Source organism: Oncorhynchus tshawytscha, linkage group LG07 (genome assembly GCF_018296145.1).
Source record: "Oncorhynchus tshawytscha isolate Ot180627B linkage group LG07, Otsh_v2.0, whole genome shotgun sequence".
NCBI lineage: Eukaryota > Metazoa > Chordata > Actinopteri > Salmoniformes > Salmonidae > Oncorhynchus > Oncorhynchus tshawytscha.
Window position 1 is genome coordinate 11,830,433 of NC_056435.1, and position 72,089 is coordinate 11,902,521.

At 44.1% G+C, this 72,089-nt stretch overlaps 1 protein-coding gene and 1 long non-coding RNA gene across 5 annotated transcripts; both read right to left on the minus strand.

The window, feature by feature from the left end:
- Nucleotides 1-3,678: 3,678 nt before the first annotated feature.
- On the minus strand, nt 3,679-56,942 carry LOC112253980 (glycogen synthase kinase-3 beta). Of its 4 annotated transcripts, none has more exons than XM_024426151.2 (11): nt 55,999-56,942; nt 30,180-30,373; nt 26,131-26,214; nt 15,460-15,570; nt 14,374-14,504; nt 13,894-14,000; nt 13,431-13,528; nt 12,106-12,213; nt 10,566-10,752; nt 5,359-5,457; nt 3,679-4,889 (listed from the first exon to the last, which is right to left on the minus strand). In XM_024426151.2, exons 1-11 carry the CDS (start codon nt 56,084-56,086, stop codon nt 4,825-4,827), a joined length of 1,272 nt encoding a protein of 423 aa, XP_024281919.1. In that variant the 5' UTR covers nt 56,087-56,942; the 3' UTR covers nt 3,679-4,824. The 4 variants fall into 4 exon arrangements, with proteins under 4 accessions (XP_024281919.1, XP_024281917.1, XP_024281918.1 ...); XM_024426149.2 differs by having other exon boundaries at nt 10,566-10,773; XM_024426150.2 differs by having other exon boundaries at nt 3,680-4,889; nt 10,566-10,773; nt 12,118-12,213; nt 55,999-56,941.
- Nucleotides 6,229-7,785, minus strand: LOC121846770. The gene is made up of 3 exons (XR_006083700.1): nt 7,181-7,785; nt 6,871-7,142; nt 6,229-6,782 (listed from the first exon to the last, which is right to left on the minus strand). It is a non-coding gene; the product is annotated as an uncharacterized LOC121846770 (long non-coding RNA).
- Nucleotides 56,943-72,089: the final 15,147 nt, after the last annotated feature.

Consider the following 72,089-nt stretch of genomic DNA (forward strand, 5'->3'; position numbering starts at 1 on the left):
GTGTGTTCGTAAATTCACTCTGGCTATCTACTCCAATTTCAGAGCACTTTCGTCTGTGTGCCAGAGCGCAGAATAACTGATGAATTTACAAACACGCAACACCTGCAACTTTATTCGATTGTTATCAGCGTACATTTTTTAAGAACTGAAATGACCACTTTTGTATTTTGGATTGAACAGACCACTGAAGAAGCAGTACTGTTAAAAGGAAGTAATTTTGTATCCAGAACCATCCAAATCAACTGTGTTCAGCAGTTCCTCAAATCCAGAAACACCTGTAGTTCTTTAATAAATGAATGATTCAAAAACATTTTATGTACATTTTTCAGGTGGATGTGTAAATACTGCAGAAAGGTAGAGGAATTTAAGGGAACAAGGTAATGTACTTGTCAAATCTGAAAATGAAATGTATTTCATGTTAATCCCCATCTTAAAATGGGAAATGTAGACCTGAGTCCAACTATCTATATTATAATACCATAAGCCACAACCCGGGGTAGATGTGCATCTTAATTGTGGGCTCAAAAGAAGCGTGTCGCCAGGACCATGGGATAGGCTACTTTCTACTGGAACACAACCAACTTTGAGCCAACAGGGTCATGCTCAGTAGGGAACGTAGCAATAAATGTTTTTCAACGGAATAACAAATACGTGCCTTCTCATACAAGTAACCCAGTGTCAATGTTCTCTCTGTTCTAAAACACAGCCCAGGTAGCATATGAGAACAAAACCAGACACACAAAAACATGACACAACAGTGTGTTCATTTCCAGGCTAATCTACTGTTTATTTAATGCAAATTACAGTACCAGGTAACTATTTCTCTGAACCAAGTCACAGACAGAAATATTTACAGGGAGAGGGGACATTAAGCATACCTTCACAGAACAAAAGGTTTATATTCAAAATGAAATCAAAATTTCAGTCACAGAGGCATTCAAGTAGTAGTAATGATATAGTTTTTTCTGTTGTAAATTGAAGATAACCCAGACTTTTTTTTTATACATATAATTTTTTTTAAAACATTGTACATATGTTATCCTTAAAGTCACAAGTGGTAACATTGTTTGTTTTACAGGCCAGATGATTGGATAGCAACACATTTACGGATGCAAATATTACAAGCAAGCATTCAAATATATGCTTAAAATGTTTTTAATTAAAAAACATGAAGGATTGGTGCTACATGACATCTCTCCCAGAGTGCTGTTGAGAATGTGGACACACAAATCCTACAGACAAATTGTTTATTGCCATAGCTGAGAAAGTAATACTGAATACGACAAAGACTTCCCCCCCAGAACCGTGTGGGGTTGTATGCGCATCTCTCATAAAACCATAAAAACACATTTTAAAACCCCAAACCTTCCTGGAAAGAGAATGATTTTCTCAGACACTTTAACAAGACAATGAGAAAGTCAAAGACACAGACAATCGTACAAAAAGAAACATGATGTGATGAGTGTGGTCTGTGTGACAACTGGCTATTGCAGTGAATTGTGGTACATGTAAGATCAGAGGAAAGGGGAAGTCAACAGCACCCCAGGAAGGAATAGGGTGAAGTTGCCCTGTACGCTGGTCTTGAGTCAGTTTTGCGTTTTCCCCACTATGGTTAGGATTTCGGGAGGCCAAGCTGATCCTAGATCTGTGCGTAAGGGCAATTTCACACCAGAACCTCCAGGTAGGACCATGGAGGGAAGGGACATGGGGAAGAGAGGAGAGAATGAGTGGAAGCAAAGGCACTCCAACCTATAGATACACTATACATTACTGGTTATTCTTACAATGATACAGCTGGCACCTACTGTACAGTTGAGATTGAACTATATGGCTGGAGGAAAAAAACAAAGCTGATCTAGTTTGACTACACTAACTTTTAACCTGAATGTTTTTTTTTAAACATTTTGTATTCTTCTTTATATCATTCATTTTTGTTGTTTTTGCTCATTAACAGTTCTTGGGTCTGCCTATTTACATACATACCACAGGAAGACACGCACACGTAAGCCAGTTTGGTGAAGAGCATCTACAAACATAAATACAAACACATTTGTGCGTACTTTTTGTATAGGTCTTCAAAGTGTTGAGGGATGGGATGGCAGGACTTTCAGTTGTAAAAGAAGAGCAGGAAAGGGTGAAGTCAGAATGAGGAAGGACTTCCAACAGTGGTTTAAAATGACATGGGGGCTGCATCTGAAATGACACCCTATTCCCTACTACTTTTGCCCAGAGCTACAGTGAAGGGAAAAAAAGCATTTGATCCCCTGCTGATTTTGTATGTTTGCCCACTGACAAAGAAATGATCCATCTATAATTTTAATGGTAGTTTTATTTGAACAAAGAGACAGAATAACAAAAAAAAAAAAATCAGAAAGATTTCTGGCTCCCAGGTGTCTTTTATACAGGTAAAGAGCTGAGATTAGGAGCACACTCTTAAAGGGAGTGCTCCTAATCTCATTTTTGTTACCTGTATAAAAGACACCTGTCCACAGAAGCAATCAATCAGATTCCAAACTCTCCACCATGGCCAAGACCAAAGAGCTCTCCAAGGATGTCAGGGACAAGATTGTAGACCTACACAAGGCTGGAATGGGCTACAAGACCATCAGCTTGGTGAGAAGGTGACAACAGTTGGTGCGATTATTCGCAAATGGAAGAAACACAAAATAACTGTCAATCTCCCTCGGCCTGGGACTCCATGCAAGATCTCACCTCGTGGAGTTGCAATGATCATGAGAAAGGTGAGGAATCAGCCCAGAACTACAAGGGAGGATCTTGTCAATGATCTCAAGGCAGCTGGGACCGTAGTCACCAAGAAAATAATTGGTAACACACTACGCCGTGAAGCACTGAAATCCTGCAGCACCCGCAAGGTGGGGACCCTGCTCAAGAAAGCACATAATCATGCCCATCTGAAGTTTGCCAATGAACATCTAAATGATTCAGAGGACAACTGGGTGAAAGTGTTGTGGTCAGATGAGACCAAAATGCAGCTCTTTGGCATCAACTCAACTCGCCGTGTTTGGAGGAGGAGGAATGCAGCCTATGACCCCAAGAACACCATCCCCACCGTCAAACATGGAGGTGGAAACATTATGCTTTGGGGGTGTTTTTCTGCTAAGTGTACAGGACAACTACACCGCATCAAACGGACGATGGACGGGGCCATGTACCGTCCAATCTTGGGTGAGAACCTCTTTCCCTCAGCCAGGGCATTGAAAATGGGTCGTGGATGGGTATTCCAGCATGACAATGACCCAAAACACACAGCCAAGTCAACAAAGGAGTGGCTCAAGAAGAAGCACATTAAGGTCCTGGAGTGGCCTAGCCAGTCTCCAGACCTTAATCCCATAGAAAATCTGTGGAGGGAGCTGAAGGTTCGAGTTGCCAAACGTCAGGGTCGAAACCTTAATGACTTGGAGAACTGCAAAGAGGAGTGGGACAAAATCCCTCCTGAGATGTGTGCAAACCTGGTGGCCAACTACAAGAAACGTCTGACCTCTGTGATTACCAACAAGGGTTTTGCCACCAAGTACTAAGTCATGTTTTGCAGAGGGGTCAAATACTTATTTCCCTCATTAAAATGCAAATCAATTTATAACATTTTTTGACATGCGTTTTTCTGGATTTTGTTGTTGTTATTCTCTCTCTCACTGTTCAAATAAACCTACCATTAAAATGATAGACTGATAATTTCTTTGTCAGTGGCAAACGTACAAAATCAGCAGGGGATCAAATACTTTTTTGCCTCACTATGTGGACTGTGGTCAAAAGTAGTGCACTAAATTATAGGGAACATTTGGACACAGAATGGTAACAAAAGATTGTGAGGAAATGCAATCATACGCCCGCATCCAAGCATCCTTCATAGCCAGTCCTCGAAACCCACCCACTAACAAGAAACAGAACAATGCCAGACTTTACTAGTCATAATGTCTATCTGACAAGCAGCAGGAAAAGTAATACAGAGGTCCTGGTCATCATTGAAATCACGAGACAGAATCTATTTCTTGCTCTTCGGTCTGTTCTGGCAAAGTTTTGTCGGTACGGCATAACTCTTAGGGGACAAACGCGGTAAAACTCATTTATGCACCGTTTCTCAGAGCTAAAAGGGGGACGTACCCAAAAAACGTGCGGAGTTACGAGACAACTGTTGCCCTACGAGCAGAATCTAAAAAATGGTGCTGCATAGCAGGAGTGTGATTTCTGAAGTGGGAGAGAAAGTAGCTGACACAATTCTACAATATACCAATTGTTTATGTGTACATTGAACACAGACACAGATATCGAGGTCAACCATTAAAAGTTGCGACGTCATCAAGGTCCTCAGATGTATATGTATGAATGGGTGGGAAGGGGTCGACAGGGGCCCCGAGGGGCCATAGTCTGAACGTAAGGCTGTTGCAGGACACAAGTAGAGGCCTCTCCTACACAGAGAGAGTGGGATGACTTTATCTAGCATACGATAAAAAGAAGATTGTCCATGGAAACTAACACGCCAGAGTACTTTTGTATACTTATATAGCTATACATTATCTCTACTCACACCCGGTCCCCTCTTCTTCAAAGTACAGAAAGATGAAGAGCAGCTCTGAGAACATATCACGGTTGTCCTTTTTATACAAATAAATAAACAAACATTAAAACGATGGGAGAGGAGAGAGTGGAGGTGGTAGGGGAATAACGAAGTTCCGATTCGGTTTTCCTTGTGTTCATCTTTTCGGGCGTCAGTTTTCTTGCTTTGCTTTATTAATTGGTTGGTGTGCCGCCATGCCACTGTTGTTGTCCAGGAGCTGGGGCATGGGCAGCGGGGTCAGGAAGGTCTCAGGTGGAGGCGTTGGAGGCGGAGGCAGCGTTGGTGGTATGGCCACGGTCTCCGCTGTTGGCATCTGGAAATGGAAGCAGTACGTTACACAACTTGCCCTTAATGAGGAGAGCTCTTGGCCCATATTCACAAAGCGTCTCAGAGTAACAGCGCGGATCTGGGATCAGGTCCAATCTTTCCATATCATGTTATTTGTTATTTTCTAAAGGGGAAATCTGGTCCTAAATCAGCACTCTAGACGCTATACTCTGGGACGCATTGTGAACACGGGCCCTGGTTAGTACTGAGAAGAGAGACTAGCCAGGAGTAGTGAGAGGTGAGGGTGAGGACATGAGAGAGAAGTTCCCAATCCTCCACTGACCCATAGCCCCTGCCACAAGAACCCTAGTTTACACCTATCCAACCCTGTCAGATCTACAAACGTGTCTAGAGGTCGATTTAGGAATGGCAATAGTGGGAGAGACAGAGAGAGACAGGGTGAGAGAGAGAGAGAGAAAGGGTGAGAGAGACAGGGGGGTGGGGGGTGTAATGACCTGAGGGTGCGGAGGCGTTGGTAGGAGTGAAGGCCCCGGGCTGATTCCGGGCGTGGGCGGGGATGAGGATGGAGGCTAAGGAGGGGTTACTGGACAACTCTGGGGAAGCAGAGAAAGAAACACCACGTCAGACAAAATCACCTACAGATAGACAGCACATCTTATATTTACAACTACAGAGCCGACTATCACATTCACCACCATCCTACCGGAGTCACAGCATACGTTCACTATGATCACATCCTAATCAATCACCATCCTACCAGAGTCACAGCATACGTTCACTATAATCACATCCTGATCAATCACCATCCTACCGGAGTCACAGCATACGTTCACATCCTGATCAATCACCATCCTACCGGAGTCACAGCATACGTTCACTATGATCACATCGTAATCAATCACCATCCTACCGGAGTCACAGCATACGTTCACTATAATCACATCCTGATCAATCACCATCCTACCGGAGTCACAGCACGTTCACTATGATCACATCCTAATCAATCACCATCCTACCGGAGTCACAGCATACGTTCACTATGATCACATCTAATCAATCACCATCCTACCAGAGTCACAGCATACGTTCACTATAATCACATCCTAATCAATCACCATCCTACCGGAGTCACAGCATACGTTCACTATGATCACTGATCAATCACCATCCTACCGGAGTCACAGCATACGTTCACTATTCACATCCTAATCAATCACCATCCTACCGGAGTCACAGCATACGTTCACTATAATCACATCCTGATCAATCACCATCCTACCGGAGTCACAGCATACGTTCACATCCTAATCAATCACCATCCTACCGGAGTCACAGCATACGTTCACTATGATCACATCTAATCAATCACCATCCTACCGGAGTCACAGCATACGTTCACTATGATCACATCCTAATCAATCACCATCCTACCGGAGTCACAGCATACGTTCACTATGATCACATCCTAATCAATCACCATCCTACCGGAGTCACAGCATACGTTCACTATGATCACATCCTGATCAATCACCATCCTACCGGAGTCACAGCATACGTTCACTATGATCACATCCTAATCAATCACCATCCTACCGGAGTCACAGCATACGTTCACTATGATCACATCCTGATCCATCACCATCCTACCGGAGTCACAGCATACGTTCACTATGATCACATCCTGATCAATCACCATCCTCAAAGTCACATTCTATGGCTATGGAACAAATTTGCACACTCCCATCATGGATTTAAAAGAGTTGGATTGGTGTAAATAGTGAATAGAGGGCTTTTCCAACAATGTCACATCCACGACAAGAAGTGTGAAAGTGAACACTTTGTGAGAAGGGTGGAGAGTCAGGATACAACCACATTCTACCATTTACAACCACAGACCCAACTACCCAAATACAGTTACCTATAGACACACATTCTACCATTTACAACCCCAGACCCAACTACAGTTACCTATAGACACACATTCTACCATTTACAACCACAGTTACCTATAGACACACATTCTACCATTTACAACCCCAGACCCAACTACAGTTACCTATAGACACACATTCTACCATTTACAACCACAGTTACATAGACACACATTCTACCATTTACAACCCCAGACCCAACTACAGTTACCTATAGACACACATTCTACCATTTACAACCACAGTTACATATAGACACACATTCTACCATTTACAACCACAGACCCAACTACAGTTACCTAGACACACATTCTACCATTTACAACCACAGACCCAACTACAGTTACCTATAGACACACATTCTACCATTTACAACTACAGTTACCTATAGACACACATTCTACCATTTACAACCACAGACCCAACTACAGTTACCTATAGACACACATTCTACCATTTACAACCACAGTTACATAGACACACATTCTACCATTTACAACCACAGACCCAACTACAGTTACCTACACACACATTCTACCATTTATACCCACAGACCCAAATACAGTTACCTATAGACACACATTCTACCATTTACAACCACAGACCCAACTACAGTTACCTATAGACACACATTCTACCATTTACAAACAGACCCAACTACCCAAATACAGTTACCTATAGAGACACATTCTACCATTTCCAACCACAGACCCAACTACAGTTACCTATAGACACACATTCTACCATTTCCAACCACAGACCCAACTACAGTTACCTATAGACACACATTCTACCATTTACAACCACAGACCCAACTACAGTTACCTATAGACACACATTCTACCATTTCCAACCACAGACCCAACTACAGTTACCTATATACACACATTCTACCATTTACAACCACAGACCCAACTACAGTTACCTATAGACAGCCCCCGTGATATGCAGCTGTTCAGGGAAGCTAGAAACCATTATACACAGGCAGTTAGAAAAGCCAAGGCTAGCTTTTTCAAGCAGAAATTTGCATCCTGCAACACTAACTCAAAAAAGTTCTGGGACACTGTAAAGTCCATGGAGAATAAGAACACCTCCTCCCAGCTGCCCACTGCACTGAAGATAGTGTTTCCTGTCACCACTGATAAATCCACCATAATTGAGAATTTCAATAAGCATTTTTCTACGGCTGGCCATGCTTTCCACCTGGCCACTCCTACCCCGGTCAACAGCACTGCACCCCCCACAGCAACTCGCCCAAGCCTTCCCCAATTCTCCTTCTCCCAAATCCGTTCAGCTGATGTTCTGAAAGAGCTGCAAAATCTGGACCCCTACAAATCAGCCGGGCTAGACAATCTGGACCCTTTCTTTCTAAAATTATCTGCCAAAATTGTTGCCACCCCTATTACTAGCCTGTTCAACCTCTCGTGTCATCTGAGATTCCCAAAGATTGGAAAGCAGCTGCGGTCATCCCCCTCTTCAAAGGGGGACACACTCTTGACCCAAACTGCTACAGACCTATATCTATCCTACCATGCCTTTCTAAGGTCTTCGAAAGCCAAGTCAACAAACAGATTACCGACCATTTCGAATCTCACCATACCTTCTCTGCTATGCAATCTGGTTTCAGAGCTGGTCATGGGTGCACCTCAGCCACGCTCAAGGTCCTAAACGATATCTTAACCGCCATCGATAAGAAACATTACTGTGCAGCCGTATTCATTGATCTGGCCAAGGCTTTCGACTCTGTCAATCACCACATCCTCATCGGCAGACTCGACAGCCTTGGTTTCTCAAATGATTGCCTCGCCTGGTTCACCAACTACTTCTCTGATAGAGTTCAGTGTGTCAAATCGGAGGGTCTGCTGTCCGGACCTCAGGCAGTCTCTATGGGGGTTCCACAGGGTTCAATTCTTGGACCGACTCTTCTCTGTATACATCAATGAGGTCGCTCTTGCTGCTGGTGAGTCTCTGATCCACCTCTACGCAGACGACACCATTCTGTATACTTCTGGCCCTTCTTTGAACACTGTGTTAACAACCCTCCAGGCAAGCTTCAATGCCATACATCTCTCCTTCCGTGGCCTCCAATTGCTCTTAAAATACAAGTAAAACTAAATGCATGCTCTTCAACCGATCGCTACCTGCACCTGCCCGCCATCACTACTCTGGACGGCTCTAACTTAGAATACGTGGACAACTACAAATACTTAGGTGTCTGGTTAGACTGTAAACTCTCTTTCCAGACCCATATCAAACATCTCCAATCCAAAGTTAAATCTAGAATTGGCTTCCTATTTCACAACAAAGCATCCTTCACTCATGCTGCCAAACATACCCTTGTAAAACTGACCATCCTACCAATCCTCGACTTTGGCGATGTCATTTACAAAATAGCCTCCAATACCCTACTCAACAAATTGGATGCAGTCTATCACAGTGCAATCCGTTTTCACCAAAGCCTCATATACTACCCACCATTGCGACCTGTACGCTCTCGTTGGCTGGCCCTCACTTCATACTCGTCGCCAAACCCACTGGCTCCATGTCATCTACAAGACCCTGCTAGGTAAAGTCCCCCGTTATCTCAACTCGCTGGTCACCATAGCATCTCCCACCTGTAGCACACGCTCCAGAAGGTATATCTCTCTAGTCACCCCCACAACCAATTCTTTCTTTGGCCGCCTCTCCTTCCAGTTCTCTGCTGCCAATGACTGGAACGAACTACAAAAATCTCCGAAACTGGAAACACTTATCTCCCTCACTAGCTTTATGCACCAGCTGTCAGAGCAGCTCACAGATTACTGCAACTGTACATAGCCCACCTATAATTTAGCCCAAACAACTACCTCTTTCCCTACTGTATTTAAATAATTAATTAATTTCGCTCCTTTGCACCCCATTAATTTTATTTCTACTTCGCACATTCTTCCATTGCAAATCTACCATTCCAGTGTTTTACTTGCTATATTGTATTTACTTTGACACCATGGCCTTTTTTTGCCTTTACCTCCCTTATCTGCTCACATCGTATATAGACTTGTTTATACTGTATTATTGACTGTATGTTTGTTTTACTCCATGTGTAACTCTGTGTCGTTGTATGTGTCGAACTGCTTTGCTTTATCTTGGCCAGGTCGCAATTGTAAATGAGAACTTGTTCTCAACTTGCCTACCTGGTTAAATAAAGGTGAAATAAAAATAAATAAATAAATACACATTCTACCATTTACAACCACAGACCCAACTACAGTTACCTATAGACACACATTCTACCATTTACAACCACAGACCCAACTACCCAAATACAGTTACCTATAGACACACATTCTACCATTTGGCCTACAACTACAGGCCCAACTTTCACATTCACCATCATAGCATATTTAGCCTTTATTTTACCAGGGGAAGTCCCATTGAGACGAAGGTCTCTTTTACGAGGAAGCCCTGCATTACAAAGCAGCAAGGAATAGTGACAATTTACAATCAATCATAATCACAGCATTAATTTGCTCTGATCAAATTTAAATCATAATCATCTAATGGACTAATAGTCACATTCCCCTTACCAACCACCATGCTAATCAGTAGTCAAATTTGGCATGCATAGAAATAAAATTCCTATTCAAGTCAAAGTTCTGTGATGAGTCGACTGGCATCCATATTGAGTGGTCCCCGTGAGTGTTCCAGTCAAATTGCAGTGGTCTGAGGGTCTTTGTCCGTTCTAGTAATTCTGTAGGAGATACAGAGCTGTGTATGAGCTCCATCCATACCCTGTGTGGAGAAGTTGAAGAGCAGGGGCTTCTCGCGCCCGTTGGGCAGCTTGAGGTTGGGGTCCCGGAGCTCGTCGAAAAAGGTGTGGGCACAGGCCTCCAGGGGCGTGAAGCGCGCTGTGGGGGTGTACTCCAGCAGACGCGAGCACAGAGCGATGGCCTCAGGGGGCGTGCGCGGCCGGAACACCTGAGAGCCAATCACACAAGGCTGAAACCGGTCAATGACACAGGTTAGAGGTGACACGTCAGCTAAAGCTCCTGGGTGAAGATTACCCTAGGTACAGATCTAGGATCAGCTTCCCCCAATCCTAGCCTTAAGCATTAGTGGGGAATATGCAAAACTGACCAAAGATCAGCATCCAAAGACAACTTCACCCTACACCTGCTAAACATTATACAGTGCCTGTGCAAAATCCTGACAGGGTTTTAAAATCTTGCTCCACACTTTAAACAATTTTACAAAGCCTTACTTAGCATTCTTTAAGTCTTCATAAGCACTGCATATAAAGACAAGACATATCTATAAAACCAGATATATCTATATATGGTTCTTACATCGTGTTTTGCCAAATGTGGCATAATCCTATGAATTGATTCTGAAGCATTTATAAAGGGTTTATAAAGGCTTCGTTAAACCTTTGAAGTGACTGTTTAAAGTGGGACCAAAAATGTCTCGTAGATTCACTTTTATTCAGAAACTCACAGGCCAGAGGACAGTGCAGTGCAGAAGAACACCACCAGAGGGAGTGTAAACATATCTTAAAGGTGCTGCATGGTACGGAGCTCAATTTGGCCACACCCCCCAAACGGCATCTCCAGACATTTTCAGATCAAGCATAAATTGTCTCTTGCAGAGGGGAGAGCTGGTGTAAAACCGTGGGACAAATATTCCGGTCCCAATTAGCTCCCTACCTGTATCCCTAACATGCTGACCAAACTGCAGGCATGCGCCATTGCGTGAAAGCTGATTTTGTTCACCCACACCAGAAGCGATCAGGACACGCAGGTTGAAATATCAAAACAAACTTAACCTCGCCTGGCCGTGCAGCCCTCGATGACGCGTGCGAGCAGTGTGGGTGCAATGATTGAATAACATGCACGTGTACATTTATTTAGCGACGCGAGCGGTGTGGTCAGCATGTAACCCTTCGATGTGTGCAGATTTGTAATGTGGGATACTTAGCCAACCCTTCAGATGTGGAAACACTGAAGGGTTGGAGCCTATGGGGAGCGCAATAGGCAGCGAATTTGGACCAGCTGTCCCTTTTGCCACCAATGTGGTGCGGCACATTGGGAGTCCTGCACATGCTGTTCAACCTGCAGATTCTATAACGAGCTCTTATGTGAGGGTTTGTGCGTACACTGCTGTTCCCCTGCTTGCCCCTGGGGCTGGTGACCGTGGGAGTGTTTAACATCTCAAGAACACACTGAGGTTCACTGATGCATGAGTGAGATTTGAAGACAGGACACACACACAGAGAGAAAGAGACACTTGGATGTAGGCGACAGATTTTAAAATAGTAAAAAACGGTTCCTGTACCTGTTGACTCACCTTAGTCCATGGGTGTGCCTTGATCTGAGGGAACTTAAACTCAGTGTAGTTGGGATTCATCTCTCGGATCTGCTCCCGAGTGGGAGTGCCGAGAACCTGGGGAGACACGGAGACAGAGGAACCGTTTTCCCATCGATACGTACAACTATGTACATTTGAAGTATCAGGTGCATACTGAGCACAAAACAGAAGTTAATCACTCATTATATTAGTTACAATGCCACCAGGGTTGTTCTTAATTCAGAATTTGGGAATTGACTCCCATTCAACTCATCAGTTGAAATTCTAGTTGGATTGGCCACACCCTACAGGATGTAGAATTTGAGTGATAGGAAATATATTTAATTCAGCAAAATTCAGCAAAATTCCACTCAGTCATAGAACATAGATAGAATATATCACATTTCTTTTAACCTTAGTGCTTAGAATAGCAAATTATATTTCCACCAACAATTTAATTTGTTTAGCTTCTTTTTGAAGGCTCTATGGTCAACTTGAGGGATACATTCTGGGAAATGTTCTTACAAAAAAGTGATTGAGATAATATCTTCAAATATTCGCATACAGGTTTTGTTTTGCTTTGCTTGATCATTCATTTTAAGAGTGTGTCCTGAAAATAATTTGTTACGTCAATATTTTATATGCCACTATATAACAAATATTTTATGTTTTATGTACAATATGTACACTGAACAAAATATAAACGCAGCATGCTAAAATTTGAAAGAATTACCTAAATTACAGATTATATAAGGAAATAAGTCAATTTAAATAAATAAATTAGTCCGTAATCTATGGATTTCACATGACTGGGAATACAGATATGCATGTGCTGCTTACAGATACATTAAAATAAAAAGGTAGGGACGTGGATCAGAAACCCAGTCAGTGTCTGTGACCACCATTTAAACTTATGCACACATCTCCTTCCCATAGTTGGCTTTTGATTGTGGCCTGTGGAATGTTGTCCCACTCCTCTATAATGGCTGTGCGAAGTTGCTGGATATTGGTGAGAACTGGAACGAGCTGTCATACACGTTGATCCAGAGCATCCCAAACGTGCTCAATGGGTAACATGTGTGGTGAGTATGCAGGCCATGGAAGAACTGGGACATTTTCAGTTATCTAGGAATTGTGTACAGATCCTTGTGACATGGGGCCATGCCTTATCATGATGAAACATGAGGTGATGGAGGCAGATGTATGGCACAAGAATGGGCCTCAAGATCTTGTCACGGTATCTCTGTGCATTCCTTTGGGTGACGGTCCGGCTTACCGTCTGTCTGTTGACATTTGAAGGCAGGTGTTTTTACCTTGATGATCTCCACCAGCTGATCCACCCCACTGTCACCGGGAAAAATGGGTTGCCCTAGCAACAGTTCTGCTAGAACGCAGCCAGCGGACCATACATCTGCAGAGGATGGAGAAATACTGTGAGGACACACACACACACACTAGTAGTGGGAGGTGGAGTCAGTGTAAGGTGTTAGTAGTGGGAGATGTAGTCAGTGTAAGGTGTTAGTAGTGGGAGGGGTAGTCAGTGTAAGGTGTTAGTAGTGGGAGGGGTAGTCAGTGTAAGGTGTTAGTAGTGGGAGGGGTAGTCAGTGTAAGGTGTTAGTAGTGGGAGGTGTAGTCAGTGTAAGGTGTTAGTAGTGGGAGAGGTAGTCAGTGTAAGGTGTTAGTAGTGGGCGGTGTAGTCAGTGTAAGGTGTTAGTAGAGGGAGGTGTTCGTAGTGGGAGGTGTAGTCAGTGTAAGGTGTTAGTAGTAGAAGCGTACCTATGCTGGAGGTGTAGTCAGTGGCCCCAAAGATGAGCTCTGGGGCTCTGTAGTACCGTGAGCAGATGTAGGACACATTGGGCTCACCACGGACCAGCTGCTTCGCACTGCCAAAGATAACCAAGGAAGGAAGGCAGGAAGGAAAGATGGTGGGTAAGGACAGTCAAAAGGAGGATTTGAGACTTGAAACTGCTTTTTCTTTTATGTATACCAATTAGTAGTTTCCTCAATTCCTCTCAAAGGAAAAAGGGATGGAGGAAGCAGGGTAACGAAGCAAGTAACGTTTTCAGACACAGCTAGAACTCAGGCCCAGACCACAGCAAATTGTTGTTGTGTGAGCCTGAGGGACTTTGTCCATTCTAGTAATTATATTCTATGAGCTGGGCTAGGTTGGGTCTATGTCTGAAAACATTATTAGCTGTCAAATCCTTGCTTCCTCCACCAATATGGCTCCATTGTATTTCAAATGTTCCAGCCCACCTGCCAAAGTCACAGAGCTTGAGCACGGCTGTCTCCGGGTCCAGCAGCAGGTTCTGGGGCTTGATGTCCCGATGGCAGATCCCAAAGGAATGGATGTAGGCCAAGCTCCGGAAGAGCTGGTACATGTACATCTGCAGAGAGAGAGATGTGGACACACACAACTTAGTACATGCGCTAAGCAAGCTACACATAGTGACATGAGTGGTAGGCCTATAGAGTAGATGCAATTCCTGCTCCCTCGTATTCAATGTGCTAAAAATAACAGTGTGCCAGTGTTCAAATCCCCCAGAAAGCCCCAGCTAGCAGGCCCTGGCTCAGACTCCAGTCCTTTGTTTATACCACTACTTCCACTTCCTTAAGTGGCAAGTTGGAAAGGCAGAGACAGCGGGGGCGCTATAATAAGGCCGCTGACGCCATCTCAACTGGCCGCTGCACGATGACGCAGGACAGCATGGTGAGGAGGATGGGAGGGAAATGCCCAAAGGAGTCCGTCTGCCTGGCCAGACACAACCATCCCACCACCACACACTGCGTGGGACTATTCTGTAGGTTCTACAGTACTGGGCAAACACTTCTATTTTGACCCCTTTTTCTCTCCAATTGGTGGTTACAGTCTTGTCCCATCGGTGCAACTCCTGTACGGACTTGGGATAGGCGAAGGTCGATAGCCATGCGTCCTCCGAAACACGACCCCGCCAAGCCGTATTGCTTCTTGACACACTGCACAATTGACCAAAAAAGCACCAATGTGTCAGAGGAAACACCCTACAGCTGGCGACCAAAGTCAGCGTGCATGCACTAGGCCCACCACAAGGAGTCGCTAGAGCGCGATGGGACAAGGACATCCCGGCCAGCCAACCCAGTGGGCCAATTGTGCGACCCCTTGTGTCTCCCGGTCGCGTCAAAGCCTGGGATCGAACACGGGTCTGTAGTGACGCCTCTCGCTCTGCGATGCAGTGCGTTAGACCGCACTGCATACAACAAAAATGTGTGATGTTGGGTGCTCGACTGCAGTTGAGAAACACTGATCTAAATGAACATAGAGAGCAGTCTCTTGATGAAGCGATAGACTCGAGGGGGTCTTACCTTCACATAGACCATGGGGAGGGTCTGCTTGGCTCGGCTGTAGTGTCTAGCAACTCTGTACACAGTCTCAGGAACGTAGTCCAGAACCAGGTTGAGATACACCTCGTCCTTCTGTAACAAACAAACGAACACACACACACATTTAGAGTATGAGTCAGACTAGGGACAGTGGGCCGAGGAGGTTAGAAGCATGTATCAATTCCTTTGGCGTGATCACAATGTAACATGGTTCTTGTTCATTAGGCACCAAACGGAAGAAAATGGACTGAAATGCTGAGGGGCTACCTGCACCAAAAAGAAAGGCAAATTTTCATATTCCGTTGCAAAACATATTTTCCATTGTGTGCCTAATGAAAACAACCCAGGCCTTGCTGTGTGACTAAGCAGGCCAGACAGACAGTGAGAGAGAGGAAAAAAGAAGAAAAACAGTTACTGTATGATCTGGCAGAGAGACACAAGCTAGACTTAACATCAAGGGAGTCAGATAGTTGTTTTTCTTGGCAGGACAACAGAGGAACAGATGACTGTTCTAGTGAGGGCAATGGGATATCACACTTTCTCTATGAATCAGTCGCTGCAGATGTCTTCAATGAACCACGAAAAGAATGATCAGATTTACACAGTGTATAAAACATTAAGAACAGCGTCCTAATATTGAGTTGCGTACCCTCCCCCAGTCCTCCCTTTTGCCCTCAGAACAGCCTCAATTTGTCTGGGTATGTACTCTACAAGGTGTCAAAAGCGTGCCAGCATCCCCGTGGAACATGTGTCAAGTTGGCTTAATGTCCTTTGGGTGTTGGACAATTCTTTATACACATCGGAAACTGTTGAGCATGAAAAGCCCAGCAGTGTTGCAGTTCTTGACCCAAACTGGTGTGCCTGTCAACTACTACCATACCCCGTTCAAATCCCCCGTTTGTCTTGCCAATTCACCCTCTGAACGGCATAATTACACTCATAACTCCATCTTCAACCGGTCTCCTCTCCTTCATCGACACTGATTGAAGTTGATTTAACAAGTAAGGGATCATAGCGTTTCACCTGGATTCCCCTAGTCAGTCTATGAAATGGAAAGAGCAGGTGTTCTAAAATGTTTTGTATACAGTTGAAGTCGGAAGTTTACATACACTTAGGATGGAGTCATTAAAACACGTTTTTCAACCACTCCACAAATGACTTGTTAACAAACTATAGTTTTGGCATGTCAGTTAGTACATCTACTTTGAGCATGACAAGTAATTTGTAACTGTTTACAGACAGATTATTTCACTGTATCACAATTCCAGTGGGTCAGAAGTTTACATACACTAAGTTGACTGTGCCTTTAAACAGCTTGGAAAATTCCATAAAATGGTGTCATGGCTTTAGAAGCTTCTGATAGGCTAATTGACATCATTTGGGTCAATCGAAGGTGTACCTGTAGATGTATTTCAAGGCCTACCGTCAAACTCAGAGCCTCTTTGCTTGACATCATGGGAAAATCAAAAGAAATCTGCCAAGACCCTGCCAAGAAAAAGAATTGCAGACCTCCACAAGTCTGGTTCATCCTTGGGAGCAATTTTCAAACGCCTGAAGGTACCACGTTCATCTGTACAAACAACAGTACCCAAGTATAAACACCATGGGACCACGCAGCTGTCATACCGCTCAGGAAGGGGACGTGTTCTGTCTCCTAGAGATGAACGTACTTTGGTGTGAAAAGTGCAAATCAATCCCAGAACAACAGCAAAGGACCTTGTGAAGATGCTGGAGGAAACTGGTACAAAAGTATCTATATCCACAGTAAAACGATCCTATATTGAGGAAGGAGGAAGAAGCCAGACTATGGTTTGCAACTGCACATGGGGACAAAGATCATACTTTTTGGAAAATGCCCTCTGGTCTGATGAAACAAAAATAAAACTGTTTGGCCAGGATGACCATCGTTATGTTTGGAGGAAAAGGGGGATGCTTGCAAGCCGAAGAACACCATCCCAACCGTGAAACATGGGGGTGGCAGCATCATGTTGTGGGGGTGCTTTGCTGCAGGAAAGCCCTGACCTCAATCCTATAGAAAATTTGTGGGCAGAACTGAAAAAGTGTGTGCAAGCAAGGAGGCCTACACACCTGACTCCGTTACACCAGCTCTGTCAGGAGGAATGGGCCAAAATTCACCCAACTTATTGTGGGAAGCTTGTAGAACTACTAGGATTAAAGTCAGGAATCTCAAGACACTGTCAGTCGCACACACACATAGAGAGAGAGAGAGACACACACAAAACACACACTTCCTGATAGAGCAATGCTCTAAAATAAGCCCCACACAAAGGATGACTCACTCTCCTGCCTGCCTCACTACAGCAACAGCAGCCCCTAAATTACACCTCTGATTGGCTCATCGGCTCACACAAAAGGCAGGTGATTGGATACTTCCCTTGTTCCCTCCTGACCATGTAAATAGCTGATTGGTTTGACAGCAACAGGTAGTGACTGCTTGACTGCTTGACTGCTCAGTGCTCTGCCCCAAGTGACAGTGTGTGGTCTCCTGTCTATTTTCTGTATTTGCCAGCATTCGCTAAATAAACTCATAGGTTATCTGTAAATCATGTGGTAGGTTATGATATTGGGCTGGAAAAAAATATGGCAAATGTCATACATTTTTTTGAATTTTTTTAGATGGGGTATGTCGTTTATGTGCCAATTTGTGCCATGGCTGCATGTCTAAATGAGATTTTGTTTTCCCAGAGTCTCAATAGAAGCCTTGTATATGCTTATAAATGAAGCAAAGCTATGCTTCACCAATCAAGAGGAAAGGCAAATCTGTTTCAAACGGACCCTGATTAACCATTAGATGGTGGAAATTATACAGTATACAAGATGCAAATCTGTGTATTTTGCAGAATGGTATAGTTAAGCAATAAAGCCCCGAGTGGGTGTGGTATAAGGGCTGTTCGTAGGCACGATGCAATGCGGAGCCCTTAGCCGTGATATATTGACACAAAACACCGAGGTGCCTTATTGCTATTATGAACTGGTTACCAAACCAGCCAGTTAAAAAAATTACAATAATCTGTTGCATACCCTAATGAGCACCATCCTGTTGAGGCAACACTCTCTATGGAACAACAGTGACTCCCCTTCCACAGCAGACCGTCTCATGTGTCTATGAAGTCACAGCCAGAGGGGAAAGGGCAAGCAGGGTCGCAGATCAGTGTACAGCCCTCCAGACACTAGGTCCTGGTGTTCTGTCTGACTGGGGCTAAAGGGCATACAGTCATGGGCCACATTTCAATAGTGTAAAGTGGATTCCTCTCCTAGTCCCCACCCAAAATAATACGCTGATAACTGTATAAAATGTTTTCTCCCATCACAAGAGGCGGCAAGGAGATGAATCCAATCACTGGGCAAGGCAGGGAAGAATATGAGCCGGCTCCTTTTAAGTTAGAGCAGCATCCTTTTAGTCTGGTCACATAGCAGGCTCCAGTTTCCTCTGGCCCAAATCTAGAGGCCAGACACCCAGTGTCAGCATGCCCACCACACTGTGCCAGGATCACATCACATTAACCAGACACGACACAGGTCATAGTGGCAGACTGTCACTTTGTCTATGCAAACAGACCTACACTGCACACCACCATAGGCCACAATGTCAGTCTGCCTAGCCACAATGACCAAAATATCATAATGCACCACATGCCTTTCTTTTTAACAGGTTTTAATGCCCCAACCCGAATGTCCCCTTGTTCACGTATATCCCAGCTAGGGCTGTCCCTGACAAAAATAAAATATTGGTCGACCACGATTCGTTTGTTCCAATCGATTGGTCAACATTTTTAAATGTGTATTTCTATGTGTTTTAATCAAATCAACTATATTCACTGAGCTCATCTGATGCTTTAACTTCTTGAGCTTATGGCTCAATACTGCCCCCGTTGGAGGAAGTGCGTGCCCATAGTAAACTGAAAATATTTTTTTCCAAAATTGCTAATATATGCATATAATAATAATTATTGAATAGAAAACACTCTAAAGTTTCTAAAACCGTTTAAATTATGTCTGTATGTAAAGCAGAACTCTCAGGGCAGCCTTTCTCCCAAACTCTCTCTTGTCAAGAGAAAAGTTGGGTCAACTTTGACGTCATCGCCCCCACCCTTCCCAGGCAGCTACCGATCTGGGAACAGTATGTATTTGTTCAGCGCGATGTCTGCTTTCAATTGGCACGTTCATTGTTTGAATTTCGCGCTCCCTCATCCTTTGGCGGGCGAAAATGCCCGGTTCACTCTCACATACATGCACTCTATTGCGCGCGGCCGATTTGGAGAACGTTCTTTTCCAATAGACACCAGTTGAAGCCGGTTCGTTTGTTTGCGATTATCATTGTTTTACATGATAAAAACATCATTTTGCTCGATTCTGCACTTAGTTTGACCAGTTTAGTCGACATATAATATGTAATTTTGAAGTTTGATTGCGCAAGAGTGCGGGACCAGAAGGAGCAGAAGTTATTTTGGGTGCATTTCAGCTGAAGCTGTTAGCATATGCTAATACAAAGACGCACAACTTGAAACCAAACGATGTATTGGGTAAGTATGACTCCTTCTACGTCTTCTGATCGAAGAACATCAAAGGTAAGGGAATATTTATGTGGTTATTTTGGGTTTCTGTGGACTCCAAACGTAGAGGAGACACTGCTAATATCTGAGCGCCGACTCATAGCATAGACTAGTGAACGAATTCTGTAACGTTAAAAATAAATGTAACACAGTGGTTGTATTAAGAAGAAGTGTATCTTTGTAACTATATGTAGAACATGTATATTTAGTCATGTTTATTGCTTGTTATCTGACGTTATCTGTCCGAGCTATCATAATTTCTCCGGACATTTTGAGTAGCATTTTTGAAATGTCGTCATTGTAAACAGAGATTTATGGATATTAATGGCATATTATTGAAAAAAAAAAAAAATGTACTGTGTAACATGTAATATTACTGTCATCTGATGAAGATTTTCAAAAGGTTAGTGAATTATTTATTTTTTAATCCTACTTTTAAATTTTATATTTTCTGGGACAAAATGGCCGCCGTTTGCCTTTTGTTTCGGTGGTGGTCTAATATAAATGTGTGCTATGTTTTCGCCGTAAAACATTTTAGAAATCTGACTTGCTGGGTAGATGAACAAGGTGTTTATCTTTCATTTGAGCTATTGGACTTGTGTAGGTGTGGAGGTTAAATATGTCTAAGAATATTTTTTCACATTTTGTGTTATGCTAATGAGCTTGAGCCGTAGTCACGATCCCGGATCCGGGATGGGTAGCATCAAGAGGTTTTAACTTCTTGGTGACGGGGGCAGTATTGAGTAGCTTGGATGAATAAGGTGCCCAGAGTAAACTGCCTGCTACCATATGCTAATATATGCATATTATTAGTAGTATTGGATAGAAAACAGTCTGAAGTTTCTAAAACTGTTTGAATGATGTCTGAGTATAACATAACTCATATGGCAGGCGAAAACCTGAGACAAATCCAACCAGGAAGTGGGAAATCTGAGGTTTGTAGTTTCATTTAAGTGATTGCCTATCCAACATGCTGTGTCTATGGGGCCAGATTGCACTTCCCAAGGCTTCCAGCAGATGTCAACAGTCTTTAGAAAGTTGTTTGAGGCTTCTATTGTGGAAGAGTGTCGAATAAGAGCTGTTTCAACAAGTGGACTAGGCTGAGGCCAATCAGTTGTTTACTGCGCAGTCACACAGGCGCGCCATTCCTTCTTTTTCCTCTGTAATGAATACGCTATTGTCCGGTTGGAATATTGAAGATTTATTGTAAAAAGACCCTAAGGTTTGATTGTAAACATCGTTTGACATGTTTCGACAAACTGTAATGGAACTCTACTTTGTCTGGATTTTGCGCTCGCGCATTGTGCCTTTGGAATAGTGAACTAAACGCGTGAACAAAACTAAACACGTGTATTGGGACATAAATATGGACGTAATCGAACAAAAAACAAACATTTCTTGTGGAAGTGGGAGTCCTGGGAGTGCATTCCGGCTAAGATCAGCAAAGGTAAGTGAAGATTTATAATGCCATTTATGACTTTTGTTGACTCCACAATTTGGCAGGTAACTGTATGGCTTGCTTTTGTGGCTGAACCTGTTCTCAGATTATTGAATATTGTGCTTTTGCCGTAAAGCTTTTTTGAAATCTGACACAGCGGTTGCATTAAGAACAAGTTTATCTTTAATTCTATGTAAAGCATGCATCTTTCAAAGTTTATGATGAGTATTTCTGTTATTTGATGTGGCTCTCTGCAATTTCTCCAGATATTGGAGGCATTTCTGAACATGGCGCCAATGTAAACTGAGGTTTTTGGATATAAATATGAACTTGATCGAACAAAACATACATGTATTGTCTAACATTGAGTCCTGGGAGTGTCATCTGATGAAGATCGTCAAAGTTTAGTGATTCATTTTATCTATATTTCTGCTTTTTGTGACACCTCTCTTTGGTTGGAAAATGGCTGAATGATATGTTCTGCTTTTGCCGAAAAGCCTTTTTGAAATCGGACACTGTGGTTGGATTAACAAGAAGTGTATCTTTAAAATGGTGTAAAATACTTGAGGAATTTTAATTATGAGATTTCTGTTGTTTTGAATTTGGCGCCCTGCAATTTCACTGGCTGTTGGCGAGGTGGGATGCTAGCGTCCCGAACGATCCCAGAGAGGTTAAGCACACTGTTTGATTAAATAATTAAGACACACAAATGACTAGAGGGAGTCCGACCGGCATTTGATTTGATTGTGCCGGGTTTAGACTTGCTGCGCTGTGTAAAAGAAGAAAAAAAAACAGCAACAAAAAAAAATCAAGTTACTCTCCTCCCTGCTGCAGTGAACACCACTGAACATCAAAGTGTTTATCGTGCTGTCTGTGTTGCTGAAACTGCAATTTCTGACTGTAAAGTTATGTTACCAAAATCCCTCATTTGTTTAGGAAAAACATTCCCTATTCCCTCAACCCTTGCTCTCTTCATGTGACACATGTATGTATTGCATGCCCTTGACCAGAGACCTATTTGTATGGGACTAGTATTACTAGAGAAAGTTGTTTATGTAATTATTACTTCAGAATGTCTGTTATTCCAGAGGACGATTCGGACAGGATTAGTTATTTTCAAAACTGCCCGGTAATTATTATTTTATAAATTGACAGTTATGACAGAAGCCTGGAGGTTTTTATTCTAGGCGTGAAGATACAGTTTTTCCAATATGTCCAGGTGATAGGGCCACACTGATAACTCAAGCCTGGTTCCCAAGTTTCTAAACCATCATTTGGACATTTTAGTGATCCTCAGTACATCCTAAAGGCTATGGATGACAAAGTTATAATTTCCAAATGTTTAGATTAGTTGTATGCTGCCTTGCGATCTATTAACAGCAAAGGTTGCATTAAATAGGCTTAATATTTTTTACTGATGCATTTGGAAATATTCTATTCATACACACAAAACATAAACAAAATAATTCACTGTGAAAGTTGATAGGCCATTCATATATAGCTTATGAACAGCACTTAGCACAATTTATCCAATCAGTTCTCTTGCGCAACACCTGTCAAGCTCAGACATTTCTATCAAAACACAGGGATGTCAATTCGCACGGGACTAGTATTATCGCCAAAAAACAGTAGGTTATTCTGGATGGAATTGTTACTCTCCTGCCATGTCAAAATTACTGACATGGTAGATTCGGACGGGACTAAAATCACAGATGTAATTATGTGCACGAGCACAAAACACCACATTACCCGACCTCCCCCAGTAAAACGAATCCAATCCGAATAGGGCACAATGTGGGCTGATTTATAGCATATCATAATCACATCAATATATTGGTCATAAACTCTGAACACCTCAACAACCAAATGGATGCAGAGGACACCCCAACCCAAGCACTCTGTTCTGCCACCTCAGGCAGCTCCCATTCAGCTCAGTCCAAGCTCTTGGCACCCCAATGGTGGAACTAGCTTCTCCCTGAAGCTAGGACAGCAGAGACCCTGCCCATCTTCTGAAAGCACCTGAAACTCTACCTCTTAAAAAATATCTTAAATAATTCTCCTCCTCACCTCGACACCCCCCACCAAAAAAACAATTATGCACTTGACCCCAAACCCCCTTCTAGCTCTTACTCTACTGACAGCTATGTTATTGAGGACAAATGTACTTTCTATGCCTGTGATATGTGGTTGTCCCACCTAGCCACCTTAAGGATGAATGCACTAACTATAAGAGCGTCTGCTAAATGACTAAAATGCAAATGACAAACTCGAAAAAGGGGTATGTTTACTGGTTGCTGAGGAGATAAAGGGATAGTCCGATGTGTGGAATAAATTTGACAAGTTGTGGGAAAGCACTGGAGATCAAGAAAAAGGTAAGGCGCAAGCGCTGCGGGCATATTATGTGTGCAAAACAGACGCTGTATAGATTACAATATTCTTTTTCTGACCGTTTGGAACAATGTAAACAGCAAATAATGTATAAGCGTACCAGAGTCTGATGTAACGTTTTTTTGTTAAGCCTTTATTACAGCAAAGACTAAAAACAGTCTGTTTAAGCTAATTAAATCAAGGCTCACTTTATTTTCATTTTAAAACTAAAATGCTTGACTGCATTTCAAATCATGAATGACTCGTATGCTGTGCGATGACATGAATGAATGACTGATTGAAACAGTAGCCTATAAAAGTATTGAAATACAGGCCTAAGTAAGTTACAGTCTTAAGACTAAACCGGATGCGCTTTCAGGTCGACAGCTCAGTCAGTGGTAGTTATACAAGGCTGCTATACTAAACCTACCAATGATAATGACATCACTTATGATCATAATAATAAGACGATCAAGAAAAAAAAAAGAGCTTATAAATAGTTACTCCGACAACTTGGAACAGTGTAAACACGAAATAAATTTGAAATAATGTCAGAGGATGTTCTAACAAAAAACTAAAGTATAAAGCCTTTATTACAGCAATTCAAAGATTAAAAACAGCCAAATTTGTGAAATTGTTTACTTGACATGTTGCGTGAGCACGGAATCAGTAGGCTATTAAACACTCAAACAGGCAACTGAAGCAGGACCTGTCTTATTTCTGCAGATATACTGATGATTTCTAAAGCCAGGCACATTTAACAGTTAGGCTATTGATTATAGACCCAATTAAGTTGGGGTTTCCTCTCTCCTCACCTTTCTTAGACAATAAGGGAAGGGCTGTTCTCTCTAACTCCGCTGCTGCCTCCACCACATTCCAAGTTCTCAACACCAATACGCTGGTTAACTTTGCTATTATGCACATAGTAACATGGTCAAGGAAAAGGCGCCAATTCAACAGCACACTGATGTGTTTCCGAACCGCGGACAGCGACCACTAATCCAACGCGGGAGAAAGCGCATTTGTTATAAAATAATATCATTTATATTTGTGTTGCACCATTGTTCTTATGTAATTGAACCATATACAATTTCAGGAGCACGTCTTAAAGAGAAACGACAGTCCATTACTTTAAGACATGAAAGTCAGTCAAATCGGGAAGAACTTTGAAAGTGTTTAAGTGCAGTCGCAAAAACCATCAAGCGCTATGATGAAACTGGCTCTCATGACGACCACCACAGGATAAGTTCATTAGTTACCATCCTCAGAAATTACAGCCCAAATAAATTCTTCAGAGTTCAAGTAACAAGACACATCTCAACATCAACTGTTCAGAGGAGACTGCGTGAACCAGGCCTTAATGGTCGAATTGCTGCAAAGAAACCATTACTAAAGGACACCAATAAGAAGGGGAGACTTGCTTGGGCCAAGAAATACAAGCAATGGACATTAGACCGGTGGAAATCTGTCCTTTGGTCTGATGAGTCCAAATTTGATATGTTTGGTTCCAACCGCCAGGTCTTTGTGAGACGCAAAGTAGGTGAAACATGGAGGTGGTGGTGTAATGGTGCTTTGCTGGTGACACTGATTTATTTAGAATTCCAGGCACACTTAACCAGCATGGTTACCACAGCATTCTGCAGCAATACGCCATCCCATCTAGTTTGTGCTTGCATCAGATGACCTGGGCTCCACAATCACCCAACCTCAACTCAATTGAGACGGTTTGGGATGAGTTGGACACCGAGTGAAGTAAAAGCATCCATCAAGTGCTCAGCATATGTGGGAACTCTTTCAAGACAGTTGGAAAAGCATTCCAGGTGAGTACCTCATGAAACTGGTTGTGAGATTTCCAAGAGTGTATAAAGCTGACATCAAGGCAAAGGGTGGCTACTTTGATGAATCTAAAGTATATTTTGATTTGTTTAACATTTTTTTGGTTACTACATGATTCCATATGTGTTGTCATAGTTTTGATGTCTTCCCTATTATTCTATAATGTATAAAATAGTAAAAATAAAGAAAAACTCAGACAACTAAATGGGGCTAGCCCTAATCCCAACAATATAAGAGTATAAACCTAAACAGCTTAAGTTAATAAGAAATTCTTCACAATGGAAGGTCAAAGAATGTAAGTGGTAGAAACAGAAGTTCAGGAGCAACATTTAGCCTAGCCAGTGTCAAACAAAAACTTGTTGAATAGCGAGTCTCCATCACCTGCAACAACACACAGAGACAGACGGACAGACTGACGTATGAGCAGCAACCACCCACCTTGTCTCCACTGGAATAGAAGAAGTAGCGTAAACGCACTATGTTGCAGTGGTCCAGTTTCCTCATGATCTGCAGCTCCCGGTTCTGTGACGAGATGAGAAAGAGACATTGAGAAAATCTGACAACCTGCGAGTACTAGACAAGTCAAACAGGCTAAAGAAGCTGCACTCTCCCAGAAGAAACTTTCCTCTGATTCTGAACCAGTTAGACACGCTCTCTTAAATGAGTCTTAAAAAGCTTTTGAGGCTCATCTGATAGGGGCTGACAGATCCAGGGTTAGGGAAAACAGCTGTTCAGAGAGAGAGAGGGAGAGTGAGAGAGAGACAACATAACATGGAGCATCCAGACTTCTCCCCCAAAGCCCTCAGTGTTTCCCAAACCGCTCGTTGAGTACCCCGCAGCCTAGCAGCTCCACTTACTAGATCTAATCCAGTACTAGCACACCTGGTTCAACTGGTCAGCCGGTTGGTTAAATCAGGTGTGCTAGTATTAGATTAGATCAAACAAGTGGAATGGCAAGGGGTACTCAAGGAGAGGTTTGGGAAACAGCTAAAACATAACCATGGGTGTCCATCACACAGGTAGTGAAACATTCAAGATAAGAATCTGAGCATTTCTAGACTGAGTTTGGCACCCTGTCACTGTTTTAAATTACAAGCCCACACATGGTAAATTTAGGCCAGCTACATCCGTCATAGATCAGTGACAGCCATAACTGAATGGGGGTCAAATCATGTCAGTGAAATCTGATTAGGGAGCAAATTACCCACAGACACACATTATAAGCCATTTCAAACACTGGCACAGAGCAGCCATTGCAACACTTGTTTAACACAGTTACGGCAGTCATAATGTAGGCTACATACAGTCCATTCATGATGACTGAGGAAATCCATGGGTTGAGTTTCCTTTAGGGTGCGACAATAGGAGTTATGAAGAACAACTCAATGCTTGAGCTAAAGATGGAATAGGGAGGGACGAGACTCCATTTCAGCTCCAACAGGAAGGGGCGTGTTCTCACAAGACATGGCATCACTCGGGACGAGGGCATCATGCTCAGGCCGAGTGCCAAGATGATGAACCAAACGCACATTAGTGTGGTACGGCAGGCAGTGCTAGACGATCACGAGAGAGCAGTCTCACAGCGGTAAGCGACCTGACTAACCTCCAAAAGTATTTTCAGTCGAATGACAGACATGTGAGACCATTTAATGTGAGCACACATAAGCTACGGATAAAAGTAAAACATGCAGTTGAAGTCGGAAGTTTAAATACACTTAAGTTGGAGTCATTAAAACTTGTTTTTCAACCAATCTCTTGTTAACTTCTTGGATATAGGGGGCGCTCTTTTAATTTATGGATAAAAAAACGTGCCCGTTTTAAGCGCAATATTTTGTCACGAAAAGATGCTCGACTATGCATATAATTGACAGCTTTGGAAAGAAAACTCTCTGACGTTTCCAAAACTGCAAAGATATTATCTGTGAGTGCCACAGAACTCATGCTACAGGCGAAACCAAGATGAAACTTCAAACAGGAAATTTGCAGAATTTTTGAGGCTCTGTTTTCCATTGTCTCCTTATATGGCTGTGAATGCACCGGGAATGAGCCTGCCCTTTCTGTCGTTTCTCCAAGGTGTCTGCAGCATTGTGACGTATTTGTAGGCATATCATTGGAAGATTGGCCATAAGAGACTACATTTACCAGGGGTCCGCCCGGTGTCCTTTGTCTAAATTGGTGCGTAATCTACAAGCTGCACGCAGTCATCCAGTGATTGAGAGGAGAGAGGAGGCTTCCACGAACGATATATCATGAAGAGATATGTGAAAAACACCTTGAGGATTGATTCTAAACAACGTTTACCATGTTTCAGTCGATATTAAGGAGTTAATTTGGAAAAAAGTTTGGCGTTTTGATGACTGAATTTTCTTTTTTTTTGGTAGCCAAACGTGACGCACCAAACGGAGCGATTTCTCCTAAACAAATAATCTTTCAGGAAAAACTGAGCATTTGCTATCTAACAGAGTCTCCTCATTGAAAACATCCGAAGTTCTTCAAAGGTAAATGATTTATTTGAATGTTTTTCTGGTTTTTGTGAAAATGTTGCCTGCTGATGCTAACGCTAAATGCTACGCTAGCTACGCTAGCTGTTACACAAATGCTTGTTTTGCTATGGTTGAGAAGCATATTTTGAAAATCTGAGATGACAGTGTTGTTAACAAAAGGCTAAGCTTGAGAGCTAGCATATTAATTTCATTTCATTTGCGATTTTCATGAATAGTTAACGTTGCGTTATGGTAATGAGCTTGAGGCTGTATTCACGATCCCGGATCCGGGATGTCTAGAATCTATAGTTTTGGCAAGTCGGTTAGGACATCTACTTCGTGCATGATGCAAGTAATTTTTCGAACAACTGTTTACAGACAGATTATTTCACTGTATCACAATTCCAGCGGGTCAGAAGTTTACATACACTAAGTTGACTGTGCCTTTAAACAGCTTGGAAAATTCCATAAAATGTCATGGCTTTAGAAGCTCTGATAGGCTAATTGACATCCTTTGAGTCAATCGGAGGTGTACCTGTGGATGTATTTCAATGCCTACCTTCAAACTCAGTGCCTCTTTGCATTGACATCATGGGAAAATCACAATAAATCTTCCAAGACCTCAGAAAAAAAATGGTAGACCTCCACAAGTCTGGTTCATCCTTGGGAGAAATTTCCAAATGCCTGAAGGTACCACGTTCATCTGTACAAACAATAGTACGCAAGTATAAACACCATGGGCCCACGCAGCCGTCATTCCGCTCAGGAAGGAGACACGTTCTGTCTCCTAGAGATGAACGTACTTTAGTGCGAAAAGTGCAAATCAATCCCAGAACAACAGCAAAGGATCTTGTGAAGATGCTGGAGGAAACAGGTACAAAAGTATCTATATCCACAGTAAAATGAGTTCTAAATCGACATAACCTGAAAGGCCGCTCAGCAAGGAAGAAGCCACGGCTCCAAAACCGCCATAAAAAAGCCTGACTGGTTTGCAACTGACAAAGATCTTACTTATTGGAGAAATGTTCTCTGGTCTGATGAAACAAAAATATAACTGTTTGGCCATAATGACCATCGTTATGTTTGAAGGAAAAAGGGGTATGCTTGCAAGCCGAAGAACACTGTCCCAAACGTGAAGCACGGGGGTGGCAGCATCATGTCGTGGGAGTGCTTTGCTGCAGGAGGGACTGGTGCACTTTACAAAATAGATGGAATCATGAGGTAGGAATATTCTGTGGATATATTGAAGCAACATCTCAAGACATCAATCAGGAAGTTAAAGCTTGGTCGCAAATGGGTCTTCCAATGGACAATGACCCCAAGCATACTTCCAAAGTTGTGGCAAAATGCCTTATGGACAACATAGTCAAGGTATTGGAGTGGCCATCACAAAGCCCTGATCTCAATTCCATGGAAAATATGTGGGCAGAACTGAAAAAGCATGTGCGAGCAAAGAGGCCTACAAACATGACTCAGTTACACCAGATCTGTCAGGAGGAAGGGGACAAAATTCACCCAACTTATTGTGGGAAGCTTGTGGAAGGCTAGCCAAAACATTTGACCCAAGTTAAACAATTTAAAGGCAATGCTACCAAATACGAATTGAGTGTATGTAAACTTCTGACCCACTGGGAATTTGATGAAGGAAATAAAAGCTGAAATAAATCACTACTGTTATTCCGACATTTCACATTCTTAAAATAAAGTGGTGATCCTAACTGACCTAAGACAGGGAATTTTTACTAGGATGAAATGTCAGGAATTGTGAAAAACTCAGCTTAAATCTATTTTGCTAAGGTGTATGTAAACTTCCGACTTAAACTGTAGTGGGGAAGAAAATCAACACTATTCCTTAAGAATTGCTTATTAAAATGTGAGTCTCCAGTCAGGGATCTAGTTTCAGTGACGTCATTCTAAACTTTCGTTACTCAAAAACGCACAGTGCAACAAGAAGTTCTAAAAATAAACTCTCGGATGTAGTCGTCTCTGTGAAATGGTCCTCACCTTGAACCTCTTGTCCTGCAGAACCTTCTTGATGGCTATTAGCTCCCCGGAGTCACACAGTTTAGCCTGGTAGACCACGCCGAACGAGCCGTTGCCGATGACCTTAGTGTCTGTATAGCTGACCTCCTGCGGCCGGTCGGGGCCCTGGCCTGGGGTCGCTACCACCGTGGTCACCTTACTGCCATCTTTGTCTCCTGAGAGAGAGGGAGAGAAAGAAGAGAGAATAATCAATGTCACACAAGAGATACAGTATAGGACAACTCATTCAGCCACACACAATCTTTACACCAAGAAGCTCCTGTAACATGTCTCATCCTCTCTCATCACTGCATCTCTAGATGTAGGCTCAGAATGAAGCCTGTAAGCCAGACAGAAATAGGAAGCTGTACTAACCCACTTTTTTTTTAGCAATGAGTAATTTCCTAGGAGCAGGGCTACCCATGTTAAGACTCTGGCAGACACTGTAATGACGACAGCCTGAAAGTACAGTACAAGGAAGGATAAAGGGTGTAGGCGTAAAGGTTGTGGTGAAATGAGGATGTAGTTTTGGTCTCAGATAGGGGAGGGTGCACTGCAAACAGCTAAGCACTTTTGTAGTACGGTTCCTATTTTGAAGCAACGCTGCAGGCAGCAAATGTTTCCCCACATAACAGCTCCAATTCAACACCTGCACTTCGCCATCGCAACTTTTGACAACATGAAAATGGAGGTGTGAGTTGACAGACCAAGACAAACACTAACAGCCGGTCCCAAATCGCCATTTACCCATCCCTTCGTTGTTTGCAGATCTGACAGGCTCTTCTAACCTACCGTTTATAGCTGACACCTGGCCATGGACCTCAACACAAACCCAAAGAGCACCAAGCAATCCTAGATTGCACTGTTTTAGGACCACTACTGTTTTCACTATATATTTTACCTCCTGGTGATGTCATTCGGAAAACATAATGTTAACTTTCACTGCTATGCGGATGATACACAGCTGTACATTTCAATGAAACATGGTGAAGCCCCAAAATTGCCCTCCCTGGAAGCCTGTGTTTCAGCCATAAGGAAGTGGACGGCGGATCTTTTTATACTTTAAAACTTGGACAAAACAGAGATGCTAGTTCTAGGTCCCAAGAAACAAAGATCTTCTGTTGGATCTAACAATTAATCTTGATGGTTGTACAGTCGTCTCAAATAAAACTGAAGGACCTCAGCGTTACTCTGGATCCTGATCTCTCTTTTGACGAACATATCAAGTCTATTTCAAGGACAGCTTTTACCCCCCATCTTCGTAACATTGCAAAAATCTGAAACATTGTCCAAAAATGATGCAGAAAAGTTGCTTTTGTCACTTCTAGATTAGACTACTGCAATGCTCTACTTTCCGGATACCCGGATAAAGCACTAAATAAACTTCAATTAGTGCTAAACACGGCTGCTAGAATCTTGACTAGGGCTAAAGAATTGTATCATATTACTCCAGTGCTAGCCTTTCTACACTGACTTCCTGTCTCTTTATGTAGTGTCTCTCCTGTAGTGATGTGTGTTTTGTCCTATATTTATACTATATTTATTTTTAAATCCCAGGCCCCTGTTCCCGAAGGAGGCCTTCTGTCTTTTGGTAGGCCGTCATTGCAAATAAGAATGTTCTTAAAACAGACTTGCCTAGTTAAATAAAGGTTAAATTAAATAAAAAAAGGCTAGGGCTGATTTCAAGGTTTTACTGCGAACCTACAAAGCATTACATGGACTTGCTCCTACCCATCTCTCCGATTTGGTGCTGCCGTACATACCTACACTTACGCTACGGTCACAAGACGCAGGCCTCCTTATTGTCCTTCGACTTTCTAAGCAAAAAGCTGGAGGCATCTGCTTTCTCCTATAGAGCTCCATTTTTATGAAATGGTCTGCCTATCCATGTGAGAGTCTTTTTTGAAAACTCATCTCTTCAGTAGGTCGTATGATTGAGTGTAGTCTGGCCCAGGGGTGTGAAGGTGAACTGAAAGGAACTGGAGCAACGAACCACCCGTTGCTGCCTCTGCCTGGCCGACTCCCCTCTCTCCACCAGGATTCTGGCTACTGGTGCTCTTCCATCCCGTCCCTAGGAGGGGTGCATCACTTGAGTGGGTTGAGTCACTAACGTGATCTCACTGTCCGGGTTTAGCGCCCCCCCCCCAGGTTCGTGCTCCGGTCTCAGCCTCCAGTAATAATGCTGCAATAGTTTGTGTGTCGGGAGGCTAGGGTCAGTCTTATGTCTGGAGTATTTCCACTGTCTTATCCGGTGTCCTGTGTGAATTTAAGTATGCTACCTCTAATTCTCTCGCTCTCCCTCCCAGAGAACCTGAGCCCTGGGACCATGCCTCAAGACTACCTGGCCTGATGACTCCTGTCCCCAGTCCACCGTGCTGCTGCTCCAGTATTCTGCCTGTTGCTATGGAACCCTGAACTGTTCACCGGACTTGCTACCAGGTCCCGGACGTGCTGTTTTCGACAAGCTCTTTCTACCGCACCTGCTGTCTCGACCTCTGAATGTTCGGCTATGAAAAGCCAACTGACATTTACTCCCGAGTCGCTGACCTGTTGCACCCTCTACAACCACTGATGATGATTATGATTATTATTAGACCTTGCTGGTCATCTATGAAAGGTTGAAACATCTTGGCCATGTACTGTTACAATCTCAACCTGGCACAGCCAGAAGAGGACTGGCCACCCATCAGAGCTTGGTTCCCCTCTAGGTTTCTTCCTAGGTTCCTGCCTTTAGGGAGTTTTTCCTAGTCACCGTGCTTCTACATCTGCATTGCTTGCCGTTTAGGGTTTAGGATGGGTTTCTGAATAGCACTTTGTGACGTTGGCTGATGTAAAAGGGGCTTTATAAATACATTTGATTGATTGACAATAAGCTTTATCAATAGCAGTGCACAAACCTGTCAATCACAAAAGTACAAACTACTCTTCAACGAACTAAGAAGTGCATCATGATGAAGTCTACCACAATGCTGTTTTTGGAAATTGACAAGCCAAAACGACATTATACAGCCTAGAACTGCTAGCAAACTCCACCAGCATGCCCATCAGTAGTCATGCAACATTCCAATTGGCATGAAGAGAATGAAAGACACGTGGCGAAGTACTCCGTAAAATGAACGATGTGCTGAAGGAGTTTGATCTTCAAACATAATAAAGGAAAAAACAGATCTCACATAAACAGCTGGAGCTCTGTCCATGAGTGACTTCACAGAGTCCCCCCTGCATAGGAATTAGCAACATGAGGAATGGAGGAGATCCATTATTATTATTGAGCCTTTCTACGCCACTGTTTGCAAGGATGACACGCGGAGAAGTTTAAAATCCATTACTTGTTTGGAAAATATTAGGCCTGGGTATCCATTAGACACCAAACGGAATAAACAGAAAACACTCTGGAACAAGGAGGGATTATCTGGACGTGTTCAATAAGAAAAAAAGCCTAATTGCTTTCCTTGGCTAAATGTTTTAAAGCATTCCAGTTGCGAGTCCTAATGAACATGACCTTGGTCTGACAGCCAATCTTACCAATTTACTAGAGATAATTTATCATCTCAGATCATGTAAGGAACATAGGCGAGTTGGCTTGGTGGTTTGTTAAATAGAGGGGAATTCTTTTTTTCCATTCACTTTAAAAAATGGCCACTCCATACTTTAAAAGACATAGCTCTAGGCCTATATACTAGTGATTATACCTTGTAGGAGTGTTGGTGTAGCACTGACCTCTTAGCGCCCTGCAATCTGTTTTACAACCAGCACTTACATATCTCTAAGGTTCGCACACACAGAGTGCCCTAATGCCCCTCTAACAGTGACAGGGTCACCTGAACTCTGATACTACTGCCTTGGCTACTGCAGAGGCCTGACGAGGGATGAGACAGTGCAGCAGCAGAATTTCACAACAGGTCCAACACAGCTACGTCGGGGGATCCAGCACTGAACTCTGCACTCTCTCCAGCGTTGCTACCGTCTGGGTCAGAAGTCAAGGCATAGAGGAAATACTAGTCAAACAAAATGTTAAATATACATTATCAATGTGCCAATCCTGTCTGAACACGCTGCATCACTATAGGAACCCACTGAGCTCGTAATGTGGTAGAATATGGGAATTTGATCTTGGGGGTCAGACCACTCCAGGTCACACACTTCCTCCCTCTGCTGAGTAGCAGGAAAGTGGAGCAAAATGTCAGAGCTGCCAAAGCCTGATGGAGAAGGGAGGGACAGAGAAGAGAGTTCTCCCAAATTAGGCATCCCCTCCTCCTCTGAACACACAGAGAGAACAAGCACCCAACCGGAAGCCTGACACCATGTCACTACTGCAGGGGATGGAATTGTAATAAGAACAATGTCGATTATAAATGGGGATCACTGACGTTAAAAATCGTGACAATCAGAGATTACAGATTGGACAAGCCTTTTCATTATCCTAATGCGTTTGACAGAGTCTACCGTGAGTGACCATTGTTTATCCTCAAAATGTCAAAAGAGAAACCCGACACCAGGGAGTAGGCCTCAATACCTCTCCCTGTGATAAATCCTTGAACACCTCCCCGTACTCATCCCTGGGTCTGAAAGGAGAGACAGAGCAAAGCACATTAGAGCAAAAGGCCCTTAATGAAAATCCCTACCCTGACCGCTGCATCACGCCCTTGGCAGCAGTGCAATAATCCTCTAGTCCATCTATCCATTGGCTGCTCTCTCCCAGTTTAGCACTGCATGAAGAAATTGGGTCTGATAGACTAGCCAATTGGATTCCTACCATAGAAATACAATTACTTGAACAGACATTCCTATTCAGGTCATGTTCTACGATGGGTGGGCCTGAGTGTAGAGTCAAATTGCCCTGGTCCGATGGGTCTTTATCCCGTCGAGTAATTATATTCTATGGACCTGCCCCTGACAGTCTATCCATCCACTTTAGCCAGTCAGTCCTCACCACCATGCCATCACTTGACTACTGTGCAGTATGTCACTTTTGCATACTAACTATATCTATACCAAGCATACTATATAAGCATACAATATACTCAATTCACATCAAATAGTACAGTTAGTATGAGTATTCGAACACAGCTTAGGCTAGCCTACAGATCACATGACCGGATGCATTAGTTCAATGGTCTACTGACAGCCCAACCCTCCCTTCATTCCTACAGGGGACTGACTAACTGGCCTTAGCATAGCAGGAGGGGGGACTTCCCCTAACACTGACGGCTTCCCATTTCCTTCTAGGAAATTACCCCCAGTATGAGGAAGGATTTAAGTCTCTCTTCCAAGATGGCGTAGCAGTCTTTTGTCCTGTCATGTCCCTTGTATACATCTTTTTACATCTTTTTCTTCGCACATCTTTTTAAAAATATTTTCAACCTCAACTTCTAAATACTCTCCTGCAACCCGCCTCACCCAATGTGGCGTGGATCTGCTTTTTTCTGAAGTATTTCTATTTACTTCGGATCTGGAATCCCTCAACTGAAGCTAGCCAGCTAACTACCTACCAGCTATCAAACCATTGCTAGCGGTCATCAGCTAACCTTTAGCTGAGAAAGCTCTCGCCAGTTCGACCGACGTGACTCAAACCAGAGCATAACGGCCCCATTTCTCTCCATATCCCCAGATTCCTACCACAAACTCTGAACATTTTCATCTGGATCGTCGCAACTAGCTAACCGCAATCCCGGGAGACCACTCCTGGTTAGCTTTTCCATCCCGAAGCAAGCACCAATTAGCCTGAAGCTAGCCCGGCCAGGGCTCCTGTGCTACCACCGAAGCCCACTCCTGGGCTACAATATCCGGACCCCGCCGGGGCACGGAAACCCACCGATCCTCTACAACAATCCGCCCGAGGATTCCTACAGGCCCCTCAGGAGCGACGCCCGCTGAAGGCCCATTCTGCTAACCTGCTACCTACCTAGAGCTACTTGGAACCCTACTAACTCCACGACGGGTCTATCGACGTCACCGCACGAAGAGGCAAAAACAGACTTAGGCTAACTTGCTAGCCCCGACCTGCTAACTGCTAGCTTGCCTGCCCCGGTATGCTAACTGCTAGCCCCTGCTAACTGCTTGCTTGCTAACCCGGTCTGCTAACTGCTAGCTTGCCAGCCCCGGTGTGCTAACTGCTAGCTTGTTTAGCCCCGGCCTGCTAACTGCCTGAATCGCCGTGTTCCCAGTCAGCCCAACCACTCACTGGACTTGGCTACGCATGCCTCTAATATCAATATGCCTCGTCCATTACTGTCCTGGTTAGTGATTACTGTCTTATTTCACTGTAGAGCCTCTAGCCCTGCTCTTTTTTTGTTATTTTTACCCCTTTTTCTCCCCAATTTCGTGGTGTCCAATTGTTGTAGTAGCTTCGATCTTGTCTCATTGCTACAACTCCCGTACGGGCTCGGGAGAGACGAAGGTTGAAAGTCATGCGTCCTCCGATACACAACCCAACCTAGCCGCACTGCTTCTTAACACAGCGCGCATCCAACCCGGAAGCCAGCCGCACCAATGTGTCGGAGGAAACACTGTGCACCTGGCAACACTGCGCCCAGCCCGCCACAGGAGTCGCTGGTGCGCGAAGAGACAAGGACGACGCTAGGCCAATTGTGCGTCGCGCCATGGACCTCCCGGTCACGGCCGGTTACGACAGAGCCTGGGCGCGAACCCAGAGTCTCTGATGCTACCCGGGAGGCCTGCTCAATATGCCTTAACCAACCATGATGTTCTACCTCCGACATGTGCGATGACATCACCTGGACAGCCAGTTCGTATAGCATTTAGCCGTACCCTTATCCTACTTTGTCTCTGTTCCACTGGTGATGTAGAGGTTAATCCAGGTCCTGCAGTTCCTAGCTTCACTCCCCAGGTGTTCTCATTTGTTGACTTCTGTAACCGAAAAAGCCTTGGTTTCATGCATGTTAACATTAGAAGCCTACTCCCTAAGTTTGTTTTACTCACTGCTTTAGCACACTCTGACATCTTAGTCGTGTCTGAATCCTAGCTAAGGAAAGCCACCAAAATTCATGACATCTCCATCGCTAACTATAACATTTTCCACCAAGATAGAACTGCCAAAGGGGGCGGTGTTGCAATCTACTGCAAAGATAGCATGCAGAGTTCTGTCCTACTATCCCAGTCTGTACCCAAACAATTCGAGCTTCTACTTCTAGAAATTCACCTTTCCAGAAACAAGTCTCTCACTGTTGCCGCTTGCTTATATACATCCCTCTGTCCCCAGCTGTGCCCTCGATACCATATGTGAATTGACTGCCCCCATCTATCTTCTGAGCACGTGCTACTAGGTGACCTAAATTGGGACATGGTTAACACCCCGGCCATCCTACAATCCAAGCTTGATGTCCTCAATCTCAAACAAATTATCAATGATCCTACCAGGTACAACTCCAAATCCGTAAATACGGGCACCCTCAAAGATGTCATCCTAACTAACTCGCCCTCCAAATACATCTCTGCTGTTTTCAATCAAGATCTCAGCGATCACTGCCTCATTGCCTGCATCCGTAGGGGGTCTGCGACCAAACGACCACCCCTCATCACTGTCAAACGCTCCCTAAAACACTTCTGCGAGCAGGCCTTTCTAATTGACCTGGCCGGGGTATCCTGGAATGATATTGACCTCATCCCGTCAGTAGATGGTGCCTGGCTATTCTTTAAAAGTGCCTTCCTCACCATCTTAAATAAGCATGCCCCTCTCAAAAAATGTAGAACTAGGAATAGATATCGTTCTTGGTTTACTCCAGACCTGTCTGCCCTTGACCAGCACAAAAACATCCTGTGGCGTTTTGCATTAGCATCGAATAGCCCCCGTGATATGCGCCTTTTCAGGGAAGTTAGGAACAAATATACACAGGCAGTTAGGAAAGCTAAGGCTGGCTTTTTCAAACAGATATTTGCATCCTGTAGTACTAACTCAAAAAGGTTCTGGGACACTGTAAAGTCCATGGAGAATAAGAGCACCTCCTCCCAGCTGCCAATTGCTCGGAGGCTAGGAAACACTTGTCACCACCGATAAATCCACTATAATTGAGAATTTCAATAAGCATCTCTCTACGGCTGGCCATGCTTTCCACCTGGCTGCCCCTACCCCGGTCAACTGCCCAGCACCCTCCACAGCAACCCGCCAAAGCCCCCACCATTTCTCCTTTACACAAATCCAGATAGCTGATGTTCTGAAAGAGCTTCAAAATCTGGACCCCAACAAATCAGCCGGGCTAGACAATGTGGACCCTCTCTTTCTAAAATGATCTGCCAAAATTGTTGCAACCCCTATTACTAGCCTGTTCAACCTCTCTTTCGTATCGTCAGATTCCCAAAGATTGGAAAACTGCCACGGTCATCCCCCTCTTGAAAGGGGGTGACACTCTAGACCTAAACTGCTACAGACCTATATCTATCCTACCCTGTCTTTCTAAGGTCTTCGAAAGCCAAGTTAACAAACAGATTACAGACCATTTCGAATCCCACCGTACCTTCTCCGCTATGCAATCTGGTTTCAGAGCTGGTCATGGGTGCACCTCAGTCGTGCTCAAGGTCCTAAACGACATCATAACCGCCATCGATAAGAGACATTACTGTGCAGCCGTATTCATTGACCTGGCCAAGGCATTCGACTCTGTCAATCACCACATTCTTATTGGTAGACTTGACAGCTTTGGTTTCTCAAATGATTGCCTCGCCTGTTTTACCAACTACTTCTCTGATAGTGTTCAGTGTGTCAAATCGGAGGGCCTGTTGTCCGGACCTCTGGCAGTCTCTCTTCTCTGTATACATCAATGATGTTGCTCTTGCTGCTGGGGATTCTCTGGTACAACTCTACACAGACAACACAATTCTGAATACATCTGGCCCCTCTGTTAACTAACCTCCAGACGAGCTTCAATGCAATACAACTCTCCTTCCGGGGCCTCCAACTGCTCTTAAACGCAAGTAAAACTAAATGCATGCTATTCAATCGATCACTGCCCGCACCTGCTCGCCCATCCAGCATCACTACTCTGGATGGTTCTTACTTAGAATATGTGGACAACTACAAATACCTAGGTGTCTGGTTAGACTGTAAACTCTCCTTCCAGACTCACATTAAGCATCTCCAATCCAAAATTAAATCTAGAATTGGCTTCCTATATTGCAACAAAGCATCCTTCACTCATGCTGCCAAACATACCCTCGTAAAACTGACCATCCTACCGATCCTCGTCTTCGGTGATGTCATCTATAAAATAGCCTCCAACACTCTACTCAACAAACTGGATGCAGTCTATCACAGTGCCATCCGTTTTGTCACCAAAGCCCCATACACTACCCACCATTGCGAACTGTCCGCTCTCGTTGGTTGGCCCTTGCTTCATACTCGTCGCCAAACCCACTGGCTACAGGTTATCTACAAGTCTATGCTAGGTAAAGCCCCGCCTTACCTCAGCTCACTGGTCACCATAGCAGCACCCACTCGTAGCACGTGCTCCAGCAGGTATATCTCACTGGTCACCCCAAAGCCAATTCCTCCTTTGGTCGTCTTTCCTTCCAGTTCTCTGCTGCCAATGACTGGAACGAACTGCAAAAATCTCTGAAGCTGGAGACTCATATCTCCCTCACTAGCTTTAAGCACCAGCTGTCAGAGCAGCTCACATATCACTGCACATAGCCCATCTGTAAACAGCCCATCTATCTACCTCCCCATACAAAATGTATTTATCTTGCTCCTTTGCACCCCAGTAGCTCTACTTGCACATTCATCTTCTGCACATCTACCATTCTAGTGTTTAATTGCTATATTGTAATTACTTCGCCACGATGGCCTATTTATTGCCTTAACTCCCTTATCTTACCTCATTTGCACTCACTGTAGACTTAGACTTCTTGTTTTCTTTTGTTCTACTGTATTATTGACTGTATGTTTTGTTTATTCCATGTGTAACTCTGTGTCGAATTGCTATGCTTTATCTTGGCCAGGTCGCAGTTGCAAATGAGAACTCGTTCTTCACTAGCCTACCTAGTTAAATAAAGGTGAAATAAAGTCAGGGCTAGGATGTGGGTTTTGGAGGGTCAGCCCCACAGAAAGCATGGAAACAATTGACCAGATGTCTGTCGTGTCTTTGGCTATGCCGGATTAAGTGATATGACATGCTATTCTATCAAATACTTTATCCGTAATTAATATTACCTGATTGAGCTAATCATGTAAATGTAATTAACTAGAGAGTCGGTGCACTACAAAATAATATTTATAGAGCTGTTATCTTCCGAATAAACTCTTAAAGACCTAGTAATATTTTACATCAATAGCAGTCAATATTAATCGTCACCTTAATTCAGTCTCATCTGAAAATTGTAAATTCTTGGTTATCTGCACGAACCCTAGCTAACAAGTTGAATCAGCAAAACAAAATTGGGTTTAATTATTTATTTACTAAATACCTAACTAATCACACAGAATTACACATACACATAATTAAATCATAACTTGATTATAAATTACATCATAAAGGAAAACGTCCCTAGCGGGCGGAACAGATATGACAGCTTGTTACACAAAAGAATGGGGCTGGGTTGGAGTGAAAGAGCGGGAAGACCGAGGAACAAAGGGCGAAGCTGTGCTATAGTAAATACAGAATCTTGTGCATTCTAAATTACTGCCCATTTGGAAAAGGAAAATGCAATAAATATTTACTCTGAGCTGCGCTTCAGTAGGTTGGTGGTAGATGGAAGGACGTGTTGCCCAACCGAGTCCTTTGTAGAATGTCTCTGCTGGTAAATTGGATACATTGAGTAACGTCATTATGTGGTAGACGGGAAACTGTCTGTTCCTTCCTAACCTGCGTTTGCAGCTGCTGTTGCTAACTCAACGGCTAGGCGGTATCACTTCTGTAGTGAATAAGAGTTCAAAGTTCATACCATTCGCAACCAAAGCTCACGCTGATGTTGGCTTCGTTCTGTAGTTATTATCTGAACCATTCTGACATCGGACCGTCGTCCTCACATCCTCGGAACAGGAGGTTATATTGTCATCAAGGCTTTATATAGGAAGGGAGAGGAGGGCGTGTTTGAAAAGTTTTATAGCCCATGTCCCTTCACAGGAGCCACTGATTGAGCAGAGCCCTACCTTATGAAAACCCAAATCTCACATTTTAGAAGCTAAAATCACATTTCATCCCATCACATCACGAATAATTTAATATTCAAACATTTAAATTGAACAACAATTCCATGTGAATCCAATAACTCTGATATGTAGACTTTCCACTGTAGAGTTTGTCATCTTATCATTGATGAGAATGTCTCAGATGACAACCAAACTGACATAATATTCATTAACCTCTTGAAACTCTGGGGGCAGTATTTCATTTTTAGATGAAAAACGTTCCCGTTTTAAACGGGATATTTTATCACGACAAGATGCTCGACTATGCATATAATTGACAGCTTTGGATAGAAAACACTGACGTTTCCAAAACTGAAAAGATATTGTCTGTGAGTGCAACAGAACTGATGTTACAGGCGAAACCCAGATAAAAATCCAATCAGGAAGTGCCCCATTTTTTGAAAGCGCTGCATGCCAATGACTCCTTATATGGCTGTGAATGGGCTACGAATGAGCTTACGCTTTCTACGTATTCCCCAAGGTGTCTACAGCATTGTGACGTCTTTTTACGCATTTATGTTGAAGAATAGCCGTAAGGGACCACATTGAGCAAGTGGTCACATGATGGCTCCCGCAGAAAATCTTGCGTAAAGTACAGAAGTAGCCATTTTTCCAATCGCTTCTTATGAGAAACCAATTGTCCCGGTGGATATATTATCGAATAGATATGTGAAAAACACCTTGAGGATTGATTCTAAACAATGTTTGCCATGTTTCTGTCGATATTATGGAGCTAATTTGGAAAAAAGTTTAGTGTTGTTGTTTTCCGGTCGATTTCTCAGCCAAACGTGAAGAACAAACGGAGCTATTTCGCCTACAAAAATAATATTTTGGGAAAAAAAGGAACATTTGCTATCTAACTTGGGAGTCTGAGTGAAAACATCCAAAGTTCTTCAAAGGTAAATTATTTAATTTGATTGCTTTTCTTATTTTCGTGAAAATGTAGCCTGCTGCTAGCAGGGCATAATGCTATGCTATGATAAACTTACACAAATGATTGTCTAGCGTTGGCTGTAAAGCATATTTTGAAAATCTAAGATGACAGTGTGATTAACAAAAGGCTAAGCTGTGTCTCAATATATTTCATTTGTGATTTTCATGAATAGGAAGATTTTGTAGGGATATTTATGTCCGCTGCGTTATGCTAATTAGTTTGAGGCGATGATTACGTTCCCGGATCCGGGTTTGAGAGTCGCAAGAAGTTTTAAGTACCACCGCATATGTTCCATTGGTCGGATTACCAGAATATAGTTCATTTCCCCCCACCTTCTGATGTTCCCAGAATCTCTGTTAACCAAGGGTTTTGCAAATGTGACATCAGTAGGGTAGAGAGAGGAAAAGGGGGGGGGGAAGGAGGTATTTATGACTGTCATAAACCTACCCCCAGGCCAACTTCATGACAGAGCTCGGTACCATTTCTGATCCAAGGGTTTAGTATTATTGCTCTGTCAACAGGTTTACACCCCTTGTTGTGGGACACCCTTAAGGCTTAGATTGGAAAGGCTTAGTTTAGACTGTCTCAAGTCCAGAGAGAAAAAGTACCTCTTGCTGAACAGACAAAGATAACATAGTATGTCAAGAAAATCCTGTGTAACTTCAGATGAATGTTATCACTGGGTTTAATACTACGAAAATACTAATTTTGATATTGTTATGTCACTGATACACTTTCCATGGAATGCCCAACATGAATTTGACATTTTTCCAGAGTGGAATGGAAAGGTAATGCGAAACCTCTTGGATTGCAGTTCATGTAATGTGTTCCTGGTAGTACCGAGTCCTGAGCACAGATGCCTACATTTTCCTCACACATTCCAGAGCCTGGCTGGTGATGAGCCATTTCCCTTCCCTACAGGGGCCAGAGGATCAGCCCACATCAACAGCTACATCAAAGCCTTTCATTTCCTTCTATACGCTGACTCACACTATCATCATACCATCACACTGGATACCATTATCAACACAGTCAATACACTTCCCAGACGCACATTATCAAATGTACGCAGGGAGGGATGCAAGTAGAGAACCATTCACACAGACTTGCAGGCGGCGCAAACAAGCGGACACAGACGACACATGATGCTCTTAAATTGGAAATGATAGAGATCTGGTTTCAAAGACACAGCTGCCATGTTGTCACTCAGTTCTCGAAAACAAGCGTCGCAATCAAAACGGTCTTCCGCCTAACACAAACACAGGGTGGCGGAGTAAATGATTACATGTAATTTGACTATGAAACAACTAACCAGTTCCGTTACCAGCTAAAATATTGTAATCAGATTACAGACACTTTTGAAAAACTAGATGATTACTTCTTGGATTAAATTCAGAAAGGATGCATTATGGCATCTTTGTTTTCTCAATGACATCAAATTCAGCGTTGAAACAAGGCCCAAGTCAGAGACCACTTTGATCATTTTTGTTTTCTTCAAATGCCTAAAGGAAAGTAATCTAAAAGTAACAGTGATCAGATTACGTTTGACAATTTTGGACAACTGGCAACTAACAGATTACATTAAGAAAGTAACATACCCAACCCTGCATACACAGAGTACTGTCATTGACTGCAGTATAGATTGCATTTTAAGAATCTTTATAATGGCAGGGGATAAAAGCTAAATACTTTTTTTGTTCTTGGCCAGCTGCTTTGGAAACTCCTCAAAGTAGCTAAGCAAGCGAGCCACAAGCTGTTTTAGGTTTGCAGCTGCGTCATGTTGCTGCTAATACCAGTTCTTCAGAACTGGGGCCACGTTCCCAGCAGCCACGTTCAGCAGACAGACAGACGATGCGTTCACACAGACAGAGGAATGCGATTATGATTGGAGCACAGGCCTGCAGGGCCTGAGCAATATAGGGTTAGCCGTTATATTACAAGGGGCTACGTTCTGCACACACTGCAGCATGACAGTGCACTGGGGAGAAGGTGAAGGCCATCGCACACGACAGCTTATCCACAGGGAATGATGTTTCACTTCAATGTAGCGAGGGGATGAATGCAATGAGGGTTTGATTTGCTTGAGGCTTGTGGTTTTGTGTCTTAGCCCAATACTGCCAAAAGCTGGTGTGTGTGTGTGTGTGTGTGTGTGTGTGTGTGTGTGTGTGTGTGTGTGTGTGTGAAAAGAACTGAAACAAGTTAGTGACACTACCGTAGGCGTGGGTGTGTGAGTATTCAACGCTGCCCTCCAGCATGTTTGATTCGGGCCTCTGGATCAAGGGCTGTTCCTTGGAGAGCAGAGTGACAAGGAGGCTGATACCTCTTCAGCACTTTGCTATGTGATGAGTCAGAGCAGAGCCTGTGACAGCACAGGTACATTTCCACCCACCGTGACACACACACGGAGCTAGGCTGTGAACAACCTTTATACAGAGCCACTTTTTTTTTTTTGAAAGAGTATTGCTATTTGCATTCAATTCCCTAAACTTTTCTCAATTTAGCTGTGAGAGATGGGTGGAACCAGCCTTTTTTCTTGCCCTCATTCAGAATGTTGATGAGCAATACTTAAACTATCAACTGACAGAAATTCATAGAGATTATGAATTTCATCTTATTTTTTTATGAGAATGTGTTGGCACATTGGCATTCCTTCTCCAACACAAACCACACCAAGGTGAGTATGTATCCCAACAGTGCTTGGTTTGTAGGTTGCCATAGTGCCACTGCCATGGTGAGTCAGCATGTGATTCCCTCTGATAAGGTGCGGTTTAACACAACGGGGAGGGAAAGAGCACCCGTGCCACTAAGTCTAGTGTTATAAGCAGAGGATGCTTCACTGTTGCTACATACACACTCAGCCCAAAATACTGCCCTGTCGGTGAGGCCAATCCCTTGAAATAAACACAGACATATCCCACACTCTGAGACCAAGAGCTTAACACCTGTAGAATGTAATGCAGTAACTGCTCCCCCCAAAATTCCCAAAACCTTTTCTTTGACATTGTGTAATGTGTATACTCAGATATACTTTGCTTATGGCTACATTAGCCGATGTCAAGACTATCATGTGCACGAGTCAAATATATGTATGCCGGTGCACAACCGCCAATAAGGACCCTGATTCATTTGCAGTTCCTTCACAGCTGGGTTAATTCCAAAGGCCACGGGGAGAAGCTCTGACGCCGGAGCAGCAGTAGCTCAGCAACAGGAAGGAAACAGGACACCAGAGGAGACGCACAAACCCACTGAACTGGTCACAAGGCCCTTGGCATGTTCGTGACAGTCGGGCCGTAGTAAGCCTGCTGAGAACAAACAGCGAATGTAATCCATTCAGAGGGGAGTGAGTCAGAGCTACGGGTGTAAATAATATACGATGACATGAACAAACCATAAAAAGGCTATTTTTGAAAATGTGGTGGACTTTGGTCTTCTCATATGATCCAAGAAGATGAGGACTTTAAACTAACGTTTAGTAGACTCCTAAGTCAATTAGGGTTCTTTATCAGCTGCTTTAACTGCATCACCAAGGCTGCGTTTACACAGGCAGTTCAATTCTGATCATTTTTTCACACTAAATTGGTCCTTTGACCAATCACATCAGGTCTTTTCAAATTAGATATTTATCAGAGTTGACTAATTAGAGAAAAAAATATCAGAAATGTTCTGCCTGAGTAAACGCAGCCCAAGGCATGTCATCGGACCTTCATTACCATGTTAATTGTTCAGTAGGACACACCATAGCAAACAAATTAACATTTGCCTTTCTAATTGGACAGATCCAGGAAGTTCCTCCCGCTTCAGGGAAAGGGGATACCTAGTCAGTTGAACAACTGAAAGCATTCAAGAAAAATGTGTCTTCTGCATTTAATCCAACCCCTCTGAATCAAAGAGGTGAGGGGGGCTTCCTTAAATCGACATCCTCATCATTGGAGCCTGGGGAGCAGTTGTTGTTGGGGGGTTAACTGCCTTGCTCAAGGGCTGATTACAACCAGCGACCTTTCGGATACTGGCCCAACAATCTTAAGCGCTAGGCTACCTGCTGCCAAAATTAAGGTTTACTCCGTTTTCAACTGTTTGGTGCCTACTGAACGTGTCCCTTGTAATTGATGGAGAACACATCTAATTAACAGTCTTTTGATCAATGCCGCCACCTCACCCACCCGCATACCACCCAGTCATTCGTCCAGTCTCACATACTCAGCCTTCACATCCTCTCCCCAGCTGGACATTACATCTGACGCTTTCTTCTCCAGATCCCTATTGCCATTTCCTCCTTGGTCCATGTTTCCATTTCTGCGGTGGCTAGTACACAATAGACTATGTAATACACCACTATGGGGCAAAGCCTTCTCCGAATACAAATGGGGGCTAAAAAGGTCATTATATGGTGAGCTATTTCCCAACATCTTTGTCCAGGTTCTTTAATTTGTACATCAGCAAGCAAGCAAACACCAAGGCCTAGCTCAACATTAACATTGTCCTCTTGTCCGGGACAAGAAAAATATAGATTTAAGTTCTATGAACGGATAACTAAAACATATACATTTCACACACAAAAATCACAATATCAAACAATTACTCCGATCAGAATAATATTCAAATCCTTTTTCATATTAAAAATGCCTACATTTCAAAGTGTAGGCTACAGTCTCATGTCCAAAGCGATGCTGATATGAGCCTTTTAATTACATATAGGTTAAAAGCCAGTCATATTTGACACATAATGAAGGATAATTATCATCGTCTAAATACTTGATTAATATGCCATTGAAACCAGCATTTTTCTCATGTTCCATTGGTTTTCAAAATCAACTTTATTTTATTGTCCAGCAGCCAATAGCAGAATTCTAGTCATATTTGTAACCCATACTAGTTGATGCATCTTTAAAACTCCCCTCTTTCTTAATTTCTAAAGGATATTTTAATCTCTGTCACATTAAATAGATTGTGCGTGCAGTGCGCTTTTGAGACAGTGTTTTCCCCCTTATTGCATTTTGGAGCATTCACACATAGCCTACAGCCATGTGCGCATTGTTGAACTTATAATATGAAGTAATAAATATGTATCAACATTTTAAGCTAAACGGTCTGACCTGCTGCATCAGCCTCATTGGACGCCCTTAATTTCGAGCCCTGTAGGGAATTCTTTTAAAAAGACATAAGTATTTGGTTGTAATTGCAATGTTGCAATATTTTATAGGCTACCAAGGATGGCCAACCTTCCTCCAGGAGAGTCTTAAAAATAAAGAAAAAAAGCCAATAGGCAGAGTGTTGCCTACATTTTTGTCTGATTCTCTATGGTAAAAAAATCTAATGTATTTTATTTTGTAAAGTGGACAAGCGACATGAGATTTTGGACAAGTAAAAAAAAAAATGTCCTAAGACAAGTAGCTAAAAAGTTTGTCATGCCGTGTAAGTAGGGGGATGCAAAAGGTCGGAACTTTTGCAAAAATTTTCCATTGGAAGTTAAGCCCGGGAATTTGGGAAATTTTACTTAAAATTCATCAAAAAAAGTTAGCTTATAACAGTGAACCTTTTTTTGTGGGATACACATAAGGTCATGTGGCATATTTTGGTTAAACTATCCCCAATTCAATAGAATTCTTCCATCACATGTAAAACTGTTTCTCAAGATCTTGCACACTAATGAGATGCTATTGAGCCCACACTACTGCACTGTCTAAGCCAAGGACTACATGCTTTCTGGTAAGTTTTGATTACAATATTGGGTGGGGTGAATATACACTGCTCAAAAAAATAAAGGGAACACTTAAACAACACAATGTAACTCCAAGTCAATCACACTTCTGTGAAATCAAACTGTCCACTTAGGAAGCAACACTGATTGACAAATTTCACATGCGGTTGTGCAAATGGAATAGACAACAGGTGGAAATTATAGGCAATTAGCAAGACACCCCCAATAAAGGAGTGGTTCTGCAGGTGATAACCACAGACCACTTCTCAGTTCCTATGCTTCCTGGCTGATGTTTTGGTCACTTTTGAATGCTGGTGGTGCTTTCACTCTAGTGGTAGCATGAGACGGAGTCTACAACCCACACAAGTGGCTCAGGTAGTGCAGCTCATCCAGGATGGCACCTCAATGCGAGCTGTGGCAAGAAGGTTTGCTGTGTCTGTCAGCGTAGTGTCCAGAGCATGGAGGCGCTACCAGGAGACAGGCCAGTACATCAGGAGATGTGGAGGAGGCCGTAGGAGGGCAGCAACCCAGCAGCAGGACCGCTACCTCTGCCTTTGTGCAAGGAGGAGCAGGAGAAGCACTGCCAGAGCCCTGAAAAATGACCTCCAGCGGGCCACAAATGTGCATGTGTCTGCTCAAGCGGTCAGAAACAGACCCCATGAGGGTGGTATGAGGGCCCAATGTCCACAGGTGGGGGTTGTGCTTACAGCCCAACCCCGTACAGGGCGTTTGGCATTTGGCAGAGAACACCAAGATTGGCAAATTCACCACTGAGCACGTGACAGACGTGACAGTCTGGAGACGCCGTGGAGAACGTTCTGCTGCCTGCAACATCCTCCATCATGACCGGTTTGGCGGTGGGTCAGTCATGGTGTGGGGTGGCATTTCTTTGGGGGGCCGCACAGCCCTCCATGTGCTCGGCAGAGGTAGCCTAACTGCCATTAGGTACCGAGAGGAGATCCTCAGACCCCCTGTGAGACCATATGCTGGTGCGGTTGGCCCTGGGTTACCCAGGCATTGTAGGGAGGTCAAACCGGCACGTGGAGGCCACACACACTACTGAGCCTCATTTTGACTTGTTTTAAGGACATTACATCAAAGTTGGATCAGTCTGTAGTGTGGTTTTCCACTTTAATTTTTAGTGTGACTCCAAATCCAGACCTCCATGGGTTGATACATTTGATTTCCATTGATAATTTGTGTGATTTTGTTGTCAGCACATTCAACTATGTAAAGAAAAAAGTATTTAATAAGAATATTTCATTCATTCAGATCTAGGATGTGTTTTTTTAGTGTTCCCTTTATTTTTTTGAGCAGTGTATTTTATATGACATACATGATTTTTTGTTAACTAGTAAATACTAGCCTACAGCAAAATGTGTTGAAATTATTTCTAACTAAACAATTTCTGCTAGTTAGTTTTTGCTACCATGTGGGTTTTAGCGCGCTTAAACCTGCTAACTGTGGAGTGTTAATTCACCGGTTTCCATACACGTTTCATTTTAAAACATGTATCTTACAAAGGACTTGTTTAATCTAACTGCTTAACTATTTCTGTACATGGAATTGTATTTATTCATTTTTACTCATTTTTTCTCATCTTTACAGGAAAATGCCACAGGCACTATCTGATGTGTGGAGACATTTCACTGCTGCTAATGTAGAAGGAAAAGCTGTGTACATTTGCAAATACTGTGCCAAATCATATGCAAAGAATGCAACAAAGATGCAGAATCTGGCCAAGTGCATAAAGTTCCCTCAGCGCTCACAACAAGCAACCTCTGACAATAGTCCCTCAACTTATATTCGAGGTGAAAATTATGAATCAGACACCTTATCGATAGCAAAAGCTCATGGTCCTCCTGGAATCAGAAGCTTTTTTGATTCAATAGAGGAACGTAGTCAGAGAAATGCTGATGAATGTCTTGCTCGAGCTGTGTATGCAACTGGTTCACCCACATCACCACCATTAGCTGTGCTGCTCATGCATTGAACCTGCTCCTCAAGGACATCATGGCACTGAAAACAATGGATACACTCTACAAGAGAGACAAGGAAATGGTTATGTATGTGAAGGGTAATCAAGTTATAGCAGCAATCTACCTCACCAAGCAAAGTGAGAAGAATAAGAGCACCACACTGAAGCTGCCCAGCAACACCTGTTCCTGGAGGGGAAGGAGTCTCTCCAAGAAATGGCCATATCACAGTCTGCCGATATGGACAACCCCATCAAGAGGATCCTCCAGGATGACGTATTTTGGGAGAGTGGTAAGCAGCCTGAAACCTATAGCAGTAGCCATTGCATGGACTGAGGGAGACAGTGCCACCCTGTCTGATGTTCAGACTCTGCTGGCAGATGGAAGAGAAGAAATCCATACTGCCTAAGTATGCTGGCAAGAGCATCCTGTCTGATGCAGAAATCAACAAGGCCTATGGTGTCATCACTTCCGGGAACACACACACACCAAAGCACGCAATAGGCTGACCAATACAGGGGTCGAAACATTGGTGGCCATCCGGTTAAATTTGAGGCTTTTTGAGCCTGACAACGAGCCATCCTCAACAAGGTTGGAAAGTGACAGTGAAGATGAGGTGGACATTGAGGTCCAGGGAGAAGACATAGAAGCCTGAGAGGAAGACAACCAAAGCTTTAGTTTCTAGACAATAATTTTACCGATGTATGTTGAAAACATTTTTGGTGACTTTAATATTCACATGGAAAAGTCCACAGATCCACTCCGAAAGGCTTTCGGAGCCATCATCGACTCAGTGCATTTTGTCCAACATGTCTCTGGACCTACTCACTGTCACAGTCATACTCTGGACCTAGTTTTGTCCCATGGAAATAATGTTGTGGATCTTAATGTTTTTCCTCATAATCCTGGACTATGGGACGACCATTTTATTACATTTGCAATTGCAACAAACAATCTGCTCAGACCCCAACCAAAGAACATCAAATGTCGTGCTATAAATTAACAGACAACACAAAGATTCATTGATGCCCTTCCAGACTCCCTCTGTCTACCCAAGGACGTCAGAGGACAAAAATCCATTAACCACCTAACTGAGGAACTCAATTTAACATTGTGCAATACCCTAGATGCAGTTGCACCCCTAAAAACTAAAAACATTTCTCATAAGAAACTAGCTCCCTCGTATACAGAAAATACCCGAGCTCTGAAGCAAGCTTCCAAAAAATTGGAACGGAAATGGCACCACACCAAACTGGAAGTCTTCTGACTAGCTTGGAAAGACAGTACCATGCAGTATCGAAGAGCCCTTACTGCTGCTTGATCATCCTATTTTTCCAACTTATTTGAGGAAAATAAGAACAATCCGAAATTTATTTTTGATACTGTCGCAAAGCTAACTAAAAAGCAGCATTCCCCAAGAGATGATGGCTTTCACTTCAGCAATAATAAATTCATGAACTTCTTTGAGGAAAAGATCGTGATTATTAGAAAGCAAATTACGGTCTCCTCCTTAAATCTGCGTATTCCTTCAAAACTCAGTTGTCCTGAGTCCGCACAACTCTGCTAGGACCTAGGATCAAGAGAGACACTCAAGTGTTTTAGTACTATATCTCTTGATACAATGATGAAAATAATCATGGCCTCTAAACCTTCAAGCTGCATACTGGACCCTATTCCAACTAAACTACTGAAAGAGCTGCTTCCTGTGCTTGGCCCTACTATGTTGAACATAATAAACGGCTCTCTATCCACCGGATGTGTACCAAACTCACTAAAAGTGGCAGTAATAAAGCCTCTCTTGAAAAAGCCAAACCTTGACCCAGAAAATATAAAAACTATCGGCCTATATCGAATCTTCCATTCCTCTCAAACATTTTAGAAAAGGCTGTTGCGCAGCAACTCACTGCCTTCCTGAAGACAAACAATGTATACGAAATGCTTCAGTCTGGTTTTAGACCCCATCATAGCACTGAGACTGCACTTGTGAAGGTGGTAAATGACCTTTTAATGGCATCAGACCGAGGCTTTGGATCTGTCCTCGTGCTCCTAGACCATAGTGCTGCTTTTGATACCATCGATCACCACATTCTTTTGGAGAGAATGGAAACACAAATTGGTCTACACGGACAAGTTCTGGCCTGGTTTAGATCTTATCTGTCGGAAAGATATCAGTTGGTCTCTGTGAATAGTTTGTCCTCTGACAAATCAACTGTAAATTTCGGTGTTCCTCAAGGTTCCGTTTTAGGACCACTATTGTTTTCACTATATATTTTACCTCTTGGGGATGTCATTTGAAAACAATGTTAACTTTCACTGCTATGCAGATGACACACAGCTGTACATTTCAATGAAACATGGTGAAGCCCCAAAATTGCCCTCGCTAGAAGCATGTGTTTCAGACATAAGGAAGTGGATGGCTGCAAACTTTTTACTTTTAAACTCGGACAAAACAGAGATGCTTGTTGTAGGTCCCAAGAAACAAAGAGATCTTCTGTTGAATCTGACAATTAATCTTAATGGTTGTACAGTCGTCTCAAATAAAACTGTGAAGGACCTCGCCGTTACTCTGGACCCTGATCTCGCTTTTGAAGAACATATCAAGACCATTTCAAGGACAGTTTTTTTCCATCTACATAACATTGCAAAAATCAGAAACTTTCTGTCCAAAAATGCAGAAAAATGTATCCATGCTTTTGTTACTTCTAGGTTAGACTACTGCAATGCTCTACTTTCCAGCTACCCGGATAAAGCACTAAATATTCTTCAGTTAGTGCTAAATACGGCAGCTAGAATCCTGACTAGAAGCAAAAAATTGATCATATTACTCCAGTGCTAGCCTCCCTACACTGGCTTCCTGTCAAGGCAAGGGCTGATTTCAAGGTTTTACTGCTAACCTACAAAGCATTACATGGGCTTGCTCCTACCTATCTCTCTGAGTTGGTCCTGCCGTACATACCTACACGTACGCTACGGCCACAAGACGCTGGCCTAATTGTGCCGCGAATTTCTAAGCAAACAGCTGGAGGCAGGGCTTTCTCCTTTAGAGCTCCATTTTTATGGAATGGTCTGCCTACCCATGTGAGAGACACAAACTCGTTCTCAACCTTTAAGTCTTTACTGAAGACCCATCTCTTCAGTGAGTCATATGATTGAGTGTAGTCTGGCCCAGGAGTGTGAAGGTGAACGGAAAGGCTCTGGAGCAACGAACCGCCATTGTTGTCTCTGACTGGCCGGTTCCTCTCTTTCCACTGGGATTCTCTGCCTCTAACCCTATTACAGGGGCTGAGTCACTGGCTTATTGGTGCTCTTTCTTGCCGTCACTAGGAGGGGTGCGTCATTTGAGTGAGTTGAGTCACTGATGTGATCTTCCTGTCTGGAGTGGCGCCCCCCCTTGGGTTGTGCCGTGGCGGAGATCTTTGTGGGCTATACTCGGACTTGAACCAGGATGGTAGGTTGGTGGTTGAAGATATCCCTCTAGTGGTGTGGGGGCTGTGCTTTGGCAAAGTGGGTGGGGTTATATCCTTCCTGTTTGGCACGGTCCGGGGGTATCATCGGATGGGGCCACAGTGTCTCCTGACCCCTCCTGTCTCAGCCTCCAGTATTTATGCTGCAGTAGTTCATGTGTCAGGGGGCTAGGGTCAGTTTGTCATATCTAGAGTACTTCTCCGGTGTACTGTGTGAATTTAAGTATGCTCTCTGAGGACCTGAGCCCTAGGACCATGCCTCAGGACTACCTGGCATGATGACTCCTTGCTGTCCCAAGTCCACCTGACCGTGCTGCTGCTCCAGTTTCAACTGTTCTGCCTGTGATTATTATTATTTGACCATGTTGGTCATTTATGAACATTTGAACATCTTAGCCATGTTCTGTTATAATCTCCACCCGGCACAGCCAGAAGAGGACTGGCCACCCCACATAGCCTGGTTCCTCTCTAGGTTTCTTCCTAGGTTTTGGCCTTTCTAGGGAGTTTTTCCTAGCCACCGTGCTTCTACACCTGCATTGCTTGCTGTTTGGGGTTTTAGGCTGGGTTTCTGTGTAGCACTTTGAGATATCAGCTGATGTACGAAGGGCTATATAAATACATTTGATTTGGGAATCATTCAATATTCCCTTTATTTTGTTGTTCAGTGAAATCATCCCATGTGACGAGTCAACTCATTTAATTACAGTTCAATTCATAACTAAATTGCTTTTTTATTAATAATTTGCAATTATGTCTACTTATGATAAGGTAAAAGGTTTATGTTTCTAAAGCCAATGCAAAAGGTATCTACATTTAAATGGTATTCATATTAATTTGCATATATTAATTAATTCCCATATATTTTCATTAATTCCCATGGAAAGTTTCCACTTCTGAATATGCCCCAAAATGTGCAACCCTACATGTAAGTCTACACTGATGTGTGAGAAAAGAGCATAGCCCACTGTTATCTTATGTACATAAACAGGACGACTCTCCAATGATGGGAACTTGGTTTTGGTCTATTTATAATGTTATTTGCTCTCCAAGGGTTGACCAGGCTTCTCAGTAGACAGACATTTTAAAAAGCACTAGGTCAGGAGGACTGACTGTGTGGAGTCATATGACCAACCATAGATACCTTCAGAGACATAGGCAGACACAAGATGCTGCGAACCAATCAGAAAGTCCCGGTGCTACCCCCATTGCCTGGGGTTTGCTGATGCTGCACGGCAGAGCAGAGGCCAGCAGCACTCCATCCACTGAGCAACTTGCCAATTATTGAGCTGAACAAAGTGCTAATGAGCTGTGTGACCTGGCTGGCTGTGTGTGAAGCTCTGATAGTAGTAGTAGTCAGAACTAGCCTCATTTGCCAGATGTTGAAGCTTTACTAGAATTAGACCCATGAAGCCAAAGCATCCAGTACAGAGAGAATTTAGATGAATATGAATGAATTTAGTCAAAGGCTGATGCTCCTATGTGACAGTTATTCTTTTGATGAACCAAGCAATCGTATGTTGGCATTAGATTTGAGTATAATGACATGGAGCTACAATGGAATCCTATGGAAAAGTTAAGGAACGTTTTAGGTTTTTAATTCCACTTTCACAAACTCTTTGTCAAAGACCAATGGTCAGATACTGTGGGTCCCACCTGACTCTCTTTGTCAAAGACCAATGGTCAGATACTGTGGGTCCCACCTGACTCTCTTTGTCAAAGACCAATGGTCAGATACTGTGGGTCCCACCTGACCCAACAGAATAGCAAAACCAACCTGCAGTACATACTGTAGGCTCTCCAATCCAGTGGACAGTCACCTCTAAGTCCACTGGTCTGGATTAATTCTGAAGCCCCGAGGCTTCATCTGACCAGCCATGTTTAACATATTCCTGCTCGATACCCGAGAGTGCTCCATCAACACTACCCCTGGTCTGTCTGACTGCCTGCCTCAGAGCTGCAGGGTGGGGAATGAGAGGAGCGGACATGACAGTGTACCTCTAGGCATGCCCTATCAGCTCTTTCACCAATCCATTGTTTCAGTACTCCCAAAAATCAAGGGGTCAATCTCTAGAGTCTAGACTAGAGGGATGGCTCAAATGCAGTGATCACTCCTGCCAGAGACATTTTGACTAGTTTACACATGGAGCACTACAAGCAAAGATACTTTTGCATTTAGGCTATTTTATGGTCGATAATAATATCATCAGTGATCATTTGGAAAGCTCCAATGGTATCTTACCATCCATTTACATTTTGTATGATCACGTTTCTCAATAATCCCAGACATATGCTAATAACATCATGTAAAATACCAGACGGTGGCTCAAAGCGCACTAGTTGAGTCTAGGTAACAACGGTTAACTAAGCAAACGCATTGGACAGTGAATGGGAGAGTAACGTTACTGTCTGGAAATATGGGGTTATTCTATGTATGGACCCATATGGCATTTCAGTATTGACTGTGAATTAGGCTAGGCCTAGTCCACTCCAAGAGAAAAATATTTGCCCTTGTATCATAACAGCAGTAGCAGAGTATTATGACAAAAAAAAGCACAGAGAAAACGTTAGCTCTATGGTCATACTTACTGCTGACTTTCATACTGCCAAATGCTGAAGGCTGCGGCACCGCTTTGCAGCTCTCTGCGAAGGAGGTGGTTCTGGGCCGACCCGACATATTCCAATCCAAGTTATCCCTGCTTCGTCTTCAGTCGAATCGTACTTTTTCCAGTTCTATTAGTCTTCGACTGTCCTCTGTAGAATGCGTTGTTTTTTATTTTTTTAAATGTAAAAGAAAATTGGTAGCCAATTCCACGATAGAGGTCTGCTTCTTCTTATATCGTTCTAACACGAGCTAGCCAGCCAGCTAGCTAGCGAACTAATTTCGAACCCGTCAGCTGTGTCTGTTCTCGAGCTGTCGTCCAGCCACATTCAGCAATAATCTGTCATCCCTTTTATTTTGTATGTTCCTTTCACTTACCTAGGCTAACGTTATAAAGGCATTCTAGAAAATAACGGCCTGAGCCAGGTGTCTCATAAAATTGGGCCTCTCAAAGTTGCCAGTCCATTAAAAAAACAACGCGGTAAAGAGGAATAGACTACATACAATGGCATGAACGACAAGTCTGCTTACGTTGAATGATTCTCAAAATAAAACAATATCAGGTCCAATCGCTAATCTTCATATTCTTATATTGACACTAAAGGATCCGACAGCACCAGCCATGGCGGCTCCCAGTGTCAGACCGACCAACATTCAAATCGGACACAAATGAACAAAATTCCCGATTTCAGGCCGAAAGAAACGCACCGACGTTTCTTTGAGAACTTCGCCCCCATAAACACAGAAGCAATTGTCGATAGTCCTTGCTGGCTGACGACGACGTGAAATACTATTCCAAATGTATTTTTTTGTTGAAAACAGTCATGCTACCGCTCCACTAAATGTGAAATTCTCTTTTGATTCCTTCTTTCTCTGTCTGCTAGTTCTCTTTGTCAGACTACGACCAAAACAACGCAAATTACTTAAACTATTGAGTGGGTGAACCTCTTTCACGATCTCCACTAGATAGCCCAGCTACAGAATCAAAGTGCCTATGTTGTAAAGGCTCATGATAATAAAACATGTATTTTTTGTCTTAATTTAAGGCCATGGTTAGGCATACGGTTATCAACGGGGTTAGGATTAAAAACACATTTTAAGAAAATACATTTTAGAAATGGGAGGGGTGTATGACTTTGTGGCTGTGGTAACTAGGGACAAACCGCTACGGCCTCTACGCAAATCTAAAACTACGGGAATATCGAATTGTGCACGCTCAGGCAGACGCGAGGAGGTTACGTCGACCAATCCAAAGCGAATCCATACGAAATGTGTGTAGAGACCTCAAGCCCAATGAGCGCGTTTATGTCTTTAGTCTACTGCCGCTATTGTCAAGAAAAATAAAAGGTACTTCGACATAACGACATAATGGTGCAGTAACGTGTATTCATGGATGCCAAGGAAAGCCAGGCGTAGCAAAATATTTGACAAATAAAACAACTGAAACATTCTCTTTCGTCTCTCTCTCTCTCTTCAATAATTTTCCATCAATTCGCAAGTGTCTTGATTCTCACAGGAGAAAGCATCCAAGCGAGCGAAACAGCGCCACTCTGTTTCAGTATGTGAAGCCTACGGAAAATATTCAGACCCCTTGACTTTTTCCACATTTTGTTACCTTACAGTTCTACGATTGATTAAATCGTTTTTTCCCTCATCAATCTACACACAATAACCAATAAAGACAAAGCAAAAGTATTTTTTTTGAACATTTTTGCTAATTTATTACAAATAAAAAAGTGAAATATCACATTTACATAAGTATTCAGACCTTTTACACAGTACTTTGTTGTAGCTCCTTTGGCAGCGATCACAGCATTGAGTCTTGTGTATGACGCTACATTCTTCTCAGCAGATCCTCTCAAGCTCTGTCAGATTGGATGGAGAGATGTTTGATCTGGTTCAAGTCCAGGCTCTGGCTGGACCACTCAAGGACATTCAGAGACTTGTCCCGAAGCCACTCCTGCATTATCTTGCCTGTGTGCTTAGGGTCATTATCCTGTTGGAAGGTGGACCTTCGCCCCAGTTTGAGGTCCTGAGCACTCTGGAGCAGGTTTTCATCAAGGATCTCACTGTACTTTGCTCCGTTCATCTTTGCCTCAATCCTGACTAGTCTCCCATTCCCTGCCGCTGAAAAACATCCTCACAGCATGATGCTGCCACCACCATGCTTCACCGTAGGGATGGTGCCAGGTTTCCTCCAGACGTGACGCTTGGAATTCAGGCCAAAGAGTTCAATCTTGGTTTCATCAGACCAGAGAATCTTGTTTCTCATGGTCTGAGAGTCTTCAGGGGCTTTTTGGCTAACTCCAAAAGGCCTGTCATGTGCCTTTTATTGAGGAGTGGCTTACATCTAGCCACTCTACCATAAAGGCCTGATTGGTGGAGTGCTGCAGAGATGGTTGTCCTTCTGGAAGGTTCTCCCATCTCCACAGATGAAATCTAGAGCTCTGTCAGAGTGACCATTGAGTTCTTGGTCACCTCCCTGACCAAGGCTCTTCTCCCCAGATTGCTCAGTTTGGCCAAGCGACCAGCTCTAGGAAGAGTCTTGATGGTTCCAAACTTCTTCCATTTAAGAATGATGGAGTCCACTGTGTTCTTGGGGACCTTCAATGCTGCAGAATTTTTTGGGTACCCTTTGCCAGATCTGTGCCTTGACACAATCCATTCTCTGAGCTCTAAGGACAATTCCTTCAACCTCATGGCTTGGTTATTGCTCTGACATGCACTGTCAACTTTGGGTCTTTATATAGACAGGTGTGTGCCTTTCAAAATCATGTCCAATCACTTGAATTTACCACAGGTAGACTCCAATCAAGTTGTCGAAACATCTCACGGTATTATGTTTTAGGGAAGACCCAGATGCAGACAGTGTTGAAGAAACATCAGTTTATTTCTAGAACAGGGGGCAGGCAAAACGACAGGTCAAGGGCAGGAAGAGGTCAGTAATCCAGATCAGAGTCCAAAAGGTACAGAACGGCAGGCAGTCTCAGCGTCAGGGCAGGCACATGTCAATAACCCAGTGTGGTAGGACAAGGTACAGGACGACAGGCAGGCTTAGGGTCAGGGCAGGCAGAAAACAAGAACTAGAAACAGATAGAGGCAAAGGGGAAAACGCTGGTAGGCTTGCCGAAGAAAACAAACTGGCAACAAACAAACAGAGAACACAGGTGATAATGAGGGGAGATGGTAGACACCTGGTGGGGGGTGGAGACAAGCACAAAAACAGGTGAAACAGATCAGGATGTGACACAAGGATGATCAATGGAAACAGGATGTACCTGAGCTCAATTTCGAGTCTCAAAGCAAAGGGTCTGAATACTTATGTAAATAAGGTATTTCTGTTTTTTGTATTAATACATTTGCAAACATTTCTAAAAACAAATTTTTATGTTGTCATTATGGGGTATTGTGTGTAGATTGCTGAGGATTTTTTAGAATAAGGCTGGAACGTAACAAAATGTGGAAAAAGTCATGGGGTCTGAATACTTTCCGAAGGCACTGTATCTGATGCTGTCTGGACCAAAAGAGTATGTTGCCGCCATAGCATCTGATTGATTGATGCCAGCAAGCATTTGGCCTCCCTTGATAAAATAATTAGCCAATCAGCGTTGAGCTGAGCTCAACTGTGGTTTGTCCTGGTGCAAAACGCCCAACAAGGGAGGCCAGTTTGGATTTTACTTTACAATATGTAGCCTACATGTAGCCTAGTTAACTAGTTAGCTAATTTAGCAGGTTCATTGTTGCCCATTCGAGAAAGTTAGGCTAGCAAGCATTTTAGCTAGGTAGCCTATGACAAAAAAAATAAAAGTGTACTTACTGTATAACAGAGCCATAGACCGTTTTGCCAACATGAAAGAGGAGGGTTGAATTGTCGTTCAACTAGTCTATAAGTAGGGTGTTTTTACTTGCTCGCACACACACAGAAAGAAATCAGTGCCATGGACAGCCACATGATATTTAGCTAAATTGATTGGACCTGTCATTCAGGGCAGAGCCCCATCTATTTAGAAATAAACAATAAAGTAAAAAACGTGTCATTAATATGTTTCACATATCACATATGTAAAACAACCCCCTCTTTTTTTTGCTTTCTTGAGTAAGGCAGCTCCAAAATGTAGGTGTTTCAGCCTAGCTCAGTGCTTTCTGTGGTAGTGGGGCAGCCAGCGGAAAATACAGAATGTAGGGGTTGATAATGTTCTCTAGATGCGCCGTGATTGGCTCAGTGTTCTGTCACTCATGGGGACACTACGTCACAGCAAGACCCTTGGTTGCTGCCATAGACTTACATTAGAAGTGCCCATCGAAGAATACTCAAGGTCATTGGCCACAGATAAAATGATGTCAAATCGTGTTATATCTACCATAGCTTTGATTGGACTGATCATGTCAACATCATACTTTCAAAATCTTAGCTAGCAAGCTAGCAGTCATCATTATGCAAAAAGTCGGCAATCTACTGGCAAATTGTTTTCAATCCTTGTCATGTAAAGAGAAATTATATATAAAACGTATCAGGGTGCTCATCGGCCATTGGACATAAACATTACACAACAAGTTTGAAATCACAAATGCAACAATTAGTGCTAAGGTGCCCTGCAGCCCCAGGTTCGATCCCAGGCTGTGTCACAGCCGGCTGTTACCGGGAAACCCATGAGGCTTCGCACAATTGGCCCAGCATCGTCCGGGTTAGAGGAGGGTTTGGCCAGCCGGGATGTCCTTGTCTCATCGTGCTCTAGAGACTCCTTGTGACGGGCCGGGCGCCTACAAGCTGACTTCGGTTGTGCCGACACAGTGGTGCAGCTGGCTTCTGGGTAAAGCGAGCAGTGTGTCAAGAAGCAGTGTGGCTTGGCTCTCGACCTTCACCACGTCCGTAGGGGGTTTGCTGCGATGAGACAAGATCGTAACTACCAAATGGATAACACAAAAATTGGGGTAACGCCATGGGCCAGAAAATGTTCAATACATTGGCATGTCAATCCAGCAGGACTTCTGCCACGTTACTTACAACTGGAAACTCGGAACTGGGAAATGTCAGACTCGGATAAAACTAACTCCGACTGGGAAAATACCGAAAATAATTTTGAACGGTCATCCAACTCGGAATTCCACAAGAAGGACCGCCACGCCACCTTCCTGTTCAAGTGACCACAGCACAACAAGGTGAGTCCAAAAATGTATTGTATGCTACTGCACAAATGAAGTAATATCAAATCAAATCAAATTAAATTTATTTATATAGCCCTTCGTACATCAGCTGATATCTCAAAGTGCTGTACAGAAACCCAGCCTAAAACCCCAAACAGCAAGCAATTTAATATGAATACCATTTAAATGTAGATACCTTTTGCATTGGCTTTAGAAACATAAACCTTTTACCTTATCATAAGTAGACATAATTGCAAATTATTAATAAAAAAGCAATTTAGTTATGAATTGAACTGTAATTAAATGAGTTGACTCGTCACATGGGATGATTTCACTGAACAACAAAATAAAGGGAATATTGAATGATTCCCAAATCAAATGTATTTATATAGCCCTTCGTACATCAGCTGATATCTCAAAGTGCTACACAGAAACCCAGCCTAAAACCCCAAACAGCAAGCAATGCAGGTGTAGAAGCACGGTGGCTAGGAAAAACTCCCTAGAAAGGCCAAAACCTAGGAAGAAACCTAGAGAGGAACCAGGCTATGTGGGGTGGCCAGTCCTCTTCTGGCTGTGCCGGGTGGAGATTATAACAGAACATGGCCAAGATGTTCAAATGTTCATAAATGACCAGCATGGTCGAATAATAATAAGGCAGAACAGTTGAAACTGGAGCAGCAGCACAGTCAGGTGGAAGTTGAAACTGGAGCAGCAGCATGGCCAGGTGGACTGGGGACAGCAAGGAGTCATCATGTCAGGTAGTCCTGGGGCATGGTCCTAGGGCTCAGGTCAGTTGAAACTGGAACAGCAGCATGGCCAGGTGGACTGGGGACAGCAAGGAGTCATCATGTCAGGTAGTCCTGGGGCATGGTCCTAGGGCTCAGGTCCTCCGAGAGAGAGAAAGAAAGAGAGAAGGAGAGAATTAGAGAACGCACACTTAGATTCACACAGGACACCGAATAGGACAGGAGAAGTACTCCAGATATAACAAACTGACCCCAGCCCCCGACACATAAACTACTGCAGCATAAATACTGGAGGCTGAGACAGGAGGGGTCAGGAGACTCTGTGGCCCCATCCGAGGACACCCCGGACAGGGCCAAACAGGAAGGATATAACCCCACCCACTTTGCCAAAGCACAGCCCCCACACCACTAGAGTGATATCTTCAACCACCAACTTACCATCCTGAGACAAGGCTGAGTATAGCCCACAAAGATCTCCGCCACGGCACAACCCAAGGGGGGCGCCAACCCAGACAGGATGACCACAACAGTGAATCAACCCACTCAGGTGACGCACCCCCTCCAGGGACGGCATGAGAGAGCCCCAGTAAGCCAGTGACCCAGCCCCTGTAATAGGGTTAGAGGCAGAGAATCCCAGTGGAAAGAGGGGAACCGGCCAGGCAGAGACAGCAAGGGCGGTTCGTTGCTCCAGAGCCTTTCCGTTCACCTTCCCACTCCTGGGCCAGACTACACTCAATCATATGACCCACTGAAGAGATGAGTCTTCAGTAAAGACTTAAAGGTTGAGACCGAGTTTGCGTCTCTGACATGGGTAGGCAGACCGTTCCATAAAAATGGAGCTCTATAGGAGAAAGCCCTGCCTCCAGCTGTTTGCTTAGAAATTCTAGGGACAATTAGGAGGCCTGCGTCTTGTGACCGTAGCGTACGTGTAGGTATGTACGGCAGGACCAAATCAGAGAGATAGGTAGGAGCAAGCCCATGTAATGCTTTGTAGGTTAGCAGTAAAACCTTGAAATCAGCCCTTGCTTTGACAGGAAGCCAGTGTAGAGAGGCTAGCACTGGAGTAATATGATCAAATTTTTGGTTCTAGTCAGGATTCTAGCAGCCGTATTTAGCACTAACTGAAGTTTATTTAGTGCTTTATCCGGGTAGCCGGAAAATAGAGCATTGCAGTAGTCTAACCTAGAAGGGACAAAAGCATGGATTAATTTTTCTGCATCAGTTTTGGACAGAAAGTTTCTGATTTTTGCAATGTTACGTAGATGGAAAAAGATGTCCTTGAAATGGTCTTGATATGTTCTTCAAAAGAGAGATCAGGGTCCAGAGTAACGCCGAGGTCCTTCACAGTTTTATTTGAGACGACTGTACAACCATTAAGATTAATTGTCAGATTCAACAGAAGATCTCTTTGTTTCTTGGGACCTAGAACAAGCATCTCTGTTTTGTCCGAGTTTAATAGTAGAAAGTTTGCAGCCATCCACTTCCTTATGTCTGAAACACATGCTTCTAACGAGGGCAATTTTGGGGCTTCACCATGTTTCATTGAAATGTACAGCTGTGTGTCATCCGCATAGTAGTGAAAGTTTACATTATGTTTTCGAATAACAACCCCAAGAGGTAAAATATATAGTGAGAACAATAGTGGTCTTAAAATGGAACCTTGAGGAACACTGAAATTTACAGTTGATTTGTCAGAGGACAAACCATTCACAGAGACAAACTGATATCTTTCTGACAGATAAGATCTAAACCAGGCCAGAACATGTCCGTGTAGACCAATTTGGGTTTCCAATCTCTCCAAAAGAATGTGGTGATCGATGGTATCAAAAGCGGCATCAAAAGGTCTAGGAGCACGAGGACAGATGCAGAGCCTCGGTCCGATGCCATTAAAATGTCATTTACCACCTTCACAAGTGCCGTCTCAGTGCTATGATGGGGTCTAAAACCAGACTGAAGCATTTCGTATACATTGTTTGTCTTCAGGAAGGCAGTGAGTTGCTGAGCAACAGCCTTCTCTAAAATTTTTGAGAGGAATGGAAGATTCGATATAGGCCGATAGTTTTTTATATTTTCTGGGTCAAGGTTTGGCTTTTTCAAGAGAGGCTTTATTACTGCCACTTTTAGTGAGTTTGGTACACATCCAGTGGATAGAGAGCCGTTTATTATGTTCAATAGGAGGGCCAAGCACAGGAAGCAGCTCTTTCAGTAGTTTAGTTGGAATAGGGTCCAGTATGCAGCTTGAAGGTTTAGAGGCCATGATTATTTTCATCATTGTGTCAAGAGATATAGTACTAAAACACTTGAGCATCTCTCTTGATCCTAGGTCCTGGCAGAGTTGTGCAGACTCAGGACAACTGAGGTTTGGAGGAATACGCAGGTTTAAAGAGGAGTCCGTAATTTGCTTTCTAATAATCATAATCTTTTCCTCAAAGAAGTTCATGAATTTATCACTGCTAAAGTGAAAGTCATCCTCTCTTGGGGAATGCTGCTTTTTAGTTAGCTTTACGACAGTATCAAAAAGGAATTTCGGATTGTTCTTATTTTCCTCAATTAAGTTAGAAAAATAGGATGATCGAGCAGCACTAAGGGCTCTTCGTTACTGCACGGTACTGTCCTTCCAAGCTAGTCGGAAGACTTCCAGTTTGGTGTGGCGCCATTTCCGTTCCAATTTTCTGGAAGCTTGCTTCAGAGCTTAATATGCCATGGAGATATGCATACTGTAGCCAAGAAAGTAATACCAAGTGTATGTTGTGTAGTAAGCTGTTAGTAGCCCATGTGTCTCACCCTAATAATTTGGTCCCTTTCCTCCCTCATAACTTTGCCTGTTTTAGAGAATTGTGATCATCGAATATTGTAAGAGATTTCATTATCTGCTTATATGCCCCTTTTATTCATCCTACGGTTCTGACTTGGTATAAATGGGGAATACTGTTAAAACGGCCCATGATCTGAATTCTGTTGCTGTACATTTCAAAATTGCTGAACAAATAGTTATATTGACTATGTCCATCTGAGCTTGCTCATTAATGTCTTAATCCAAATTACGGATTGCCTCTTATCCGCTCATCTTTCCTTTATGCCATAGTTTGTACATCTCACTTGTCAGTAGAAACCACATTTGTTTAAGCAAGTCAGCCATATCAGCTATGTTTTTTTTACAAGGCAGCAAATGAGGCTGATTTAACCGTTTCACTGCCAAACAAGGCTCCGCTGATAGCCAGGTGTAGTGGTGGTAAGGAGTCCCTCCATGGTGCTGAAAAGAAAGCTCTCGTATTGTGGGCACCATTTGTCACCATTATAGTGCAATGAATGAATTGGTTAGTGTTGTGTTGTGTTGAGCTGTGTAGTGGCTTTGCCCCAACAAGATTCACATGCTTGTAACGGCTCTCTGCTATCTCCTCCTCTGACGAAGAGGTAGAACAAGGATCGGACCAAAATGCAGCGTGATGATGATTCATGATATATTTTAATGAAGGAAAACCTATACATACAGAAACTACAAAACTAACGAAATGAAATAATGAACACCGAAACAGCCTATCTGGTGAAAATACAAAACACTAAGACAGGAACAATCACTCACAAAATACACAGTAAAACCCAGGCTACCTAAATATGGTTCCCAATCAGAGACAACGAGAATCACCTGACTCTGATTGAGAACCGCCTCAGGCAGCCAAGCCTATGCTAGACACACCCCTAATCAGCCACAATCCCAATGCCTACAAAAACCCCAATACGACAACACAATAAACCCATGTCACACCCTGGCCTGAACAAATAATAAAGAAAACACACAATACTAAGACCAAGGCGTGACAGAACCCCCCCCCCCAAGGTGCGGACTCCCGGACGCACCTCAAAACCATAGGGAGGGTCCGGGTGGGCGTCTGTCCATGGTGGCGGCTCCGGCTCGGGACGTGGACCCCACTCCATAAATGTCTTAGTTCCTCCCCCTTGCGTCCTGGGATAGTCCACCCTCGCCGCCGACCATGACCTCGTAGTCCTCACCCAGAACCCCACTGGACTGAGGGGCAGCTCGTGACTGAGGGGCAGCTCGGGACTGAGGGGCAGCTCGGGACTGAGGGCAGCTCGGGACTGAGGGGCAGCTCGGGACTGAGGGGCAGCTCGGGACTGAGGGGCAGCTCGGGACTGAGGGGAAGCCCGGGACTGAGGGGAAGCCCGGGACTGAGGGGAAGCCCGGGACTGAGGGGAAGCCCGGGACTGAGGGGAAGCCCGGGACTGAGGGGAAGCCCGGGACTGAGGGGAAGCCCGGGACTGAGGGGAAGCCCGGTACTGAGGGGAAGCCCAGTACTGAGAGGAAGCCCAGTACTGAGATGAAGCTCAGGCAGGTAGTTGGCTCCGGCAGATCCTGGCTGGCTGGCAGATCTGGAAGAGTCTGGTTGACTGGCAGATCTGGAAGATCATGGCTGACTGGCGGATCTAGCTGCTCTGGCTGCTCCATGCAGACTGACAGCTCTGGCTGCTCCATGTAGATTGGCAACTCTGGCTGCTCCATGCAGATTGACAGCTCTGGCTTCTCCATGCAGACTGGCAGCTCTGGCTGCTCCATGCAGACTGACAGCTCTGGCTGCTCCATGCAGACTGGTAGCTTTGTGCAGACTGACAGCTCTGGCTGCTCCATACAAACTGGCAGCTCAGGCTGCTCCATGCAGACTGACAGCTCAGGCTGCTCCAGGCAGGCTGACAGCTCTGGCTGCTCCATGCAGACTGGCAGCTTTGGCTGCTCCATGCAGACTGACAGCTCAGGCTGCTCCATGCAGGCTGACAGCTCTGGCTGCTCCATGTAGACTGGCAGCTCTGGCTGCTCTATGCAGACTGGCAGCTCCATGCAGACTGGCAGCTCCATGCAGACTGGCAGCTCCATGCAGACTGGCAGCTCTGGCTGCTCTATGCAGACTGGCAGCTCTATGCAGACTGGCAGCTCTGGCTGCTCAATGCAGACTCACAGCTCAGGCTGCTCCATGCAGGCTGACAGCTCTGGCTGCTCCATGTAGACTGGCAGCTCTGGCTGCTCCATGCAGACTGGCAGCTCTGGCTGCTCTATGCAGACTGGCAGCTCCATGCAGACTGGCAGCTCCATGCAGACTGGCAGCTCTGGCTGCTCTATGCAGACTGGCAGCTCTATGCAGACTGGCAGCTCTGGCTGCTCCATGCAACCTGGCAGCTCTGGCTGCTCCATGCAACCTGGCAGCTCTGGCTGCTCCATGCAACCTGGCAGCTCTGGCTGCTCCATGCAGACTGACAGCTCTGGCTGCTCCATGCAGACTGACAGCTCTGGCCGCGTTGAACAGGCAGGAGGCTCCGGCAGCGCTGTAGAGGAGGAAAACGCTGGCTGCGCTGAACAGGCGGGAGGCTCCGACAGCGCTAGAGAGAAGGAAGGCTCTGGCTGTGCTGAACAGGCGAGGCGCACTGAAGGCCTGGTGCGTGGTGCTGGAACTGGTGGTACTGGATCGAGGACACGCACAGGAAGCCTGGTGCGGGGAGCTGCCACCGGAGGACTGGTGTGTGGAGGTGGCTCTGGATAGACCGGACAGTGCAGGCGCACTGGAGCTCTTGAGCACCGAGCCTGCCCAACCTTACTTGGCTCGATGCCCACTCTAGCCAGGCTAATACGCATAACACGGTGCCTGCCCGGTCTCTTTAGCCCCCCGGTAAGCACAGGGAGTTTGCGCAGGTCTCCTACCTGGCATCGCCATACTCCCTGTGAGCCCCCCCCCAATACATTTTTGGGGGTGACTCTCAGGCTTCCATCCGCGTCACCGTGCTGCCTCTTCATACCAGCGCCTCTCCGCTCTCGCCGCCTCCAGTTCTTCTTTGGGGCGTCGATATTCACCAGGCTGTGCCCAGGGTCCTTTTCCGTCCAATATCTCTTCCCAAGTCCAGAAGTCCTTTGATCGCTGCTCCTCACGATTAACAGGGAGAGTTGGCTCAGGTCTGACTCCTGACTCTGCCACTCTCTCCCTGAGCCCCCAATACATTTTTGGGACTGCTTTTCGGGCTTCCTTGCCAACCGTGTTCCCTCGTATCGTCGGCTCTTATCTCCGGCTGCCTCTGCTCTCCTAAGTGCCTCCACCTGTTCCCATGGGAGGCGATCTCTTCCAGCCAGTATCTCCTCCCAAGTGTAACAACCTTTGCCATCCAAAACGTCTTCCCATGTCCATTCCTCCTTTCGCTGATTCTGCTGTCGCTGCCTGTCACCACGCCGCTTGGTCCGTGTGTGGTGGGTGATTCTGTAACGGCTCTCTTCTATCTCCTCCTCTGACGAAGAGGTAGAACAAGGATCGGACCAAAATGCAGCGTGATGATGATTCATGATATATTTTAATGAAGGAAAACCTATACATACAGAAACTACAAAACTAACAAAATGAAATAATGAAAACCGAAACAGCCTATCTGGTGAAAATACAAAACACTAAGACAGGAACAATCACCCACAAAATACACAGTAAAACCCAGGCTACCTAAATATGGTTCCCAATCAGAGACAACGAGAATCACCTGACTCTGATTGAGAACCGCCTCAGGCAGCCAAGCCTATGCTAGACACACCCCTAATCAGCCACAATCCCAATGCCTACAAAAACCCCAATACGACAACACAATAAACCCATGTCACACCCTGGCCTGAACAAATAATAAAGAAAACACACAATACTAAGACCAAGGTGTGACAATGCTAAAAATGCCACTGGATTGGTCTAAATTGTTTTGGGTATCTTCAAGTTTGTTTTCAGTGTATTAAACAAAGCATGTACAGCCGTATTGATTTGATGGTGTTTAAGTTAAAATGGTGCTGGAATAGCGAAGGCAGTGCTCCTGTTATCTTTGTGCTGAGTTGCAGTAACTCTGTGGTTCTAAATCTGTAGATGGTTAGTAAAGTGTCAAACATGAACTTGCTTGACCATGCTGCAGGTGATATAACTGTTTGTTACATGCAATATTTGCTTCGTGGTCTTCATAGGACAGATGTTGCTCTCCGGTTTCTGGATAAAACAAACGTATGTGTGTCGTTGAATATATTCTGCCACTGTGTGACAGTTGTCTTTTTTGTTGTCAGGTCTTTATTGTATACCACGGTGGCACGTGAATGAACGGGTTACAGAGAAAACAATGCAATTATCACAACATCGGTTTGCGATATGGCTCTTTTACTGGCTTGGTTGATCATCCTCAGTGATTATACCCACACGCCCCTGCTGTAAAGGTGCAACCAGGTAGGCTACACGAAGGATGTAGACATGAAGGATGATGCTTCACCAGTGGAATGATGTGGCTGTACTACATCATTATTTAAATACCGTGTAGCCGGAAATATAATCCAGAAGTTAACGGTGTAGTTTATTTCCCTCGCCTTGATTTATTCATTCGACCATTCATTGTCCATTCTGGTGTGACTAGACCCTGAATTACTTTAGGGAAGCTTAGTATCCTTATGAGTTACAGGCAGACTGATGGGTTTCCTCTGTGCGTCCTCTTCAAGGGTGTCAGATGCGGGGACACATTCAAGTTGAATGGGAAATCTTTCAATCTTTGTACTTCCGGCGCCGACAGAGATGGCCGCCTCGCTTCGCGTTCCTAGGAAACTATGCAGTTTTTTGTTTTTTTACGTGTTATTTCTTACACTAGTACCCCAGGTCATCTTAGGTTTCTTTACATACAGCCGAGAAGAACTACTGAATATAAGATCAGCGTCAACTCACCATCAGTACGACCAAGAATATGTTTTTCGCGATGCGGATCCTGTGTTCTGCCTTACAACCAGTGTAACCGAGTGGATCACATGCAGCGACAAAAAAAAAAAACGACTCAGAAAAAGAGGGAAACGAAGCGGTCTTCTGGTCAGACTCCGGAGACGGGCACATCGTGCACCACTCCCTAGCATTCTTCTTGCCAATGTCCAGTCTCTTGACAACAAGGTTGATGAAATCCGAGCAAGGGTAGCATTCCAGAGGGACATCAGAGATTGTAACGTTCTCTGCTTCACGGAAACATGGCTAACTAGAGAGACGCAATCCGAAGCGGTGCAGCCAGCGGGTTTCTCCACGCATCGCGCCGACAGAAACAAACATCTTTCTGGTAAGAAGAGGGGCGGGGGCGTATGTCTTATGGCCAACGTCACATGGTGTGATGAAAGAAACATACAGGAACTCAAATCCTTCTGTTCACCTGATTTAGAATTCCTCACAATCAAATGTAGACCGCATTATCTACCAAGAGAATTCTCTTCGATTATAATCACAGCCGTATATATCCCCCCAAGCAGACACATCGATGGCTCTGAACGAACTTTATTTAACTCTCTGCAAACTGGAAACGATTTATCCGGAGGCTGCATTCATTGTAGCTGGGGATTTTAACAAGGCTAATCTGAAAACAAGACTCCCTAAATTTTATCAGCATATCGATTGCGCAACCAGGGGTGGAAAGACCCTGGATCATTGTTACTCTAACTTCCGCGACGCATATAAGGCCCTGCCCCGCCCCCTTTCGGAAAAGCTGACCACGACTCCATTTTGTTGATCCCTGCCTACAGACAGAAACTAAAACAAGAAGCTCCCACGCTGAGGTCTGTCCAACGCTGGTCCGACCAAGCTGACTCCACACTCCAAGACTGCTTCCATCACGTGGACTGGGAGATGTTTCGTATTGCGTCAGACAACAACATTGACGAATACGCTGATACGGTGTGCGAGTTCATTAGAACGTGCGTTGAAGATGTCGTTCCCATAGCAACGATTAAAACATTCCCTAACCAGAAACCGTGGATTGATGGCAGCATTCGTGTGAAACTGAAGGCACGAACCACTGCTTTTAATCAGGGCAAGGTGTCTGGTAACATGACTGAATACAAACAGTGCAGCTATTCCCTCCGCAAGGCTATCAAACAAGCTAAGCGCCAGTACAGAGACAAAGTAGAATCTCAATTCAACGGCTCAGACACAAGAGGTATGTGGCAGGGTCTACAGTCAATCACGGACTACAGGAAGAAACCCAGCCCAGTCACGGACCAGGATGTCTTGCTCCCAGGCAGACTAAATAGCTTTTTTGCCCGCTTTGAGGACAATACAGTGCCACTGACACGGCCTGCAACGGAAACATGCGGTCTCTCCTTCACTGCAGCCGAAGTGAGTAAGACATTTAAACGTGTTAACCCTCGCAGGGCTGCAGGCCCAGACGGCATCCCCAGCCGCGCCCTCAGAGCATGCGCAGACCAGCTGGCCGGTGTGTTTACGGACATATTCAATCAATCCCTATACCAGTCTGCTGTTCCCACATGCTTCAAGAGGGCCACCATTGTTCCTGTTCCCAAGAAAGCTAAGGTAACTGAGCTAAACGACTACCGCCCGTAGCACTCACATCCGTCATCATGAAGTGCTTTGAGAGACTAGTCAAGGACCATATCACCTCCACCCTACCTGACACCCTTGACCCACTCCAATTTGCTTACCGCCCAAATAGGTCCACAGACGATGCAATCTCAACCACACTGCACACTGCCCTAACCCATCTGGACAAGAGGAATACCTATGTGAGAATGCTGTTCATCGACTACAGCTCGGCATTCAACACCATAGTACCCTCCAAGCTCGTCATCAAGCTCGAGACCCTGGGTCTCGACCCCGCCCTGTGCAACTGGGTACTGGACTTCCTGACGGGCCGCCCCCAGGTGGTGAGGGTAGGCAACAACATCTCCTCCCCGCTGATCCTCAACACTGGGGCCCCACAAGGGTGCGTTCTGAGCCCTCTCCTGTACTCCCTGTTCACCCACGACTGCGTGGCCATGCACGCCTCCAACTCAATCATCAAGTTTGCGGACGACACAACAGTGGTAGGCTTGATTACCAACAACGACGAGACGGCCTACAGGGAGGAGGTGAGGGCCCTCGGAGTGTGGTGTCAGGAAAATAACCTCACACTCAACGTCAACAAAACTAAGGAGATGATTGTGGACTTCAGGAAACAGCAGAGGGAACACCCCCATCCACATCGATGGAACAGTAGTGGAGAGGGTAGCAAGATTTAAGTTCCTCGGCATACACATCACAGACAAACTGAATTGGTCCACTCACACAGACAGCATCGTGAGGAAGGCGCAGCAGCGCCTCTTCAACCTCAGGAGGCTGAAGAAATTCGGCTTGTCACCAAAAGCACTCACAAAC

Coding starts and splice junctions, on each gene's coding strand:
- LOC112253980 (XM_024426149.2), bottom strand. CDS start 56,086: ATGTCGGGTCGGCCCAGAACCACCTCCTTCGCAGAGAGCTGCAAAGCG. Junction 12,214..13,430: donor AGCTGGTGGAGATCATCAAG/GTAAAAACACCT, acceptor GTGTCTCCCCAG/GTTCTCGGCACTCCCACTCG. Junction 5,458..10,565: donor CTTCAACTTCTCCACACAGG/GTATGGATGGAG, acceptor CTGCTTCCCCAG/AGTTGTCCAGTAACCCCTCC.